At 32.5% G+C, this 72089-nt stretch overlaps 7 protein-coding genes across 7 annotated transcripts; 3 read left to right on the top strand and 4 right to left on the bottom strand.

Annotated features, from left to right (window-relative positions):
- Nucleotides 1-23694: 23694 nt before the first annotated feature.
- Nucleotides 23695-24360, bottom strand: LOC144564170 (pathogenesis-related protein PRB1-3-like). The gene has a single exon (XM_078313709.1). The coding sequence runs from the start codon at nt 24293-24295 to the stop codon at nt 23813-23815; it is 483 nt and encodes a 160-aa protein (XP_078169835.1). The 5' UTR covers nt 24296-24360; the 3' UTR covers nt 23695-23812.
- A 7616-nt stretch (nt 24361-31976) lies between these two features.
- LOC144564610 (pathogenesis-related protein PRB1-3-like) lies at nt 31977-32626 on the bottom strand. Its single transcript, XM_078314218.1, has one exon. The coding sequence runs from the start codon at nt 32575-32577 to the stop codon at nt 32095-32097; it is 483 nt and encodes a 160-aa protein (XP_078170344.1). The 5' UTR covers nt 32578-32626; the 3' UTR covers nt 31977-32094.
- A 14049-nt stretch (nt 32627-46675) lies between these two features.
- LOC144564460 (ras-related protein RABA2a-like) lies at nt 46676-49391 on the top strand. The gene is made up of 2 exons (XM_078314059.1): nt 46676-46914; nt 48501-49391. Exons 1-2 carry the CDS (start codon nt 46729-46731, stop codon nt 48987-48989), a joined length of 675 nt encoding a protein of 224 aa, XP_078170185.1. The 5' UTR covers nt 46676-46728; the 3' UTR covers nt 48990-49391.
- A 6755-nt stretch (nt 49392-56146) lies between these two features.
- Nucleotides 56147-59035, top strand: HSD5 (hydroxysteroid dehydrogenase 5). The gene is made up of 6 exons (XM_078314058.1): nt 56147-56508; nt 57328-57520; nt 57661-57746; nt 57840-57971; nt 58086-58250; nt 58610-59035. Exons 1-6 carry the CDS (start codon nt 56323-56325, stop codon nt 58895-58897), a joined length of 1050 nt encoding a protein of 349 aa, XP_078170184.1. The 5' UTR covers nt 56147-56322; the 3' UTR covers nt 58898-59035.
- Nucleotides 59036-59849: 814 nt separating this feature from the next.
- Nucleotides 59850-62233, top strand: LOC144564609 (uncharacterized). The gene is made up of 4 exons (XM_078314217.1): nt 59850-60009; nt 60092-60145; nt 61835-61898; nt 61992-62233. Exons 1-4 carry the CDS (start codon nt 59948-59950, stop codon nt 62082-62084), a joined length of 273 nt encoding a protein of 90 aa, XP_078170343.1. The 5' UTR covers nt 59850-59947; the 3' UTR covers nt 62085-62233.
- A 567-nt stretch (nt 62234-62800) lies between these two features.
- LOC144564608 (small ribosomal subunit protein eS27y) lies at nt 62801-64591 on the bottom strand. The gene is made up of 4 exons (XM_078314216.1): nt 64451-64591; nt 64150-64251; nt 63714-63742; nt 62801-63177 (listed from the first exon to the last, which is right to left on the bottom strand). The coding sequence occupies exons 1-4, from the start codon at nt 64451-64453 to the stop codon at nt 63051-63053; spliced, it is 261 nt and encodes an 86-aa protein (XP_078170342.1). The 5' UTR covers nt 64454-64591; the 3' UTR covers nt 62801-63050.
- A 1117-nt stretch (nt 64592-65708) lies between these two features.
- On the bottom strand, nt 65709-71230 carry LOC144564607 (PROTEIN TARGETING TO STARCH (PTST)). Its single transcript, XM_078314215.1, has 9 exons — nt 71060-71230; nt 70902-70946; nt 70025-70316; nt 69023-69112; nt 67887-67955; nt 67692-67797; nt 67506-67594; nt 66667-66779; nt 65709-66011 (listed from the first exon to the last, which is right to left on the bottom strand). Exons 2-9 carry the CDS (start codon nt 70928-70930, stop codon nt 65909-65911), a joined length of 891 nt encoding a protein of 296 aa, XP_078170341.1. The 5' UTR covers nt 70931-70946; nt 71060-71230; the 3' UTR covers nt 65709-65908.
- Nucleotides 71231-72089: the final 859 nt, after the last annotated feature.

The raw sequence follows: 72089 nt of genomic DNA, 5'->3' as shown, positions 1-72089 counted from the left end.
TTCCCCCTTTAAAAAGAATTTTGTCTTCAAAATTCAAACAAAAAAAAATTATAAATATTTTCACTACGCTTTTGCTGCGCACTCTATTAAATTACATGATTCTAAATCCTCCCCACCTTAAGAATGTTGTTCATTCCTCGGAACAAAACCGTTCTCCAACATCTTGAATATATTTAGATACTACGTGTGCATGTTGTTTTCCAACACTCACGTAAGTTGCCTGATTGAGTGACGTTTCCATCGCACTAACAAGTGTTGAATAATTTTGCTCTAAAGTATAAGTTGATTTTTGTCTAGGATTTTCATGAGAAACATTTTTTTTTCCTACACTAACATATCATCTGGGGTAACTTGGAATGGTTGACAACACTGACTTGGTCTAACATGCATGTAATGTCGTAGTTGTGAGACGTGGAAGACTGGTTGCACTTATCTTGGTTTGGGGTAGTACTTACTCATAGGAAAGTGGTTTTAGATGCTTTAATATCTCATAAGATTCTACATATATCTAGGGACTTTTTTTTCATGACTTTGAAACACCGTGTACTTCTTTTCAGTGAGACATGTTTAGCCGCATGTGTGTTAAATACAGAGGTCATCTCTGGATATTTGCATACTTTTTCTATCGGTCGCGAGTGGTATCTCATCTTCTTCAAATAATTTGAGCCATGTCGAATAACTCTAATGTCTCTGAGCACGTAAACATGATACTCAAATAATTTTTAGCATACCTGCCATGAATTCTGTTGCCATCTCTTTTTCCCCATGCATTTCTTCGACTTCTTCAATGTTGCACAATCACAGGTGCATTGATGCACATGTACTCCTACTCGGTTGTTGCTCCAATTTCCATTCCTGTTGTTGTAGCCACTTCATCCTCTTATGGAAGGTGTTCGGTAGGTAGCATATCCGGTTGAAGTCTATGGTCTGACGTAACTTCGCTTAAGACCATAGTTCTGAATCGCTTTGCCTAGCACAGCATGTCCCGGACAATCCTTAGCAAAATGTCCTGGTTTTATACACCAATGGCATAGACCATGAAGGACACTACACTGAAAAATGGCATGGTTCTTGTTGCAGTGGTCACATTTTGCCTCATTGTTGGACTGATAGTCGTTTCTTGGTTGTAAGGTCTAGGATTTTTGTCGATCCTCAGTCGGATGTTTCGGGGGCCATTGTTCTGGCTAATGCGGGTCTCATACGACTCTGTGATGGAAGCCTTAGACATCAGGTCAGCAAGTTTGTCTATCCCCGGCAGGTCAATCAGTTGGGCTAGGCGAGGGTTTAGACCACCGAGATACTGTTGCTTTAGGCGGAATTCATTTTGAACAATATCAGAAACGTATCTCATTAGGTTTCCGAATTTGAAATTGTATTCCGTCACTGGACCGTTTCCTTGTTTCAGACTAGTGAACTTCTGGCGGAATAATTCTCGAGACCTTATATCCATATATCTTCCTTCGAATAGTCTTTCGAACTCTTCCCAAATTACCGGTCTCGTGATCTGACGCTTGGCTTCTTGCCACTAGAATCGAGCGTGTCTTTCGAAAAGTTGGGTAGCTAATTCCACTCTATTTTCTTTTGGGGCCCGTAGAATTTGGAATTTGTCTTTGATATTTGCAATTCAATTCTCAGCTGCTGCAAAATCACCGATCCCATCGAACGTCAGGGGATGTAAAGAATTGAATGAGCGGTAGAGCTCGAAGAATGTTTCTACTTCTCGAGGCCTTCTCTATTCTGCCTCCATGGCAACTCGAGTGACTCTCTCAAGACCTTGTAAGAGGGTCTGCAAGTGAATGGCTCTAGCTTGGGCATTGACGGTGGGTGGGACAGGTTCTCTGCCATTATCAGTATTTGCTCTAGTTCTAGATCGTCGTGGGACATTTTCTCAGTTGTTAGTGCTAATTATAGTTCTGGGGCGTCTTCTCACCATTTTTATAGTTTAAGAAGAAAATATTAATTTGAAAATGTTTGATAAAAAAAAAAGTTTGACAAGAGAACTTAACAATTATTTTTATTTTATTTTTAATATCGAAAGATGCCATGCATAAATGTACGTAGAAAAATCGACCATATAGAAAAATACTATATACATATTAATTACAAAAATTTCCATATGTCACGCTATAATTTTTAAAATAGCTATGTTTCATGACCTAATATGAACATAATCTAATATGCTTATAATATCAGCTATATTTTCTTTTTCAGATAGACGAAAATATTAGTAATGTATAGTATTCGGATTTAGAATTCGGTGCATATATTAACCCTTAACTAATCCAATTGCTACTTAACTAAAACTTTACCGAATTTAAATTTCAAAAATTTCAATTTATTACTGAAATTCGGTTTATAAGCGTTGTTATTTTATCGAAAGGTGTTGTTGTCTTTATTTATTCAAGGCAAATTATGTTGTTATTCTACCATTATAATGCTAATTACTACTAAAATTCTACTGCGATATAATAAAGTACCATGACAACATATCAAGAACGAAAACATATTTCGTTTTGTTTTGGTTTAACGAAAATATCTCATTTTTTATCCACTACGAATAAAATTCATATTACATAAAAAAAATTATTGAGAAAATATCTGACGTGCGTACTAACGCATAAAAAAAAAGCAAATATTTTATGAAAATTTAATCTTTCTGGTGTATGAAATTCAAATTCTTTTGTAATAACATTGATGTGTTTTATTTTCTTTCTTGGATCAGGTAATTGAAGAATTCAGAATTTTCAATTTACTTCGGTCACTATCTATATGCAGGATATGGATCGAGAGCATGCTTAATATGGTTGGACGTAAAAAAAAAAAATTCGGATATAAATTATTACGCTTATATTTTTAAAGATAAGACCTTAACATGTATTTCTACGTAAACTACATTACATCTACTTATATTGTATTACTAAGACCTTAAAGCGCACTCACTAGGCGGTTAATTATTGATATTGTATAATCTGACTCTGATACCAACTTAGTTGTCACACCCCGAGTCAACCCGCCACATATTAATACGTAAGGCGTATACACATCATATACATTAATATCAATAACATCCACAAATGCCACATTAAATATAGAAACAATAGTCTTACAATAATAATCAAAGTGGTTCAACAGCGGTCATGACATACATAGTTGGGAATACGGTAACAACCATGCATGTTCAAGTGTACCAATTTAGTGGAAATTAAACAAATAAAACAAAATAAATATAAGTGACATTTAATCATAAACATGGATCCTTCACTAGTGGAAAAACATGAATCAGGATCGGCCTATCTGGATCGGTTATATGAAACAACCGATACTAATACCTATCTGGATCGGTTTTCTGAACAAAACCGATCCTAAAAACTAGTTAGATCGGATTTTTTAGTCAACCGATCCTAATTTGTGAACTATCCGGATCGGTTTTTTATAAAACCGATCCTGATAGTATCAGGATCGGTTGTTCTAAAAAACCGATCCTAATAGTTAAACTATTAGGGTCGGTTGTTCTAAAAAACCGATCCTGATAGTATCAGGATCAGTTGTTCTAAAAAACCGATCCTAATAGTTAAACTATTAGGATCGGTTGTTTAGAACAACTGATCCTGATACAATTTTTTTTTTTCAAAATTGGTTCTGCAAAAAAAAAAAAAAAAAAAAAAAAATCAGGGTCGGTTTTTTATAAAGAACCGATCCTGATACTATTAGGATCGGTTTTTTATAAAAAACCGACCCTGATTTTGTTTTTTTTTTTTTTTTACAGAACCAATTTTGAAAAAAAAAAATTGTATCAGGATCGGTTTTATTGCTAAAAACCGATCCTGATAGTATCTGGATCGGTTTTTAGCAATAAAACCGATCCTGATAGTTTTTTTCTTTTATTTGGAAAATCTTTTCATATGGTTATGTTTAAATAAATATAAAAAATTACATATTAGAAATATAAGTTAATTATTTAATAGAAATTTTATTTAATTTTCAAATACTACTTAAATAATATTAAGATCCAACGTAAACTATTTACGGCCGTGCGATGTTGCTATATTGTTTTGCTTTGATGAACTAGTAAATGAATCCCGAATTGTATCAAATTTTATAATGGTGAAATTAATATGACATTCTTTCATTTTAACGGTTCCGATCGACCAAATGCTAATGTTCGTATTCGTTCCTTCACAACCCCACACAACAAGGGTTCAAGTCCTATGTATATTATTATATGGCACAAGTCATTGATGCATCATGCATGATTGTATAAAAAAATTCAATAGTCAAAATGACTTCAAAATAAAATATCAATGTCAAATAATTAATTATATTATCACATAAATTTTAATAATATAAATTACATTAATTTTCATCAAAATTACATTAATTGAAGAAATAGCCCAATTAGTCAATTGTATGTTTGTTAATTAATTTTTTTTTGGATTTAAATTTCTTGGTTTTTAGCAATAAAACCGATCCTGATACAATTTTTTTTTTCAAAATTGATTCTGTAAAAAAAAAAAAAAAAAAAAAAAAAAAAAAAAATCAATTTTGAAAAAAAAAAATTGTATCATTATCGGTTTTATTGCTAAAAACCGATCCTGATAGTATCTGGATCGGTTTTTAGCAATAAAACCGATCCTGATAGTATCTGGATCGGTTTTTAGCAATAAAACCGATCCAGATAGTTCTTTTCTTTTATTTGGAAACTCTTTTCATATGGTTATGTTTAAATAAATATAAAAAATTGTATATTAGAAATATAAGTTAATTATTTAATAGAAATTTTATTTAATTTTCAAATTCTACTTAAATAATATTAAGATCCAACGTAAACTATTTACGGCCGTGCGATGTTGCTATATTGTTTTGCTTTGATGAACTAGTAAATGAATCCCGAATTGTATCAAATTTTATAATGGTGAAATTAATATGACATTCTTTCATTTTAACGGTTCCGATCGACCAAATGCTAATGTTCGTATTCGTTCCTTCACAACCCCACACAACAAGGGTTCAAGTCCTATGTATATTATTATATGGCACAAGTCATTGATGCATCATGCATGATTGTATAAAAAAATTCAATAGTCAAAATGACTTCAAAATAAAATATCAATGTCAAATAATTAATTATATTATCACATAAATTTTAATAATATAAATTACATTAATTTTCATCAAAATTACATTAATGAAATGTCAATGTCAAATAGTACCTATCTCCTGTTTAATATTATTTAAGTAGAATTTGAAAATTAAATAAAATTTCTATTAAATAATTAACTTATATTTTTAATATGTAATTTTTTATATTTATTTAAACATAACCATATGAAAAGAGTTTCCAAATAAAAGAAAAAAACTATCTGGATCGGTTTTATTGCGAAAAACCGATCCAGATACTATCAGGATCGGTTTTTAGCAATAAAACCGATCCTGATACAATTTTTTTTTTTCAAAATTGATTCTGTAAAAAAAAAAAAAAAAAAAAAATCAATTTTGAAAAAAAAAAATTGTATCAGGATCGGTTTTATTGCTAAAAACCGATCCTGATACTATTAGGATCGGTTTTTTATAAAAAACCGACCCTGATTTTTTTTTTTTTTTTTTTTTTTTTTTTTTTTTTTTTTATTACAGAATCAATTATGAAAAAAAAAATTTGTATCAAGATCAGTTTTTTTATAATAAAAAACCGATCCTGATACTATTTTTATACAAAAAAATTAGTATCAGGATCGGTTTTTTTATTATAAAACCGATCCTGATACTATTAGGATCGGTTCTTTATAAACAACCGATCCTAATGATAATTCCTATATAACCAGCTTAGCTAGGGTTCTTCTTATTTTCATTTCGCGCCTCTCATTTTCAATTTAGCATCTCTGTCTCTGTCTCCGTATCTTCCTCTCAAATCCTCAGTACTCTGTCTCTCTCTCTCTGTCTCCGTCTCTCCCTCTCCTCCGTGTCTCTCTCTCTCTTTCTCTCCGTCTCTTCCTCTCAAATCCGAGCCTCTCGCACCTCCGACTCAATTGTGCCAGTTTTTAATTTGTTTTATTGTTTCAAAAATTAATTAATGGTGTTTGTATATTGTTTTACAGTTTTGAGGACATCTCTCTCAAGTTACTTAATCATCCGGCCGATCAACTATCATGGTATTAGCTTTATCTAATTTTCTCATTATTATACTTTTAAAACACATTTTTTTGTATTTTTTATTGGAAAATGTTTTTCCATCTAATTGTTACCTTTGTTTTTGTTTTTAGGGTCTTTTTTAATCTCAAGTGATGTGATTGCAAAAGAGGTAATTATTGATTTTTTTATTGTTGTGCTTTACATTAATTGCATAAATGTGTATATTGTATAAATGTGTGTTAATTGAAGAAATAGCCCAATTAGTCAATTGTATGTTTGTTAATTAATTTTTTTTTGGATTTAAATTTCTTGTTATAACATGTAATGCTTCACAAAACTTTTTATGAAGTACATGAATTTTTTGTAATAGTTTAAGATGTGTATGATAATTAATTTAGAATGTGTATATGATATTTAATTGATTATTGCTTCTTACTGTGCAACAAAAAAAAATTTAGGATGCTGGCCAGCAAAATATATATGGAAGCTGGTCAAATAAATAAAAATATTTTTTTTAGCTTCAATAAAACATCAGGATCGGTTATTTTAAACAACCGATCCAGATTACTACTATTAGGATCGGTTGTTTAAAATAACCGATCCTAATTCTAAAAAAAAAAAAAAAAAACTTTTAGGATCGGTTTTTAAATAAAAACCGATCCTAAAAGTTTTTTTTGTTTTTTTTTGGAATTATGATCTGAAATACAATCAAGATCGGTTTTAATATAAAACCGATCTTGATAGTACGTATCAGGATCGGTTGTTATGTAATTTAAAAAAAAAATTTGAAAATACTATCAAGATCGGTTCTTATATAAAAACCGATATTGATAGTACGTATCGGGATCGGTTCTTAGTCAAAAACCGATCTAGATAACAACTATTAAGATCGGTTTTATTAAAAAACCGATCCTAATAGTTTCTATTTGGATCGGTTCTTGAAAAATATAAAACCGATCCTGATAGTATCAGTATCGCCTTCATCAGGATCGGTTGGATTCCGATACTGATATGTGTATATAACCGATCCTGATTCCTGTTTTTCCACTAGTGCTTCCACTTGCTTTTACTCACGACCTTGTTTTGGCGCCTCTTCTTCATTACCCGGAACCCACATAACAGTGGAACGGTGGAGAGATTCGAACATTCTCTCAGTGCGGGATTCAGTTCCAGTCCCGGATTTTATAAAATTAACTTAATTCTCAAAAGCATGAAAATGAAAAAAATAATAAATACTCATGCATTTCTAATGCCATGCAATCCTACGATCATAAACACTTTCATTTTCTTACAAGTTTTCCGTTAGTCCATTTATCTTGTCATTCTAATGGGAAGTACTCCAACCAACATTAGAATGTCGCCAATCCATTGGGAAGTCCAATCAATGAGAGGGTGCCAACTCACTGGGAAGTCCAACTAACAATGAGAGGCTGTCTCACTAGACGGGGAGTCCACCCTACGCTAGGTCTTGACCCGTGACGGGAAGTCCAACCAACGCCACATTAACGAGGGGTCCAGTCGAACACCGAACCCAATGTATACATCCCGATATGAGAACACATCGGCTCATGTTCACTTTTCTTATCCGTTTACATCACATATATTAACTCAACACAACACATCCTATAAGTCCGTTGAGCAAACGAATAATAATATCCTAATATTATCTAAACAAAGCCAAAGGGATTGTTCGAATTCAACATGGATAATTCAACTATATAAAAATAAATGCACACAAAACAATAAGTAATAATTTTACAAAGTCCAGAAAACCCGCACCTGTGTAGGTTGATTAACAATAGTGTCCACGTACTCCACTTTCTCACCACGAACCTAAACCATGTACACACGGGTTTCAAATCAATATCCTTTAATAATATTTGTTTCTAAAATTAAAAAATACTAAACACTTTCTTCCAATATCATTATGTCTAAAGTGGTTATTTCTTAGATAGATCATTGATTAACGTGTTGTCCATAGATTATTATTATTAACACTTATAATATTTTCCATAATTATATATATCAGTAAATAAAATCAACAAGATAAATATTAATCATCCCAAAGTATTTTATAGATTATATATATACTTGAACAAAATTCCAGAGATTAATATGATTATTTATAAATAATATATCCAATTATATGATCTCAAATAAATATCAAACTCAATAAAGTAAAGTTTTCAGATTTAAATTTAATTACATAACTTCTTAATAATAAACAAATTTTAGATTTTAGTATAATTAAAGAAATTCTTACCAATAATCTAAGTTTTCATATTTTAATTAAAATAAATACTTATTCATGAATCTATACAATTTAAGAAGGAAATTGATTCTAACTAAAAAGATCTAGTATAACAAAATAATAGAAATTTTAAAGTACCTTGATGAAGAATTTTCAAAACAAAAGTGGAGAATTGGGGAACTTTGTTGGTGACTGTGAAGAAATGAGAAGAGAGAGTATCGTGTGGCATGAATTGAAAAGTTCTCTTTGATTTTTATCATGCTGTCATTGTTTAATATATTTTCAATTAAATCATAGATAAGTGGAAAGGTTTAAGACAAAACAAAATAGGAGAAAATGATTTACAGTATATATTTAATAAGAGTGATGATTGTGTGCATACAAGGACCTATTTGTAAAATGAACATATTTTTATTTTCAAAGTTCAAACAGTCGATCCGAACCGTTCATCTTGTTCTCCATATTAATATGTGCTTGGAGACCAAATTTTATATTTTTCTGAAATTGTTTACTATTTATTAAGATGAGTACAAAAAATATCAAATTCAGACCATTGAATTTTGTACCCATCTTAATAAATAGTAAAAAAATTCAGAAAAATGTAAAATTTGGTCTCCAAGCACATATTAATATGGAGAACAAGTTGAACGGTTCGGATCGACTGTTTGAACTTTGAAAATAAAAATATGTTCATTTTACAAATAGGTCCTTGTATGCACAGAAGCATTTGCCATTTAATAAACATAGAGGATCGTGGGTTCAATTAATGGGGCGGCATTTAAAATGTTTGGAGCTTGGTTTTAGAAAAGGAGGGAGACGCCTAGTGGACAGGACTCAATTGAAAGGGTGCGGTTTCAAAGCAGAGAGTTACGGTTTTCCACAAGAGATAAAAAAATAATTATGGACTCCTATATTTCAATTGGGTTGAGACCTTTTTTGATATGGAAATCAATTCCATTTATATCATGACTTACTAATCAAATTAATTAACACTGAAATTTAAATTGGATCGTTTCTTAAGTTCATTCTCTCAATCTACGTGGCGTTACAGACCTAATCAAAGCAAGGCAAGGCAAGCGAAGCGTCTTCTCTCTCTATTCTGTACGTATGTTTAAATTCATAGTTTATGTAGTGTAGATGATGCTTCTATGGCCGTATACAAGTCATGTTACATAGATGATGCAACAATTGATTGTGATTTTAATTTTTTAATTGTGAGTTTCTTCCATTACTTGCTTTAGAGGGTCTGTTATCAATTGATGATATCTGAAGGGTCTAAAGTATAGATCTTGACTTTTTGTTTATTTGAGTCGAAATTTTTGTTTGAATGCTAAAGTAATAGAATTTGTTGTTCTTTTAAATTGAATGAACTAAGGTCTAGTTAGGATTTGAGTCCATTCTCCTAAGTAATCAAGAATGTCATCTATTAATTATTGCATTTAGGTCATATTTATACAATGTCTTAAACATTTTACTGAGTTCTTTCAGGAAGATGGTCCGCCAACCGAATTTGTAGTGCGTGCTGCATATGAACTGAATAACCCAAGTCTCTTCGTTGATGGGGTTGTTCCTGAGATTGTAACAAAACAAGAATTACAAGGAAATAATCAAGAAAATAATAGCAAAGAAAGGAAAAAGAAAAAACAACGTAAATTGGAACATTTGGTTAATATCTTTCGTATTACTTGTTTTTTATCATCTTTCAATAGGCGTATTAGGTTACAGCAATCTTTATATTTACTTGATTTTTTTCAATTCGCTTGAGTGAAACTAATTGATTTTAATCATCTCAACTCTAGATATGGCACCGAGTAGAAAGGAAAAGAGAAAGGCATTTGCGGAGGACGAAGGAGAGTCTAGTCAGAGAAATGTTCGCGGTGCAAATGCATATATTCCACCGCTTGTAGATCTGAGTTTGCGACCAGTGCTTCGGTTGGGGGGTTACAGGTAATATTCATTTTTTTGTATGTTCTAATTATGCTTTAATTGTAGTGATTGTAATAATTATTTCTATTTGCAAGACTTTTGATGTACGGCACCCAGAGAAGACAAAGCAGGTCGCCAAAATTATTTTGTATGAAGTATGTCAAAATTATTTTGGCCCATACTCCAGATACACGGATTTCCATGATCGTAATAAGGAAGTTATCCAGGCAGAGTTTTTGGTAAGTAAAATTTTCTGAAACAAAACCTCTAATAATTACTTGTTATCTTTTTTTTAAGCTAACCAACGATATTAATTTTTAACCAGGTGTTGTAGAAGCACTACCAGTTTCACTCAGATGTAGCTTTGACTGAGGCATGGAATACATTTAGAAGGATATAAAACAAGGCAAATATTTTTCTTTACCCGTACCCTTATTCGTTTAGCTAATGAAAAAAAAATCCTTACCCATACTCATACCAAATAAGTTAACGAAAAAAAAATCCTTACCCATATCAGCCTTATCGAATATGGTATGGGTTGGGCAAACGGCTAAAAGGGTATCATTGACACCCCTAGCATTCAATACAAGGAACAGTATCCGAATTCGGATATGAATTGTATATTCGTTTGCCGGAACTGATATCTGAGATATCCGGAAGCGGGTTTTGAAAACTTCTCAAACCCGGATGAATCTGCATGCCTTATCAAAAGGCACATTTTCCTATTCTGAAAAGGCAAGCCAGCTCATCGAGTTTGGCTAGTATAACATTAGTGTCATTTCAATCTATATAACACAAACTCTAAAACCTATCAAATCGACTTCAGATGGTGAATCCAAACCGTTCAAACCGATATACTTCATTAGTTATGCGTTTACATGCAAAATTTATAACTTTTCGAATTTATTTAGTATTAAGTCAAGCAGTCAAATGTGTGAGTTTTTAAGTTAATTTTAATACATTCATTTTTCAATATTTTTACCACTTGATTTGATACTAAAATAACTCAAAAATATAAAAAAAAATTGTATGTAAACGCATCACTCATAATGTAAATCGGTTTGAACGGTTTGGATTAGTCGTTCGAAGTCGATTTGATAGGTTTTAGAGTCGGTGTTATATAGGCTAAAATGACACTGATGTTATATTAGCCAAACTCCAGCTCATCACCATAAAAATTTGCCTTCTCCCGCTCACGTCACTACTACAAAAAATATTTTTTCCATCGCCCCTTTACCATCGGATGTGCTTCAGCACAGATGGTATACGTCGCGAGTGATAGTGCTGTAATTCTCCTTCTCCTGCTCCTCAAGATGACGAGGATGATGACGACAATGATGACGAGGGGCAGTTCTCAAATGTCAGTGGCGATGGTACTGCTTAGATGGTTAGGTATTTACATCTTGTTCGGATGTTTGTATTGACATTCCTGATTTAGATGGTACGTACTTTACATTTAGATTATTTGTTATTTGATGTTATTCGACATTTATGTTTATATTACATGACATTTCGTTTTTTATGTTTGATGATATGGTATACAGTTTTTCGATATTTATGTTTATATCTGTTTTGTATGTATTGATGTCTTGTATTATGTGTATGTATTGATGTTATATTGTATTATGTGTATACATTTATCGATGTCTTGTATGTGTATTATGTTGTAGGTTGGTACGTGTCGTACCAATTAATAAATGGTACAAATTTAAACAACAAAAAATACCCTAAAAACCTGACATAAGACTTCCTTCGACCTGTTTTAACTATCAGCGACCATTCTTCCCGGTCGCAGATACTTTTTCCTGATGTCAGCAAAAAACGACAGTGACAAAAAAAAATTGGTCGCAAAAAAAAGTATCAGCGACCGGCTAACGTCATTTAGCGACTGGTGACATCATTAGAAGAGTATCCGCAACAATGCTTACAGCGACCGGAGTATCAGCGACCGAAATCGACTTTCTGCGACCGGCGCCTTTACTTTCTGCTACTGGAAAACCGGTCGCAGAAAGTGGGATCTGCTGTAGTGATTGTATCAGTTACGTTCATATAAAAAAATGTAGAATTTTGATTTATAATTCGGGTAATAGCAAGAGAAATTAAACAAAGTTTCAGAAAATTTTGATCCTTTTAAAATTTGCTTGCTTTTGAAAATATATCAAAATAGGTCAGAATAAATTAGTTTTTGTAAGTTTTTAATTTTTTTTTTCTTTCTCATTTTTCTCTCTACTTTATAGTCCTTAATTGATAAACTGATAAATCGATGGCTAAATTGGATTAATTGAGGAACAACTGAGGTATAATTGGACATATAACGAAGTAAAGTTTGTTTTTGGTTTGTCAATTATTCGATGTGTCTCAATTAAGTTCCTGAAGTTTTTTTAATTGAATAAAATCATGAAATTTATACAGGTTAATTAGACATGAAGAAATGAAGAAAATAGTACAATACCCTGCATGTTGCATTGAAAGCTATAGAACACCATGATTTAATTACTTTCGTTTCACCAAGGTTGCTCGCGCGGTCACAAGCTTTTAATGACACTATTTATCACAATACCTAGCTATCACACATTACTATGTTACATTTTAACAAGGAATCCCAAAGTTAACTTTTTAAAATTATTTAATTGTAAAATCATTCTTTTGAAGTGTAAAGTCATTCATTTGAAGATTTATTTCTAATGAATAGTTATTTTATTGTGACATAAGTAAACTCCTATCCTATACGAGATTTATGATAGTTGAGTGTGAAATATAGTTATCGGTATAGATTGGAGATAAAAATATCAATTATATGTACATTAAAGATTTTTTATAATTTTGCTACAGTCAGGGGTGGATTTACTGTAGCACCAGGGGCGGGGGGGAGGGGCAGCCACCCCCTTGGATTTCAAGTTTTAGTGGTGATTTATTGGTACCGGTTGACTTTGCCCCTCCTTGAAAAAATTTTTGCCCCTCCTCTGAATGTTTGATTTGTAATTCGGGTTAAATTTAGTGTTAAAATCAAAATAAATTTATTGAATTATAATTAGTAATATTAATTATAAGTTATAGGATCATAAATTATAAATCACGGTATTGGAAAATATAAGTCAAAACATTGTTTTTTTTTATCAAATACCTAATTAGTTAATGGATTTAAATCCTATAAGCTATTTAAACCCAATTTGATTCCCCCCCCCCCCCCTGGCTACAGCATCAATTAAGATTAACGTAACCCTGCTACAACTTTTTTTCTGTAATCGTTATATTGCTTTATACTCTATAGTTTTTGTTAAAGAACATAACTGACTACTTTTAGCTTGTAAATAATTAACTAAATTCAATGAAAATAACATATATAAATAAAATCTAAACTGGAACTTCATATATATATATATATATATATATTTTTTTTTTTTTTGAAATAAAAAATATTAAAATATCTTAACTATATATAATTAGATCTGAACTGTTCATCCTCCCTCAAGATTCTGACATGATCCGAAACGGATGAAAAGATATCCGTTTTTCTTTCTTTTTTTCTCAAAAAAATTTGTAGTAAGATTCGTACAGAACATGTGTGGTGAGTTATTAATTTAGTCCAACATGCCTTCTTTGCAGTATACATCGCCTATACTCTCACGAAACCAAATTTATTACACAAATTTAACATCAAAATTCACATTAATTCATATCCATACGGACAATAAAATAAACAGATTTATTAAATAGATAAAAATAATTGTTTTTACAGAATCTTCATGTCAGGTCTTGTCCGACAGTAAGTCAATTATGAAAGAGTTCATAACATTTCTGATCCGGTTGTTCTCAAAGATTATATAGGTGACCGAGCCACTAATTGATTGATTAGTGTTATTTCTTTTGTTTTAATAATAATTGATAAAATGTTATTTGGTCTTCTCCAATGTTTTAATTAACTCAGCACAAAAACGAGATGATACTTTATCTAGTAGCAACAACATTAGAAATTAAACGAAGAAATGATATGGAGTTCCTCTCTTAAATAGAAGGATGCATGAGGTTTGCATGGTTTAGATGATCAGAACCAATTTTTTTGAAATGGAGCAGACAATGCACAAGGATTTCATTTAACCATACCATTGTTGTTTCTAAACTAAAACAGAATTATGACTTTCCAACGTCTCAACTGAACTGTAATTAACAAAAAAAAAGATATAAATAATTAATTGCCAACTGTTACCAAAAAAAATATATATATTAACCTAATCAAGTTACTGAATTTCATATAAATAAATTGGGCCGAACGACTTTCTGGTTGAAAAGGCATCTTAAATAATGCATGTGCGTGCATTTCACACTACTACAAAAAGATTGATTACTAACAGGTTATTAGCCACGGTTCCAAAATTTATTTAATGAGCCGTGGGTAAAAAAAGGAAGTGAGATGGTCGGAGGACATGTATACACGGTTGAACTGTGGTTGTTGTGCTTCAAACAATTTAAACGTGGGTAAAGAAATGACCGAAATTTTTATTAATAGGAAATATAATAAAAAAATATTCAGATTGGAGAACACTTTTGAATTTTTTCGAGATATAGGGAAAACGTTTTGATTTATCACGGCCTCTGGCTGTTATGACTTATCACGGCCAAGATTAGCACTAATTACCGCACTTATTTTAAAAAAAAAAAATAAAAAAAAAAAAAATAATTTCATGTCCGTGATTGATAATCACGGCCAGCATATATGCCATATTAAAATGGACAAACTCAGATCTCATTCTACACGTGTCCAGACAAACTCAGATCTCATTCTACACGGTCAGATATTGCACTGGATTTGAATTCTGGCCGTGATTATCAATCACGGCCAGGAACTCTTTTTTTTTTTTTTTTTAATAAGTGCGGTAATTAGTGTTAATCCTGGCCGTAATAAGCCATAACGGCCAGAGGCCGTAATAAATCAAAACGTTTTCCCTATATCTCGAAAAAAATCAAAAGTGTTCTCTAATCTGGATATTTTTTTAATATATTTCCTATTAATAAAAATTTCGGAAAGAAATGATAACTGAGTGACGGTGCTATTTACCCACGGCTGGGATTGGAGGAGCCGTGGTTAATGTGGTGTGAATAGAAAAAAGTTTAGCATTTAACCACGGCTCAAAGCCGTGAATAAAAGAGTGTGAGTAAGAAGATGTGAAACAAAAGTTTGAGCCGTGGGTAAAAGGGTGCCAAAATTCTCTTACTACAGTTTTCATTTGCCTCTATCTATCACATGACAGTATTTTCATTTGCCTCCCTCTCTCCCTCTCAAAACTCAATACGAGGGTTTGCAATTTCAAAACTTCACCCTCTCTCTTCGCCGCTCAGTACAAATTCGCCCCTCACTCTCCGCCGCTCAACAACATCGCCGCCCTCCCCCTCTCCTTCCGCCGCTCAGCGCAACGCTGGACCCCGTCTCTCTCTTGGCATGGTGAGTACAGATTTTTCTCTGTGTTTTCGTTCAATAACTGTCCAAAGGTTTTAATTAGATGAAATTCTTGTCTTGTCCATTGATTATGTGGAAGTCGATGCCTATCTATTTGGTGTTTGGTAATTCATATTTACTGTGTCCGTAAGGTGTTCGACAAAATTCCACAAAGATTAGTTTCGTTATTTTCACGGGGACTTGACACGAATTTCATCCAGTATGTTAGAAATTGAATTTACAACACAATTTTTACATGTGGTAGAAATTTTTAAGATTCGATTTTTTTTCTTATATTATACTGCAAGTGAGTCAGTGCATGTAAAACTTATCTCCACCACTGCACTTGTACATTTGTTGCATGTACTTCGTGATCTCCATTATGTATGATTAAAGAATCAAAACGTTGCAAATTAAATGGAGTAACAACAGGTTCAAGAGAAATTCAACCTTGAACAAGCCTCCTCTTATACAGAACCAATTTTACTTATTAACTTAAGCTTGCTTGCTTTCGTTCAGTAATCATGTGAGTCATGACATAATACTCACATTATTGGTTGAAAATATATTTTATATTATTTTTGGATCATGAGTAATGTTTGTTTATTTTTTATATTACTTGTGCAATCACCAATACATAAATTAAAAATAATACAAGGATGCATTACAGCATTAGTTGCTAACAACATAATTATTGGCTTAGTTATTCACACTTCAGTAATTTATTTTGATAAAAAGCACCTAGAAGGTTAAGGTTAATTTATTGACCCACTTAGATCAGTGTTGGGGTCAAGTTTTGGCTGTAAATATTGATATTGTTAATCAATTAAAAACACTATTATAAATATACTGAAATGGACAAATTAAATACTATTATAAATACTACATGTCAAAAGGTGAAATGAAACGCTAATTAGGTTGGAGAAAAGGTGTGGCTAAAAGGTGAAATGAGTTAACCGTGGATAAAGGGTGTGGCTAAAAAGGTGAAATGAAATGCTAATCCGTGGGTAATTAGATTGGAGCGCTAATCTTGTCACGGTTCGGCAACCGTGGTTATAAACCTTCACTTTTACAAACGTCCACATTACTCACGGTAGAGAATCCGTGAGTAATTTTAATTTTTGACCGTGGTTAATTTGTTATTCTGTACTAGTGTCAGTTTGAAATTTTGTTCATTGATTATAATTAAAAACAAAGAAGGGCATATATTAACTACTTTAAAATCAACATTACAGGAAAACATAGCGGCAGAATGATTGGAAGTACAGATATAATTGTTTTTCCAAATAAATATTTACTTTGAACATGATAATTAAGGATCTTCAATCCAGATTGAAAGTATGTAATTGTTTTTTCTCAATCAATTCTTGTATTATACAACTTCTAGCAGACGGAAAAGTACATAATTTTAATTTTCTTGTATTATACAAAGTCATGGATGCATGGTGACGCTAGAGCTACGCTCAATGTGGATACCATCCGTGTTTGGGCTATCTTCTGAAGCTTCAATGTACATCTCGCTAGAGTGAAAGTTATTGCACTGCAACACCCCGACATGGAAAAACTTCGGGTTTACCGAGTTCATACCGTAGATGATTGTGTCGTTTAAATTAACAAATATTACTGGCTGAAATATAAAAGATATGAAGTTTCTAATTGGCATGAAAAGCAATCATCTGTTCCTCTATTTTTTCTCAAACAAAATAGTAGTATTGTAACTTAATGCATCCATGAGCCTGATAGTTACAGTAGGTAGAACATTGCAAAACTGTTTTGGACATTCATCGTACCTCCAAGATAAGTTGCCCTGACTATCGAAGGTCCCTCCTCTAGTAATTCTTAGACCATTCATATTCCCAGTTGCACCCAATTATTTCCTCACACGTACTTGCTCAGGTCAGTCGATGCCTTTACATATCCTGCATTGCATCAATCATAAATTTTCTTAAGTAATCACTAATATCCTTCCCATTAGAAATTATGTCTCATCGTATAAGGCTCTATTACCTCTTGATAGACAGCGAGTGTGTTAACATTTAGAGAAGGACCACTGAACTTGACTGGGTCGAGAAAATAGGTTCCAAGCGGTATGAGCAACTTGACGTCACCACTCGACAAGCAGACAGCACCCCATGCTTCGAAGAAGGCCTAACATCAGTACAATATTATTATATATGCATTCTATGAAATTAACCAAGTGCAAAAAATAAATTCAACATATTAAAGTCAAACAAAATACACAAATAAGATGAAAAGAGTACCATGCTATCATTAGTAACGCCATCTGCATGTAGGCCGTAGATACATACATTGATAGTAGCAGAGGTCACTGCCAGCCTCCTCATAATCACATCAGTTGTGTATAACAAAATACACACTAGCTATGCCAATATCTTCACATATCCTTGCCTCATTTTCTGTTGCCTCATTTATTTCTTTAAATTTAATAAGAATTGAGAGATAAGATGTTATTTAGTCTTCTCCAATATCTTAAATAGAAGGATGAAGTTGTATCACAAGGAAAAACAAACATTACAAGGATGAACTTTGTATCACAAAGAAATGTTATGGGGTTCATTTCTTAAATAGAAGGATGAACTTTAATTGTATCACAAGGGTTCCATTTAACCACACTATTGCAGTTTCTAACCTAAACCTTAATCATGAGTTTCCAGCTTCTCACTCAAATTGTAAACAAAACATATTATTAATTATCTTCATCAGTTAGAAAGTTTATTCTTCATTTTAATAACAAATAAGCGCATATTAAATAAAAACTTTAATATCACAACATTTTTAAGGATCATATTACCCTTGAAATAGTAGAAAATATTGCACTCCTTTTGGTACTGCCAAGCGGCATTGCCCAAGCTGTAGGGTGCCACCGGCCTTCATTCAGTCGCAAACCTCCTTTCTATTTTTGAAATATCGTTTTTGATATTTAGAGCATCTCCAATCCAGCAATTGGAATTAATTGCTAAATAGCGGTTATAGAAATTTTAGCAATTCATCTGTTGCAATATTGATGCAATTAAATTAAATTACTTCCTATGTCCACATCAGTGCACCTTTCTTTTTTATTGGAGAGAGCACAAAGAAAGATTTTGGGCCAATTAGTTAGACAGTGTGTCATTAAACAACAATTACTTTAAAACAAATTTGCTAATTTATTAAAAACTGTTGTACATCCCAACAACTATATTAGCAATTGACACATCAAATTAATTAGCAATCATAAAACAATTACCATTATAGATGCTCTTAGCTTGCCAAACCCCATTTTCCTCTTTGGTAGCCAAGGTGCAAGCTTATACATAACCTAATCTAATCCGTGCTATTTGTTTATTTACTAAGCCGTGTGATAATTAAGAGAAACATATCCCTCACAATGTAGATAGTCGGCCATATAGAAGTCTTCCTGTTCCATAAAACAAAACAAAAAAGTGTATCCTCTCAAATAAACGTCCATAAAAAGTTCAGATATTTTCACCAACAATGATTGTTTCAATCAAGCCAAGCATTTGGTGTACATGCTTCAACAGATTGTAATCTTTATCTTATTTTGTCCAGAATAAGAAACGCATAAGCATTTAGTTAATTTTTATTCAAAGGCACTGGTTTATTGGGCCCACCACATTACCAGAGTACTCATATGCAGGGCCCGTGTGACATAATTAGAGGAAAACATATCCTTTGATACAATAGGCCCAGCCTTTTTATTATTTTTAATTATGTATATCTCATAGAATATATATCATGAACTAGGCCCAATAAGGAGAGTCAATGCAAGAATCTGTTCAAGGATCAGAGCGTATAAAAATCGCCTAATATGATCTACAAATATATGGTAATTAATTAACATAATGGGTGGTAGAATTATGAAAATATTTGATCGTTTATTTTGAGCGCGTCCATATTTTAAGTAGCAAAATACCCTGCCTGTTGCACTGAAATCTAGTGCACCATGATATGATTACCTTTGTTTACTATATTAATTAAGGTGACGATTCCATGCTCACAAATTTTAAATGACATATCACAATACCTGCCGTCCATTACAAAAAAATATTATAAAAGAAATAAAAATATTAAAATGAGAAACAAATATTCAGAGATAGATATATAGAACCAACCTTAAGTCTTTATAATCTGACCCTTCATTCAGCTCTTCATCTCTGAAATATTATAAAAGAAATAAATATTATACGTTAGTTTTTTTTTACAAAAAAAGAAATATTAAAATTTTTAAGTCTAAAAGGAATAAAAATTATACATTGGATTTTTTTTTTCTCTTTTTTTCCACTGTTTGAACATCTTCTCATAGTCCTTCATTGTGGTCAGATCTCATGTAATTTGCTTTGTCTTGTTCTTCAATTGTTGCTATCTCAGCTTGCACATCGACACAAAATGGAGGTATCTCTTCGAACTGGTCGTACTCTTCTTCGTCGGTGACGTCTTCTACCCCAACAATCCTTATTTTTCCGCATAGGACGACGATCCACCTAGCATCACTCGTGTCAGTGACATAAAAGACTTGGGTGGCTTGGGTGGCTTGCTTGGCGAGTATGAACGGATCATCAACATACCCGGCTTTGTTAAAATCAACGAGTGTGAACCTGTCGTTATCAACTTTAACACCACGGTCTTCGACCCATTGACACCGAAACAAGGGAATGCTGAGGTGAGGATTGTAAATGAGCTCCCAAATTTCTTCAATAACACCGTATTATAATTTTGATGCTATTACAGGCCGGGCATCCCCCGATCTACTGAATTCTTGAGACGTCGCCACCAACGTCACCCCACTATTTTGCATGGTGCTCTTATCACTTTGTAATTTAGTGTAAAATGTATATCCATTAATCTCGTATCCTTGGAATGTTCTAACAACCATTTGGGGTCCTTCGCCCAGCAATCTAACAGTTTCACTTACGGGCGACATTTCGGGGTGTGACTTCACTCTTTCTTTCAGCCATCCTATAAAAGAACAATTATGCTCGTCAGTAAGCCACTTCTGACTTCTCGTGTAATTATATTGTCGAAGGATTGTCATGTACTCATTTATATAGGGAGTAACATCTGTCATGTGTTGTAGTACAATAAAATGTGTTTTTAGCAGTTCATCTTTATCAGCAACTATGGCTTTCAACCCAATAGTCCCTACTCCTTGGAGCCTTCCCTCGTATCGAGATTTTGGAATGCCAATATGACCCACACCGGTCATGTAGTTGGTGCAAAACTCAACCATCTCTTCCGTGGAATATCCTTCTACGATGCTACCTTTGGGTTGATGTCGATTCCTTACGTAACTTTTCAAAATACTCATGAATCTCTCGAATGGATACATATACCGCAGGAACACAGGACCACATATCTTAATTTTCCTCACAAGATGAATCATAATATTGAAAAAAGATGGCGGAAGATACATCTCAAGATGGCAAAGAGTAACGACGACCTCCTTTTGCAAAGCGTCCAACTTTAGCGGGTCTATCACTTTGGAATTAATTACATTGAAGAAAAAACAAAGCTTCGTGATAGTTTGCCGAATGGGCTTTTGTAAAATTTCCCGAATTGCAATAGGAATCATATGTGTCATTAAAACATGACAGTCGTGGGATTTCGGACCAATCAATTTCATGTCCTTCATCGACACCAGCTTCTTAATATTCGAAGAATACCCTAATGGGACTTTAATACTATGAAGGCATTTTACAAAAGCTTATTTTCTCGATCTTCGACATTGTGCACATTGCAGGGGGTAGGTATGCCTTTTGCTTCCCTTTATCCTGCGGTGCAAGCTTGGGTCGTATTTTCATTTCTACCATGTCTTTTCAAACTTTAATACCGTCTTTAGTCTTTCTCGGAATGTTTAATAATATGCCAATCAAATTGTCGCAGATATTTGTTTTCAACGTGCATGACATCTAGGCAATGTCTCACTTCTAAATATTCCCACTATGGTAGCTCTCAAAATATGGACTTTTTTTTCCAAATATTTTTCAGTGGTGCTTTGGCACATTTTCCAAAAATAACTTTTTGGTTTTTAACCCACATGAAGACACTTCCTCAGTGTAGAAATTTTCCAACACAAAAGCGGGGATTCAATTTGATTTTGACAAGATTATGATTTATTTACTTTTGGAGTTCTCTTGATTGGTTGTGAAGGAAGAGAGAGAGAGAGGGGGAGATACGGCAGAGGGAGGTTAATATCCAATTAATGATGGAGGACGGACTTGAGAAGAGGTTTAAACTCAAATTTGATAAGGGAGGCGGTCATCAGAGGTTACATACGGGGACAGCGGGATTCAAAAAAAAAAATGGGGGCAGGTTTTTAATTTAGAAGGAGACGGTTTCACAGGGGTGCAGTTAGCAGGGAGTAATTAGGAAGCTGATATGAGTACCCGCGCTACAATACCCGCACAGTACCCGCACCTAAACTGCCATAACTGTTTGTGGGGACCAAACTGCCATAACTGCACTTCAGATCTGTAACTTCTTTTTTAATATTAATAGTCAAATCTTGAAGTATGTAGTTCAAAGAACACAAGTATTTATATCTATATAGTAAACAATGTAAATGATAAATTAATTATTTTTAAATAATCGTACCCGCGCTTTTTTTTTGAAATTTCTGATGTCGTACCCGCACCTAAACTGCCATAATTGCTTGTGGGGACCGCAACTGTTCCAGATCTGTAATTTTATTTTAAAATATTAATAGTCGAATCTTGAAGTATATAGTTCAAAGAACACAAGTATTTATATCTATATAGTAAACAATATAAATGATAAATTAATTATTTTTAAATAATCGTACCCGCACCCTTTTTTGAAATTTCTGACGTCGTACCCGCACCTAAACTGCCGTAATTGTTTGTGGGGATCGCAACCGTTCCATATCTATAACTTTTTTTTTAATATTAATAGTCAAATCTTGAAGTATATAGTTCAAAGAACACAAGTATTTATATCTATATAGTAAATAGTGTTGTAATTTTTACATAACTGCTTGTGAGGATCTAAACTGCCATAATGTTGTAATTGAATCCCTCCTCTTTTTACATATGACACTGAAAGTATTAATATCTAAATATTGAAAGTATTTATATCTATGCACTCAAGTATTTATTTTTACGAGGTCAACTATTTTTATTAGAGAAATGTTGACGCGAAATTAGTACCGAGGCTTTGAAAGGGTGCTGCTGGAATTTTTTTATAATAATTAGTTGAGACTATATAATATCTTTTTATAATAATAATTAGTGGACACAATATAATTAGTGGGGACCATAATACATTATTCCTCTAAATAGAGTTACTGTAGCGCGGGTACTGTGCGGGTACTGTAGCGCGGTTACAGAAATAATTATTCGAGTAATTAATGTAATTTAATTTAGCAAAACTTTATAATTAAGGTATACACTTTATTCTATCAATTATGTAAAGAATTTAATTAATTTTATTAATCTTGGCAAAAGATAATTTCCTCTTCGATCACAAAATTTTATTATGGGAAATAAATAATTCCCAATAATACCGATTAATTTGAATTTCAAATTAATTAACTGTGTCATGGCTGCTAATCAATTTAACTATTGAATTGAAATTTAAAATAAGTCATATATACTCATATAAATTTTAGATAGCGTTACATTATCTTCTTATATTTCTTAGATTACTTCATGTTAATAATGTTATATAAATAAATAAATAAAAAGTTGACGTGACACAATATTACAATAGAAGCAAAAAAAATCCGGAATCATATATAGATGTTGTTTCGGTGAGATCTGCATGATATCTTAGTGCTATAATTAATGTTCATTTGAACTTGATTTTTCTTTCTTTTCTTTTTTTTTGAAAGATCCACAGTATTGAACGCATGTATGAAAAAGAAATTAACTGTAACACGTACGATTATGACATGAAATAGTGCAAAAGAGGAAAGAAGATCTCCACATAAACTATTTCTTTATTTTCTTATTATATATTCAAACAAAAGCCCTGGACTTCTTTACTGGATTAACTAGCCTCCTTATTTCAGGATACAATATATAGTTATGTTTACCCTTTTAATAAGGGCTCTCTCCAACGTAATTTCCCGGAGGATAATAATTGCATATTATAAATACGCCAGCATTATTATCACACACAACCCTTGCGCACCCAATTTGGTTCGAGTTGCGCCATACCACTTGTGTGTAGTGACCGCATACATGTCCAGATGCACATGAATTTGTACTATGATCATAGTATTGCTTTTCATCTACCCAAGCATTCACTGCATCTACCCCTGTGAAACTCGTAGCAGGGCCCCAAAAAATGTTCTCACCATATGGACCACCAGAGTGCACCAATTTGCAATCGCCCTTCCTTGAATTGGCATAAGTTTGTGCATACTGTTGCACTGTGTTGTTCCAAGAGACATTGCCTACACCAACAGCAGCTCGTGCTGTGTTGTGGCTGTTGACGTAATCTTGTTGGGTATTTTGGGCTAGTGTTGTGTGCGCTAATATGGCAAGGACCATGGCACAAACCAAAGAGAGAGCATTCATGTTTGTTGCTAACTTGTGGGAATACTATAAAGAGAATATGATTGTTTGATTGGTGAGGATGAACAAATGGCTCATTGAGGGTACGTATTTATAGAGGATGGATAAAGAAAAGTCGTAGGTATATTGCTTGAAAAACAAAAAAAAATATATTTCTTTAAAAGACGAGGATGATCATTGTTGACTTGATTGGATGACCGTTAGTTTACAGGAACCGCACTCTTACTATCTTATCGAGACTAGAAGGTTACCAACAATTTACAACTAACAAAATGCAAGTGTTTAATCTATGTTCACATGTATTGATAATTAACATATCAAATATTTATATCTAACATAACATATTAAGTTTATCTAAAAAAATTAGAAATAACAACTACTTTATTTTCTCTCTCATTGCCCACACATCTTTTATACATTTTTTGAGGTAGGTTTTTTTTATCAGTTCAATCTTGCCCATATTTCTGACGATGTGTAAGAAATTTTGCAAATCTAAAACCACGAATGTCTTCTACGTGATTTTCTATTTCAAATGATATTCATGATGAAGAATTTTTGAATTATTCATCGCGCAAGTATTTATATCTCTTCGTACAAGTATACTTGCACTTCGTCATGCAAATATTTGTACATCATTATGCAAGCATAAATATTTAACATGTCTAGTGATTTTACCTACATATTCTATCAGATTTTAATTTTTTTAACACATGAACTAATTAATGTTGCATAATGAGATATAAATACTTGTAAGACGATGTATAAAACTCGCACAGCAACATATAAATACTTGCCCAACGAAGAACTCGGAAATACTTTACAATGAATCTCATTTGAAAGAGAAAATAGCATAGAAGATGTTTTTAGTTTTAAATTCGCAAAAATCTTCACATGTCATCAAAAATATGAGCAAGATTGATCTGATGAAAAAAAAAAACTCACCTATAAAAATGTGTAAAAGATGAGTGGGTGATGGAAGAGAGAAAAGAGAAAAGAGAAGAGTTGATATGTTCAGTGTTTTTAGATATATTTGATATGTTAGATATAAAAACATGATATGTTATATATCAATAGTTGCATTTTGTCAGTTGTAAATTTATTGGTGACCTTCTATAAAGTGGTTCCGGTAAAATAGTCAGAGTTTGAGAGATTTCATGTTAGGGAAATGGTGACTATAAAATAGTATAATTATTCTAATAAAAATTTCAAACACTTAACACACTAAGAAGACTATCCGACTTATGCACGTTGTTTAATTTACTCTTCCAACGTACAGTCAGTACAAACTACATAGGGTTCACAAATTTCAAGACTGTTCTCATATCAGCATCTTAATTTGCATACAGAACTATATATTTAATCCTTCAAATAGATGCCTTTAGAAACCTGCATCAGCAGTTCAGCAAAGATATCATGTCTTATAACTTGGGGGTAGGGGTGGCAACGAGATCAAGCTGTTAAGGAGTGAGCTAGGTCTCACTTGTACTCGGCTTGTTGGTGTATCAAGCTGAGCGAGCGAGTTTGAATTTTAGGTTCCAAGCTAAAATTATTGCTCAAGACTGATTCGTGGCTTGTCCGAACGAGCCGAGCTAGCTCGTTACTAGCTAGCTTGGCAGATTTATAAATTTGTATATTTTCTTTCCTGCTATATCTTAAATTTTCATAACACATTTTATTAATTATGACTAAAACAAAATAATATTTATATAACTAATTACTGAGAAATACTCTTAATTCAATTATAATTAAGCAAATCAACTACTATAAATTAACTTTACAGCTAAATTCATACATACAAATATATCAAAATCCTAAATTCATACAAACATATTCACATAATAAATTCATGCATACCAAATCAAACAAATTTATACAAATTAACTTAATTGCTTATAATTAATTCACACATATTTTATACAAAATTACCAATCAACTTAAACACAATTCAAAGTGCAATTGCCATAACATTGGCTATAGCATCCATAGACCATAATATCTTCAATCTGAAGTGAACGGATCCGATTAAACTATGTATATTAAATAACTCGTTAACGACCGAGCTAGCTCGTGCCGAGCCAGGCCAAACTCAAACTCATTAATTCTTGCTCGAGTATGTAGCGAGCGAGCTAATTTTAACTCGATCCACTAACGAACGAGCTGTTACCGATCGAGTCACGGACAAATACCAAGCGAGCCACGAGCTTTTTTGCTAGTCCTACTTGGGGGGTTTTGTTGCTTATTTATCTTGTCAACATATCTATCGACTTCAAAATAAAACAAAAATATAAGTTTTGTGGAAAATACTGTAAAGATATCATTTCTTATTACTTTTCAAAGTCTCGTAGTTATCATTTTTATCTTTTCTTAAGCTAGACCAATTAAGGGAGAGACGTACTGAAATACACAAGTTAGAATTTTCTGTTGCCTATGCCAATATCTTCACATATCCTAGCTATGCCAATATCTTCACATATCCTAGCTATGCCAATATCTTCACATATCCTAGCTATGCCAATATCTTCACATATCCTTGCCTATAACAAAATACACACTAGCTATGCCAATATCTTCACATATCCTTGCCTCATTTTCTGTTGCCTCATTTATTTCTTTAAATTTAATAAGAATTGAGAGATAAGAGGTTATTTAGTCTTCTCCGATATCTTAAATAGAAGGATGAACTTTGTATCACAAGGAAAAACAAGCATTGCAAGGATGAACTTTGTATCACAAAGAAATGTTCTGGGGTTCATTTCTTAAATAGAAGGATGAACTTTAATTGTATCACAAGGATTCCATTTAACCACACTATTGCAGTTTCTAACCTAAACCTTAATCATGAGTTTCCAGCTTCTCAATCAAATTGTAAACAAAAGATATTATTAATTATCTTCATCAGTTAGAAAGTTTATTCTTCATTTTAATAACAAATAAGCGCATATTAAATAAAAACTTTAATATCACAACATTTTTTAAGGGTCATATTACCCTTGAAATAGTAGAAAATATTGCACTCCTTTTGGTACTGCCAAGCGGCATTGCCCAGGCTGTAGGGTGCCGCCGGCCTTCATTCAGTCGCAAACCTCCTTTCTATTTTTGAAATATCGTTTTTGATATTTAGAGCATCTCCAATCCAGCAATTGGAATTAATTGCTAAATAGCGGTTATAGAAATTTTATCAATTCATCTGTTGCATTGATGCAATTAAATTAAATTACTTCCTCATGTCCACATCGATCAGTGCGCCTTTTTTTTTTATTGGAGAGAGAGCACAAAGAAAGATTTTGAGCCAATCAATTAGACAGTGTGTCATTAAACAACAATTGCTTTAAAACAAATTTGCTAATTTATTAGAAACTGTGGTACATCCCAACAACTATATTAGCAATTGACACATCAAATTAATTAGCAATCCTAAAACAATTACCATTGTAGATGCTCTTAGCTTGCCAAACCCCATTTTCCTCTTTGGTAGCCAAGGTGCAAGCTTATACATAAGCTAATCTAATCCGTGCTATTTGTTTATTTACTAAGCCGTGTGGTAATTAAGAGAAACATATCCCTCACAATGTAGATAGTCGGCCATATAGAAGTCTTCCTGTTCCATAAAACAAAACAAAAAAGTGTATCCTCTCAAATAAACGTCCATAAAAAGTTCAAATATTTTCACCAACAATGCTTGCAAACAAGCCATGCATTTGGTGTACATGCTTCAACAGATTGTAATCTTTATCTTATTTTGTCCAGAATAAGAAACGCATAAGCATTTAGTTAATTTTTATTCAAAGGCACTGGTTTATTGGGCCCACCACATTACCAGAGTACTCATGCAGGGCCCGTGTGACATAATTAAAGGAAAACATATCCTTTGATACAATAGGCCCAGCCTTTTTATTATTTTTAATTATGTATATCTCATAAAATATATATCATGAACTAGGCCCAATAAGGAGAGTCAATGCAAGTATAGATAATCGTCAAAGATAAGAAATACAACCAAATAACTAAAAGAGTCTGAAACTTTTAATGTTACAGTGATAACATTATTTCAAATATTAATGCAAACAAATCTGAAATTTTCAGTTAGAGATGATCTTAATTTGTAAAGTACATATATCCTTTTCAGTTAGAGATGATCTTAATATAGATCCGTAGACCAAGTGACCAACCCCACAAGCAACTATATCCTTTTAAATTCCATATCAGAATACGTAGATAAAGTACATATAGTCTAATTTCATTAATCATTACAAATTAAGCATAAAAAATATAAATTATATAGAATAATTATTTCAATCCCCACACTCCAGTACCCGCATTATACCCCCATCTCTTAAACAGATTTTAACTTCCCATAAACTAACTTAACTAACTAATTTAATTAAATTTATTCAAAACACTAGTATAAATACTTGGAAGATAATAAATTAATGCTTGCAAATTAAGATATTAATACTTACATGTATAACTATATGGAGAGACCACTCAAACTACATGGGGAGAAGAATCATACACGTTTTTAGAGGTGATTTTTTTTTTTCAATATCTTCCATATTTCTCACGTTCTATGAGAAATTTTGCGAATCTAAAACCACGAATATATTCTACACAATTTTATCTTTCAAATGAGATCTATGATGACGTACTTTATGATTCATCGTCACACAAGTATTTATACCTCATTGTGCAAGTATTTATACCGCATCGTAAAAGTATTTATACCTATACTTGTAAGTATTTATCCCCAATCGTGGACCCCGCATCTCCGCATCACATTTCCCTAATCGTCACTGCGTCAACCTTTCTCTAACAAAAATAGTTGACCACATAGGTATAAATACTTCAGTGCATATATATAAATACTTGTAATACTTGATATTAATACTTTTAAATATCAGCAGTGTCATATGTGAAAAATACTATGTATAAATACTTAAATGACGAGAAATACAAAAACATCACCAGGTAATACAAAATTTTCCCCTAAATTAAAGAGTAGTAGTGTAAAATGTCTGTAGCAAAAATGCTTGCATTGTTTGCATGTGTTGTGGTTCTTACCATGCAAAGCACAACGCTAGACCAAAAGGCCAAAACACCCCACAAGACTATCTTGATGCCCATAACACGGCACGGTCAGCTGTCGGTGTGGCCGATATCTCTTGGGATGACACAGTGCAAGCGTACGCAGAGGACTATGCCAACCAGAGAAGAAGCGATTGTTGCCTTGTCCACTCAGGCAGCCCGTACGGCAAGAACATTTTCTGGGGCTCTAGCACATCCTATTCTGGCATCAATGCTGTTAACTCTTGGGTGGATGAGCACCAATACTACGACTACAACACGAATACTTGCGCGTCAGGTCAGACTTGCGGTCATTACACACAAGTGGTCTGGCGTGACTCGACTCAGATTGGATGAGCCAGGGTGGAATGTGACAACAACGCCGGTGTGTTTATCATATGCAGTTATAACCCTGCTGGTAATGTGAACGGACAGTGGCCTTATTGAAAGGGTTTAATTACGTATGTTATCCTATTTAAGGATGATATATATCAACTAGATATATTTGAATAAAGAAATAAATGAAGAAAAGGGACCATTCGGTTTGAATTTTACTGGTTTGTATTTTAGACAATGATCCTACACTTTCTACTCACACGATGCCCCTCCCCCCGTGGCCCCCTCTCCCTCCTTGCCCTCCCCCTAGCCTCTCTGTCCCCTTCTCTCTACTTTTACTTCTCCCAGCCATTCTCATCATCCTTCCCTTCTGTCTAGTTGGAGTTATTTGCTTCATCTCCCTTTTACTGTTTCTACTGGCCCTACTAGTTCTTTTACTTCTGGTCCTGCTTCTGCTGTATATCACCAAACAAATACAAGTCCTGTTGTTTTACCCCTACAATGAAAAGGATGGGATACCGTTCCGACCACCATGGGATACAGGAGAAATTCGGCTCACAACTTGTCAGGTGCACCGGTCTTAGGGAAATGGTTCACTATCCATTTTGGGCGATTATTTTTCTCTTTCCATAGCTGCACCCAAACGCCTGAAAAAGAGTGCCAATGCAGCTTGATTGGAGGGGATCCTGGTAACAATATGCTGCATGGCCAAAAATCTACGTGCTTTAAAAGGCATGAGGTCCAAGAATATAGCAAGCCCACCAATAACTTCCATAATGATTGCAAAGAATATAACAATATGCCATGACCAAAGCTCTTGCTACTCCTCACTTTCTTTTTCTTCGTGACAAGCTGACGGATGTTAAGGAAATATTGGACAGCTCACCAAATCATCTCTAAACAGGAAATATTCTATCTGTCAGAGAGAATCACGCAATTGATATTGCTTTCTAAAGAATGTAAATACTAGGGCTTAGTTTCTATTTAAACAGGTTGTAACCATGTATCAAAAATATAACAGAATGAATGAAAAGAAATAATTTTCTTCTCTAGCGTTTTTAGAAACAATAATTAATTAAGCACCTGATTAAATTTATATTTCTACAAGTTACATCATAAAGTATTGCAAGAAAGGTCAAGCGCTTAATCCCTGCAGAAAATACGTGATTATGATTTATATCATTTTGACAAGATTATGATTTATTTACTTTTGGAGTTCTCTTGATTGGTTGTGAAGGAAGAGAGAGAGAGGGAGATACGGCAGAGGGAGGTTAAGAACATCTACATCCCTGAAACTTTTGGAGTTTCTAATCTGATGTGGCAGTTTCTAAACCAGTTTCAGATATGCAGATGAGTTTCTTATTTAGAAACTTTGCTCCAAAGTTTCTTAATAAGAAATCATTTATAAACTCTGACGTGGCCAAATAATTCGCTGAAATTCTTTTCTCTAGTAATTTATTTATTAATGTGGCAATTAAGAAACTCTAATTTTAGTTTCAGGAATGTGGGGGTTTAAAAACTTTCAGAGACAATTTCTAAAAATTAGTTAACGGTTATTTAAAAACTTCAATTAATGATGGAGGACGGACTTAAGAAGAGGCTTAAACTCAAATTTGATAAGGGAGGCGGTCATCAGAGGTTACATACGGGGACAGCGGGATTCAAAAAAAAAAAAATGGGGGCAGGTTTTTAATTTAGAAGGAGACGATTTCACTGGGGTGCAGTTAGCAGGGAGTAGTGTAATTTAATTTAGCAAAACTTTATAATTAAGGTATACACTTTATTCTATCAATCATGTAAAGAATTTAATTAATTTTATTAATCCTGGCAAAAGATATTTTCCTCTTTGATCACAAAATTTTATTATGGGAAATAAATAATTAACAATAATACCGATTAATTTGAATTTCAAATTCTAATCAATTTAACTATTGAATTGAAATTTAAAATAAGTCATATATACTCATATAAATTTTTAGATAGCGTTACATTATCTTCTTATATTTCTTAGATTACTTCATGCTAATAATGTTATATAAATAAATAAATAAATAAAAAATTTACGTGACACAATATTACAATAGAAGCAAAAAACAATCCGGAATCATAGATGTTGTTTCGGTGAGATCTGCATGATATCTTAGTGCTATAATGTTCATTTGAACTTGATTTTTCTTTCTTTTCTTTTTTTTTGAAAGATCCACAGTATTGAACGCATGTATGAAAAAAAATTAACTGTAACACGTACGATTATGACATGAAATAGTGCAAAAGAGGAAAGAAGATCTCCACATAAACTATTTCTTTATTTTCTTATTATATATTCAAACAAAAGCCCTGGACTTCTTTACTGGATTAACTAGCATCCTTATTTCATGATACAATATATAGTTATTTTTACCCTTTTAATAAGGGCTCTCTCCAACGTAATTTCCCGGAGGATAATAATTGCATATTATAAATACGCCAGCATTATTATCACACACAACCCTTGCGCACCCAATTTGGTTCGAGTTGCGCCATACCACTTGTGTGTAGTGACCGCATACATGTCCAGATGCACATGAATTTGTATTATGATCATAGTATTGCTTTTCATCTACCCAAGCATTCACTGCATCTACCCCTGTGAAACTCGTAGCAGAGCCCCAAAAAATGTTCTCACCATATGGACCACCAGAGTGCACCAATTTGCAATCGCCCTTCCTTGAATTGGCATAAGTTTGTGCATACTGTTGCACTGTGTTGTTCCAAGAGACATTGCCTACACCAACAGCAGCTCGTGCTGTGTTGTGGCTGTTGACGTAATCTTGTTGGGTATTTTGGGCTAGTGTTGTGTGCGCTAATATGGCAAGGACCATGGCACAAACCAAAGAGAGAGCATTCATGTTTGTTGCTAACTTGTGGGAATACTATAAAGAGATAATATGATTGTTTGATTGGTGAGGATGAACAAATGGCTCATTGAGGGTACGTATTTATAGAGGATGGATAAAGAAAAGTCGTAGGTATTGCTTGAAAAACAAAAAAACAAAAATTCTTTAAAAGACGAGGATGATCATTGTTGACTTGATTGGATGACCGTTAGTTTAGAGGAACCGCACTCTTACTATCTTATCGAGACTAGAAGGTTACCAACGAATTTACAACTAACAAAATGCAAGTGTTTAATCTATGTTCACATGTATTGATAATTAACATATCAAATATTTATATCTAACATATCAAGTTTATCTTAAAAATTAGAAATAACAACTCTTTTATTTTCTCTCTCATCGCCCACACATGTTTTATACGTATTTAGAGGTAGGGTTTTTCATCAGTTCAATCTCGCTCATATTTCTGACAATCTGTGAGAAATTTTGCGAATCTAAAACTGCAAACATCTTCTACGCAATTTTATATTACAAATGATATTCATGATGAAGTATTTTTGGATTATTCATCGCGCAAGTATTTATACATTTTCATGCAAGTATAATTTATATCTCGTCATGCAAATATTTATATATCATCATGCAAGCATAAATAGTTCATGTGTCTAGTGATTTTATCTAACATATTCTATCAAATTTTAATTTTTTTACACATGAACTAATTAATATTGCATAATGAGATATAAATACTTATAAGACGAGATACAAAACTTGCATGACAACATATAAATACTTGCTCAACGAAGAATCCCGAAAGTACTTTATAATGGATCTCATTTGAAAGAGAAAATTACATAGAAGATGTTTGTGATTTTAAATTCGCAAAAATCTTCACAAGTCATCAAAATTAAATATGAGCGAGATTGATTCGATGAAAAAAAAAGCTCACCTGTAAAAATGTGTAAAAGATGGGTGGGTGATGAAAGAGAGAAAAGAGAAGAGTTAATGTGTCCAGTTTTTTTTTTTTTTTAAATATTTGATATTGTACGTTAGGTATAAAAACATGATGTGTTATATATCAATATTTGTATTTTGTCAGTTGTAAATTCACTATTGACCTTCTATAAAGTGGTTCCGGTAAAATAGTTAAGAGTTTGGGGTATTTCATATTTGAATTTAATAAGTTTGGATGATTTTTAGGGAAATGGTGACTATAAAATAGTTAATTATTCTAATAAAAATTTCAAAAACTTAATTAACACACTAAGAAGACTATCCGACTTATGCACGTTGTTTTATATATCATCATGCTACTCTTATTGCGAGGCTATTTGAGGACTCTCGCGAATTCATTATTATTATCCTCGCAAAAACCCGACTGTTCTTGTGGTGACTCTTCCAACAGTCAGTACAAACTACAGAGGGTTCACAAATTTCAAGACTGTTCTCATGTCAGCATCTTAATTTGCATACAGTACTATATATTTAATCCTTCAAATTAATAGATGCCTTTAGAAACCTGCATCAGCAGTTCAGCAAAGATATCATGTCTTATGACTTGGGGGGTTTTGTTGCTTATTTATCTTGCCAACATATCTATCGACTTCAAAACAAAATAGAAGTTTTGTGGAAAATACTGTAAAGATATCATTTCTTATTACTTTTCAAAGTCTCGTACTTGTCATTTTTATCTTTTCTTAAGCTACAAATTAAATATGTACAATTACATTTTTGACCAATTAAGGGAGAGACGTACTGAAATACACAAGTTAGAAACTAACGCACGAGTAGCCTCCTCAAAAAAAAAAAAAAAAAAGGCAACGATTAGCGAGAATAATCGCTTTTACAATCACACTCAAAAGAGAAATAAATTTCTTAATTTCTAGATATTATGGAAAAGATATATCCAGTCATTAATTCCTTATAATGGTTTCTCAAAAAAAAAAAAAAAAGAGTCATTCCTTATAAAGGCTATTAGTTCAGAATAACAGAAAATATAAATAATTGTCTAAAGAGAGAAAAACAAGAAATCTGCGTAGGCGTGTCAATGGGTACGGGTTGGGTGTAGGCATTTTCATATACTCATATCCATTAAAATTGACTGTATTCATACTCTACTCATACTCATTAAAAATTGACTTTATCCTACTCTACCCTACCCTACCCTTACCCGTTAATATAATCAGGTAAAGAAACAGTAGGGAGTGAATAATAGATAATACTAATATAATAATTAGTTTTATTATATTTTACAAATTAAACATAAAAGATCCGTTCATTTTACACATATGTAATTGTTTTTTAATAAAAAAGGTAAAAATAAATGTGCAATCAATTCCAACTAAATTGTTTTTTTATAAAGAAAGAAAATTCAAAAACACAAATATATATTTATGTGGGTTGGAAATTGAATTCAATATATATTTAGATTTTCTAATTACCATATAGGACAACATGTACAAAATAGTCATTATTCATACTCTTACCCATTTTGTTAGCGAAAAAAATTCTTATCCATACTCATACCCAATAAGCTAATGGAAAAAAAAAAAATTACCCATACCCACCTTATTGAATACGATACGAGTCGGGTAATCAGCTAAAAAGATACCATTGACACCCCTAAGACTGTGCTCCAATTGAAGGGAGCGAAGGGGAGGGGAGGGGAAGGGGAGGAACAAATTGAAATTCACCCACTCCAGAAAATGAAATCGGAAGGGAGGGAATGACACAGAGAGTTAACGCCTCACCCCATAGCAACGAAATCTTTCACCCCCGATTCGGGGTGTAGCCAAAGGAAAAAGGGGCCCACCATAAACAATTACGGAATCTACCCTTCTCCTTTTCGATTTCCTCCTAGGAGAAATACGCAAGTTCTCAACACCGTCTCTCTCGGCGGGATTGCCTTCCTCTTGGTTTCTTCATCTGGGTTACGCTCTTTCTCAGCCGTGTAAGTTCTCTATAAGTATCCTTTTTAGCTTTTTGCTATTTCTGCTCAATTCGCTGCCACAGCCTCTTGCTTGTACAACTTCTACTCCATTTATGGTTCTATTTGTTTACAACTACTATGATTTGTACGATTGATTGTGCAATTTGATAGTTTTTAGCCGATTCTTATGCAAATTTGTAAGATAAATTCGGAAATTCAAATAAAATCTGGGCTAAAATTGAAGAAGTGCGTTTTGAGTTGGACTGCTGGTACATAATGTTTGAGCATATATTTTGAATGCTAAAATAACAAAAATGTCTGGGACTGACATGTAACTTTTGTATACATATCTTGTCAGTGGGTGTAGTGGTACCCATTTATAACTTTTGTGTGTTATCAAATACTAAAAATAAATATGAATGCCTAGTATTTCTTTTGAAGAATCCATTTAGAAACTCTAAATGAGGGTACCAGTGGTTGTAGTGGTACTGGTACCACTGGTACTAGTGGGACTATGGACATGTTTCTATCTTTTTTTGTATTTTTTGTGAATTGCATAGTTGTAATAAATAATACTGCATGCTATGAGTTGTGAATTTAATCCTTGCAATGATATACTTGGTTGTGAATTTTTTTTTAGGATTTTGTGTTTCGTATGAGGTGTTGTCAATGATAGACAAATAGGATAAGTAGCTAGTATATGATTTATAAAAGGAGGCAAATTGATATATGTTTGAGGCAAGTATGCAAATACAAGCATCCCACTTTTTTTTTTTAGATTGGTACAGTTAGGTACATCGGATTGTACCAGTTAAAAGTAATTTTTGTCTGTAATAACTCTTACATTTAGTTCAATACAAAATATGAGCTATTAGTCAGCATTTCTCTTTTCTTTCCTTTTTTTTTAAATGAGCTTCAAATGAGACGCATAGAGTGAATTTGACTTTGTTTTTTACTCAAAAAAATATACTGCACACTAGTCAAGATGCATACGGTACATCAATGAACTTGGTATGTATAATTAGTGCTTGGGGCCAGATCATAATAGAGACACAAACTTTTCTATATAAGGGTAAACTAGTCATTTTAGATAGTATTCAAGTGAAATTAAAATATTGTACTTGGACTCTTCTCTTCCTCCGTTGAGATTACTGGAGCAAGTAACTCCTTACAAATGTCCCCTCCCTTTCCAACCCCTCCCCTCCCGTCCCCTCCCGTCCCTCTCTAATACAATTACTGGAGCACAGCCTAAATCTTTGCCTTCCATAGGCCGCCCTCAGTTATGCTTGCAAAATATTTTGTTAGCAAAACAGAGAAATTATTTCACTTTTTGGTCCCCTTTCTCAATCCATGTAGTTGTCCCAGCGTCAACTTTCATATTTATAAATAGTTAGAAATAAGATATTAATACTGGTAAGGTAAGATATTAATATTTGCATGCGTAACTTGATATGATGATCCTCTTTTTCCAGTCCTCCAATGGTCTCCACATTAACCTTCCTCTAATGAAGTAGTGAGGGCCTCGTATCACCGCATCAACAATCCTATAATAAAAATAGTTGACCTCATAGGATAAATAATTAACTGCATAGGTATCAATACTTGCAAAATAAGATATTAATACTTTAATGTGTAACTTGATACGATCAAATGCCTAAAGATTAAACTTTGTACAATGTATATATAAATAATTCAGTGCATAGGTATAAATACTTTCAATAGTTGATATTACTATTTTCAAACAACATCCAACGCCATATGTAAAAGAGTCCCCCATATAGTTTGAGTGGTCCCCCACAGGTATTTATGGTGCGGGGACAGTTTGAGAGATTTGGTAGACAAACAATTATTTATGTTAAAATACTTTCATGCATAGGTATAAATGCTTTGGTTCATTTGTATTAAGACTTTAACCGGTGTAGAATGCAGGGTTCATAGTCTAGGTGGCGTTGTCGCTGAAACCCTAGGTGGCACTGTCGCCGAAACCCTAGGTCGCCGCTAACTATCACAAAAGGAGGGGAGAGCCGATCGGGGAAGGTGGTCGCCGCCGCTGCTTGGTTGGAGTGAATCACGCGAGAGAGAGAGAAAGGGAGAGAGGAGACGGGAGGAAGAAAAGAGCGTTTCAAATTTTAAATGGACCCTCCATTTGTTTTTTCAGCACAAATTCATAATCAAATCAGATGGGATTTGCACGAATCTAGAAGGCAAATCTAAGGGATGACAATGCAAAGCAGATATGGCTGTTTGCTTTGCAAAGTAGAGCAGCCTTATTCATATATATATTACTCTCTTGGTTAATTATACTAACTTTTATGTTAAAAAAATATAACACAAAAATTTCAATTTATATGGTTAATGATCCTTAATTAGATATTATTGAGTTGGGATTATGTATGTTATTAAATAATTATTTCCTTATAATTATTAAATTGGATATATATGATCATTAAATGTGTTTTTTGTAGTAGTAACACCATCAGTTAAATTGATGTACCTGCATGACCAATATTCTAATTATTTAATTATCATAGGTGCCAATCAAAAATACAACATCGGTTCAGTAAGGATATCAGACAGTGTTGATCAACCCAAAAACCAACGGATCATGAAACAGCCAGATGGTAAAGTAATCCCCTCAGTGCCATTGTCCGTTTAGCCAAAGCAATGTAGATGAGTCACCCAGCACTAACGGTTCGTGAAATTCAACTGATGGCCAAGGAGGGGGGGCAAGAGGGGGTCCATCAACGTCATCGGTTTGTTATCCAAAACAGACGGTAAAATGTTCAACATAATTATAACACTGCCACTTGTGACGAGGGCCATCTGTGCAGAAGCACATCGGATGGTAAAGGGGCGATGGGAAAAATGTTTTTTGTAGTAGTGCTGACATATAATTTCTGATGCTGTAACTTGTAATTCTAATTACTAATCATAATTCAATATATTTATTTAGGATTTTTATGCTAAATTTAACCCGAATTACAAATTAAACATAGAGGTGGGCAAAAAAAATTCAGAGTGGGGCAAAATCGATTAGTACCGATAGATCACCACTAAAACTCAAAATTCAAAGAAAACAGCTGCCCTCCTGATGTACATTGGATCCGCTCCTCAGAGAGATGCACGTCATCTAGAAAATATTTAGTGGATGAAATTTCCTAACGAGAGATGCACGTCATCAAGAGAACTTTGTATACGAAGACAAAACGAAATACTAAATAAGAATATATCTGAAATGATTAAAAAAATACTTTCTCTGATCTAAATGATGCAATTTGAGTGCTAAAAAATAGCACTCCAGTTTAGAATTAATTTAGTATATGAACTCTAGTATATGAAATTTCCTGGAAAAAAAATTGTTGTCAATTGTCTACTTTTGTTTTTTTTTGAAGTAGGACAAAATGTTGTTGCCAATTGTCAAAGTTCTCTTGAGAAATTTCCTAACGAGAGACGCACGTAATCTAGAAAATAGGAAAAACCAGTAATACTGGTTATGATTTAGACTATTACTGCCGAAATTTATGCTGAGATGGTACGACTCGCGACTTTGTTCCCGATTTTTTTTTTTTATTATTCTTCGATGTAAATGTAATGCATGGTTGACTGGTTGTTCTGAGTTCTGACAATGACATCGCTTACTAAACCCTTAAAAAAAAAATTGTGAATCTATAATATTTTTTTTGTAAAATGTGGGAACTAATAATTAACAATATAGCAATTCTGATCTGGAACTACTAATATGTCTACGGAGACTGGAGGCGTACCGAGAGTCTGAGACAAATTTTCGGTTCATCAGAGGGTGACCGAAAATTATTAATTTCAGGTCTTGTTATTTTTGAAAGAAAAAAAAAATCAACCTCTTCTATTAATATATAACTTATATTTGTTAAAAAAAAAATTCCTCTTATAACTCCCCCAGTATATATATTGTGAGAAACTGCAACGGCCCAGAAGGCCCACAATTTGAGCCCAATCACTAGTCCAGCCACACAAGACCAAGATGAAAATGTTTTGATAGTAGATCACTCCACCCAGAGTAAGATGAAGCCCAAGAATCCTCACCAAAAATGACGAGCCTTGTGTCTTGGTGGTATAAAGGCCAAGGCCATCAGAGGCAACACTAGAGATATTTGCCACAAATTTCATTTATGGATAATGATCAGAAAAATATGAGGACGGTTCCAATGTCTCATTTTTTTTTTTTATACCTCATCATATCTCATATTTTATATCTTTATTTTTTTCATATTCAAAGTCTAAATTGTCGATCCGAACCGTTCAACATAATATCCATACTAAAATATTGTTAGGGATAAAATTTTATAATTTTTAAAATTTGTTTACTATTTTTTAAGACTGGTAGAAAATCACTGTTTTTTGAACGGTTCAAAAACGGTAATTTTGTACCTATCTTAAAAAATAGTAAAAAAAATTCCAAAAAATATAAAATTTCATCTCCATGCATATTTTAGTATAAATATTTTGTTGAACGGTTCGGATCGACAATTTGGATTTCGAAAACGAAAATATAAAATATGAGGTATGATGAGATATGAAAAAAATGAGGCATTGAAACCGTCCTCGAAAAATATATATTATGAAGAAGAGCCTCGGTAGGGAAAGAATTTGAAAAATAAAAATTTATGGTGTCCATCTGTCTATTGGAGTCTGCACTAGTTTAAAAAAAAAAAATCCTGACCACCATAGAAAATGGAGTCCAGAAAAATTCGGAAAAACAATATACCGGAAAACAAGAGCCATCTTGTTGTCTTAGATTGATGATAATATTTATTATGTAGGTTTTGAACTAAATTCTCAAATTTATGTGGTCTATAGAACAAACAACAGAGAACAAACTAAAATAAGTTTCAACTTAATCCAATAACCAGTAAAAAGATATTAAAATTCACAAAATGCCACCATGAGAATTCGTGCTGAAAACTGAAAACAGTGGAAAATTTTAATAAAATTTATTTCTGATCAAATAAAAAAACAAGGAAGCTGATAATTGTACCTCAAACAAAGTACCTGTGTGCGTCCTCCAACCTTTTAGAATATCGGCGACAAAAAGATCAAGATTTACTTCATATAGCGCAATAACAATATCAATCTTTCTTTATTGTATAGAATTTCGCTGTATGAAGAGAAAAATGCTCTGTTAAACAAATTTAACAAAAGCATTGCCAAATGCAGCGAAACAATCGTATAATTTAAACATATAAAGGAAAGCGTTTAATCTACTGCGCTCAAGTGTTTAACTTTCATTGTAAATGAGTTAAATTTTCATTTTTAAAAACAAAAACGAATCTCCGAATTCGTCCCCGAGCAAAAATTTACAGATCTAAATTGGAACCAATCCCCAAGCGCGTCCCCGAGCACGAAATTTACACCTCTAAATTTGTATTAATCCCCGAGGACGTCCCCCAGCACAAATTTTCTTCATTTGTGCAGAATGTACCAGGAACAGTACATGTGAACAAGTAAAGCATGTAAACCAATATGTACTGACAAGCAAACAACATAAACAAAGCATTGAAAATTTGTGCATATAAACCTGTGTTTACAAACACATTTTAAAGCATATAAACCTGTGTTTACAAACATTGAAAAATCTGTGTTTACAAACATATAAACCTGTATTTACAAACACATTTTAAAGTTTATTCTTCAAACACATTTTAAAGCATATAAACATGTGTTTACAAACATTGAAAAATTTGTTACAAACATATAAAACTGTGTTTACAAATACATTTTAAAGCATATAAACATGTGTTTACAAAAATTAAAAAATCTGTGTTACAAACATATAAACTTGTGTTTACAAACACATTTTAAAGCTTATTTTTCAAACACATTTTAAAGCATATAAACATGTGTGTAAAGCAAGTAAACCAATATATACTGTCAAGAAAACAACATAAACAAAGCAATGAAAATTTGTGCATATAAACCTGTGTTTACAAACACATTTTAAAGCATATAAACATGTGTTTACAAACATTGAAAAATTTGTTACAAACATATAAACCTGTGTTTACAACCACATTTTAAAGCATATAAACATGTGTTTACAAAAATTAAAAAATATGTGTTACAAACATATAAACATGTATTTACAAACACATTTTAAAGCTTATTTCTTCAAACACATTTTAAAGCATATAAACCTGTGTTTACAAACATTGAAAAATCTTCATTTAATGGATTACTTGTTCAAAATGGAGACTGTATTTTTAGTTATTAAATATCAAAAGCTGTTAATTTGTATAATTAAAATTAAAACCAATCCCTCATCGCGTCCTCGAGCTAACTGGGTTTAAATTGTACTTTAAAGTACTTTAAAGTACGTTCAAGTAAGTAGTTAATTAATGATTACATGACTGTTAATAAGCTGGGGGACTAGCTCGGGGATTAGTGATTATAACTCCTCCTAACAGACTGTCCAAGAAATTAAAGCGCAAGACAAAATCGTGCAAAGCTAACATTTAAAGCAATCAATGTAAAATAGCAATGCGTTAAAACATCGATGCGTTAATTAATGACAAATTAACAAATTTTCGTTATTAGCGGACAGTTAAACCCAGTTAAACCAGTTCGGGGACGAGCTCGAGTTTGATGGCTCGGGGTACCAGAACATTTCTCAAAAATCAACTTCCACCATAAACTATATATCACACATGACTTTAGATATATTTTAGATGATTTTTTTCTACATACTTCCGAACTATAAAATACTTAAATAAAAAAATATTCATATTATCAAAAAAACCCATCCCTATTATTGTTGAGCTTAAAATTTTCTTGAATAAGTACAAAATATTGGCAAAATCATTTTGCATGTGAGTCCTAATTATAAGAGATTTATTTTTCATCAAACTTTTAATTTGAAAAATATTATATATTATTGTCAATTGAACGCACACTCCCATGAGTGACAAGACAAACATTTCACTCTATTTGTCCATGTCATGCCTTTTGTATTGTAAAATCATGCATTTAAAGTTTCATATTTAATAAATAGTTATTTTATTGTAAAATAAGTAAAACTCATGTCGAAAGGGTATGTTACAAGCAAAATATGAGCTGATAATCACTTACATTTTGGGTTGCAATAAGATCTAATTAAAGTTTCAAATTTATATTCTTTTGCATTAGTAGATTTGATATTTTAACATGTGATGATGGAGAAAACTGAAAAGTTATTTCAAGAATAAAATTTTGGTAAAAACTGAAATTTCGAGATAATTTTAATATCAATTTCATATGGTTGAGTGCAATTTATATATAATTTCTTAATAAATAGGGTTCATGACTCATTTTTTATGTTATTCCTTTTTAGTGCTTAATTGTACCAAGCTCAAGTTCAATTAATGAATTAAATTTTTAATATAATCAATGAAAATAATAGAAAATATATTGAAATTTATGTTTTGTGCAGCGAATTAATTTATTTTGTAAAAGTTTTTTTCTATTATGTATAACATTTAAGGTTTGAATTTTTTTTTTTTTTGGAAATGAGAACAAAATATAAACAAATTAATTATGCAACTTAAAAAAATCGCTTAGAGATTTTATGGATTAAAGAAAGAAGAAATATATTTGCTACAGGAATTTTTTTTTTTCCTAAATTGTGTAGTTTTACTTAATTTTGATCCAACTAGTATCATTATTCCATAACTATTATACTTTGCATTAGCTAGTTCTTTTATTTAATTTGATATTCAATTACCGTGCAAGTTTTTTCTCATTAATAGTTATTTTTTGCGCTTATTAACTTGGAGAATTAAAATGTTTAATAAACAAATCAAAATGGTGTAATCACAATGAAAACAGTATAAGAGTTTGTTTTTTTTTTGAATGAAATAAAAGGAAATGTAAGCAAAAATAAAATATAAAATAAAACTGAAGTTGCAATGCATAGGCATTCTTGTGCATTGGACCATAAATCACCTATTTAAAGTTCAAATGATAGACCCAAACCGTTCTTGTTCTCCATATTAATATGTACTTGGAGACCAAATTTTACATTTTTTGAAATTCTTTTTACTATTTATTAAACCACTTTGAAAATCTGAAAATCTGGGTGTCAATAAATTTGTACTGTTTTACTGTTCATCCCGATTTTCAGATTTTCAAAGTGGCTTAATAAATAGTAAAAAAATTTCAAAAAATGTAAAATTTGATCTCTAAGTACATATTAATATGGAGAACAAGATGAACGGTTAGGATCGGTCATTTGGACTTTGAATCGGTAATTTATGGTCCAATGCACAATGATACATATGCATTGTAATGCACCATAGCCCATCTCTCTCTCTCTCTCTATATATATATATATAGAGAGAGAGAGAGAGATTGACTAATATGCTTTCGGTAGCACTTCGGCCGAAGTGTTACCGGTCCAAATTTCAAATTTCAAAATTCAAAAAGTCGATCTGAACCGTTCATCTTATTCTCCATATTAATATGTGCTTGGAGACCAAATTTTATATTTTTTTCTGAATTCTTTTACTATATATTAAGTCACTTTGAAAATCGCTGATCCAACGGTGGCTTAACAAAACAGTGCTACCGTTGGATCAGCGATTTTCAAAGTGGCTTAATAAATAGTAAAAAATTTAGAAATATGTAAAATTTGGTCTCCAAACACATATTAGAGGAGGGATCAAGTTATAACACTTGAAAGTTACAACAAAGTTACAACATCATTTTTTTTCATTTTCAAAGTCTAAATCGTCGATCCAAACCGTTAGATATTCAATCTATATTAAAATGTGCTTACAGACCAAATTTTACATTTTTTGAAATTTTTTTGCTATTTATTAAGATGGGTACAAAATTGCTGTTTTTAATGGTGCAGAATTTTAATAAAAACAGCGATTTTGTACCCATCTTAATAAATAGCAAAAAAATTTCAAAAAATGTAAAATTTGGTCTGCAAGCACATTTTAATATAGATTGAATATCTAACGGTTTGGATCGACGATTTGGACTTTGAAAATGAAAAAAAATGATGTTGTAACTTTGTTGTAACTTTCAAGTGTTGTAACTTGATCCCTCCTCCACATATTAATATGGAGAACTAGATGAACAGTTCAGATCGACATTTTGGATTTTGAAATTTCAAATTTGGACCGGTAGCACTTCGGCTCATATGCTACCAAAAGCATATTAGTCAATCTCTCTATATATATATTATAATTCTATATTTTCTAATGAAAAAATTATTTGTAAATTTTGCAAATAATTCAGAAAGTTATGACAAAAATAAATATACGGTTGATTTGTCTATTCATTTAAGAAGTTGAAAATAAATAATTTGTGAAACTTATTACTATTACTATGCTAATAATAACAAAAATAATCTTATTAATCATTTTGTGCCTTAAACAACAGTTGTAGATATGTACTAATGTTTGTGAAATATTTTAATAGAATTTGGTATCGGTCAATGTATTATTCTAGAAACTGACTAGTTATTATTTATTTTTCGGATTTTTTTCTCTTGACGAATGTTCTAAATATCCGCAAACGTAGGCATTTATTCAATATAATTATTTATATAACCATCAAAATTTCTAAACTTTCCATCTTTTTTGTGAATGCTTTCTTTTTTTCTCTTCAAGTTGGAGGAGGGGATTAATTATGAAGGGGCCTATATAACTAAAATCATAAAAGAGAAAATGTGACATGCTGTGCGGTTCAATGAATAAAGATAAGTTTGGGGGTCAAATACGAAAAAAAAAATTTAGAAGACTACGTGAGCCACTAACTATTCGTTAGAGTTCATAAGTGAGTTTTAGAGTCTTAAATATTATTATTTTAATATTTTTGGATATATTTTATATATTATAGAGTTATATAGAACAAATACGTGAGTTATTACAATTCTGAAGAATAAATATATAAAGAGTGATGCTTCTGTGCATACAAGGACCTATTTGTAAAATGAACATATTTTTATTTTCAAAGTTCAAACAGTCGATCCGAACCGTTCATCTTGTTCTCCATATTAATATGTGCTTGGAGACCAAATTTTACATTTTTCTGAAATTTTTTACTATTTATTAAGATGAGTACAAAAAATATCAAATTCAGACCATTGAATTTTGTACCCATCTTAATAAATAGTAAAAAAATTCAGAAAAATGTAAAATTTGGTCTCCAAGCACATATTAATATGGAGAACAAGTTGAACGGTTCAGATCGACTGTTTGAACTTTGAAAATAAAAATATGTTCATTTTACAAATAGGTCCTTGTATGCACAGAAGCATTTGCCATATATAAATATTGATTTTGGAGGATATAATACGTAATATTGAAAGTTTTGAGGAGATACATGAAATTCCCCCTAAATTTTCCTCCTTTTGACAGTGTTTTATTTTTTGTATCTTCAATTTGGAGAGGGGATTCGGTATGAAGGAACCTATAACTTCAATCATAAAATAATATGTGAAATATTATGCGGTCCAAAGGAAAATATATGAAAATATTATTGATTTTTTGTGGTCAATTAGAAAAAAAAAAACAGAATATTACTTCAGCAACTAACCTTAGTTGCATCATTATTTTTTATTAATTACCCCATTTGCAAAACAGCCAACCACCACTGATTTAGCAATAAAAAGTATACTAAGTATCTCTAATTATTTAAATTTCGGACAATAAATTAAGAATAGTTCAGAAATTAATGTTGAAAGTGTCTCTCCGTATCATCGTATTTAATATTAAATTATTCTGTAAAATGTAACCATACCTGACATCAGGGGGAATAAATAATTTTGAAGGGTTCATCTATAAAACCCCTAAGATGATAACTGATTGGTCCCCTCCAATTTGTAGAGCACCATGCCACTATCTTCAAAGTGCGTTCTAAAACAGGATACCTCCTGTTCCACCAAACTGGAGAGTATGTAAGCCAATCGTTTCCCTCGTCAAAATCAACTGAAACCAGAGAATTCGTTCAATATTTAAATCCTCTGAGGTAACACGTTATTTCTGTTTAGATATAGGCCGTCCGATCAGAAAGTGGAATGCACTAGCTCCTTTAATATTCGTGACAAAGCAGATCGGACGGTCAAGATCTAAACATAAATATTCTGTTACCTTGGGAGATGAAAATTCGTTCAGCTTTGACCTCTAGAATTCGTATCCAGAAACAAGCTTGTTAGTGCTTTAGACCGAGAGAGAGATTGAGAGGCGAAATAAACCAGTTTGAGAGAGAGAAAGATGGCGAGAGCAAATCGATCGTCGTCGTGGGGAGACGATGAAGATTACGAGTATCTGTTCAAGGTGGTTTTGATTGGGGATTCAGGCGTGGGCAAATCCAACCTTCTCTCTCGATTCACTCGCAATATCTTCACTCTCGATTCCAAATCCACAATCGGTGTTGAGTTCGCTTCCAAATCCGTCCAGGTAATTCCAATTCAAATATTTAAGTACCTTTTTCCAGTATTTCTTCTTCTTTTTATCTCTTTTATAATGATTTTGTTAGGCCTAAGGGTCATGAAAGATACCAAAAAAATAAAATAAAAAATAAAATAAAATAAAATGATTTTGTTTCTACAAGTAGTTTCTAGTGAAAATATAATCATTTGATCTGTCAGAATCCAAATTTGACTTTCTGATATTCAGGAGCCACAGAAATACATTTTTTTTTTGTATATTTTACATTTATTTATTTTATATATATATATAGAGAGAGAGAGAGAGAGAGTGGCTAAGCTCAAATCGATTGTTCCTCTCAGGAACAAATGATTCGGTTATCTGATTTCCGAAGTTCAAACGGTCAATCCAAACCGTTAGATGTTTAATCTATATTAAAATGTGCTTGGAGACAAAATTTTATATTTTTTGGAATTTTTTTACTATTTATTAAAATGGTTTGAAAGTTGCTGTTTTTTTATGGTGCAAAATTTTAATAAAAACAGCGATTTTCAAACCATCTTAATAAATAGTAAAAAAATTCCAAAAAATATAAAATTTTGTCTCCAAGCACATTTTAATATAGAATAAACATCTAACGGTTTGAATCGGCCATTTGAACTTCAAAAATAGGAGAACCGAATCGTTTGTTCCTGAGCCCAGGAACAAACGATTTGAGCTTAGCCATTCTATATATATATATATATATATATAATATGGAGTATACTTGCTGTTAATTTTTTAGTTGTAATTTTTAGTATACCTTAAGATATGATGTACTCCAGCACTAGTATATTTTTTAGAGTATTATATATGTAGCAAGGAATAAGATTCCTAATTCAATTGTGTGGTTGGCATAGTGAAAATATAGTTTGTCTATTCTTGTGTGGTTGCAACTAACAACTCTATGTAGTAAGGAATAAGTAATGATCAAAATAAGCAGCACATATTCCCTTTTCATATCCATCAACTAACTAAAGTTTTTTTCTGGTAAAAAATTAGAATAATACTCACCTATGGAAGGAAATTAATAGTTTTCATAAACATTTTGTAGTTATAACCTTTTAGAATGAGTTAGATTCTTAAATATGACTATAAAACAATTTTTTGAGAGTTAAATTTATCCCCGATTAAGAGTCAGTTGAGGCTTGGTCTAGTTTCACTCATTTAGCATTCAAACTAAACCCAAATCAAATATGAAAACAGAGTTGATAAATTAGTCACATAGTTCTTATGCCCCAAAATTTGTGTATCGTATTGCCACGTTAATAGTTGCAGTCCTGTTAATTGATATTATATCTTTGAAATTCCTTGCTGCAAGTAATTATCTAATGGAATATTTGCATGTATAGAAAGGAAAAATACCATACCAATACCCATTAAATGTTATATCTTTCAAAAACTTTTATCTTGCACCATTCAATCATGATTTAGGTCATGGGAAAACAGTAAAAGGGAAGCATGTTTTCTTCAAAACAGCAAAATTATGAGTAAATGAAAGTTCCATGTGAAACAGCAAAATTTATATTTAAACAATAACAAAATAACTCAACATTCCAAACCTTTGTCAATTTCAGATTGAGGGGAAAAACATAAAGGCACAAATATGGGATACAGCAGGCCAAGAGAGATATCGCGCAATAACAAGTGCGTATTACCGTGGGGCCCTCGGTGCAGTGTTAGTATACGACGTGACCAAATCAAGCACATTTGAAAATGCCAAGAGGTGGTTAACAGAACTACGCAATCATGCTGATTCCAACATAGTAGTCATGTTGATTGGAAACAAGACTGACTTGAAGCACTTACGTGTGGTCTCCACAGAGGATGGGGCCGCCATGGCAGAGTCAGAAGGGTTGTCGTTTTTAGAGACTTCTGCTCTTGACTCAACAAATGTAGAGAAGGCATTTGAGGTAAATTTAACTGAGATTTATCGTGTTGTTAGTAAGAAACCAATTGTTACGGAGAGTGAATTGAAGGAGATTGGTGGGGTCAAGGAGGGGAAAACTATTTTGGTTTCAAGCAGTAACAATGGTGGGTACATGTCAAAGTGTTGCTCTCGTTAGTAACATGTCAGTAGAATTTGCAAAAGAACCCCTAAAAACTCTTAAGAAGTTGCAAAGAGGTCCTCCCCTTTTTCAACATTTGCAAAAGTCTACTTGCTTTGTTCGACAAACATAGCATTGTACAGTTCCTTGATAACTTAGGGGCTGTTTTGCAAATTTCAAGGGTCAATAAATCTCTTATAGGTTCAGACTTCAGAGTGAAGTAATTTGTACTCAGAAAGTGTGTTAATCTCTGAATACAGAATTATTTGTATATGAGTTAAAAAGTGAAAAATCACTCAGTTTTGGAGTTTGTGTAGTGTTTTTTTTTTTTTTTTTTGGCTTGTATAAAGGGAATAAAAAGGCAAATTGTACATTATACTTCAAAATTCGGGAAAGAAATTCATGAAATTTGTTTAGTAATGCTAATAGTTATTTCTGTAAATGAACAGATCTGTATGTGTGTTATCAGTTTTCAATCCTTCATAACTATATTTCATCATATTCGCTCAGCATAAACAGAAAGGCACTTATTGAAAAAAATGATGAAATAGAAAATTTAATGAAAGAGATTTTTGTATTGCTTTTCTGATTCCATACACACTCCTTGTACATCTTTTTTTAAAAGAGAGAGAGAAACCCCTTGTGCATATAATTATACATATTGGTTATTTAATTAGACATTGGTAACCGTGTACCAATTTTCCGATTGTTCTCTTTCTAATTCTAGTAATAAGAAACGGTACAAATATTTGAGCACTTGATTTAATCATAGCCGCTTGATCTATGATGAACACTCAGATCAATCTCTTGAATTTTTTTTTTATTTTGAAATTCATCATGTAATGGCCAGTAATTTGAGGAGCCAGTTACTAATGAGTTGGCTTAAACTAAATCAAGCTGATATAAACTTATAATCAGTGCAAAATTCACATCCACCTAATTGAATTATTTAGTGTCTATCAGTAGCATAAACAGAAATTGAAGTTGCTGTAACAAAAGCAATTTATTTTTCTTTTTTGGGTCTTCATGGTTTCAAAGCGTTGCATGATTAGATTAGGTCTCTAGAGGGGAAAAAAATGAAAGTTGCAATTGGGTCAGAGATATATTAGGGATTCAGTTTTATTAAAATGCTTTGTTCTTAACCAATTATAGGTACAGGCTGGATCTATATGGCCTCATATAACTTCTCTTAGTTAGTTTTAAAAAATACATCCTCATATTTCTTATATATGACTGTTTTGATTCGAAATAAAACAATATTAAAAACAGACTACATAGATAAAATAAGTATTTTGCCCCTTATATGACTTTTGGTTTAAAATAGAAGAAAATATTAAAAACAATCTAAAGGAGCAGAGCTAGAATTTTAATTTTTAAGCTACTAAAATCAAACAAAGAGTGAGAATTCAACATATAATTTTTTTTTACTGACCATGAGAGTTATAATATTTTACTCTAAATTATTTAAAAAATTATGTATACCGAATTTTTTATAAATATCCAAAAATTATATGAAATTTTAAAAAATATCCGAATGGTCACTGTTTTTCGAAAAATACTCATTCCGGAAAAAAATTTTCCGGAATTAGCCTCTAAAACCGGAAAAACAATTTCCGAAATTAGCCTCTATTTCCGGAAAAAAAATTTCCGGTTTCAGAGTCCGAAAAAAAAATTTCCGGAAATACCATACCCTACATAAGCCCCCGTCCCCATCCTGTCCCCATCCCCTCCTCTTCAAATTTAAGGTAATTTTTAATTTATTTTATTTATTTTATTTATTTTATTTATTTTATTTATTTTATTTATTTTATTTATTTTATTTATTTTATTTATTTTATTTATTTTATTTATTTTATTTATTTTATTTATTTTATTTATTTTATTTATTTTATTTATTTTATTTATTTTATTTATTTTATTTAAATAGTGTAGAATAATTTAGAAAATATCGTAATGGCCCCGAATAATTTAGAGAAATATCAAAAATAGTCCCGAATAATTTAGAAAAATACCAAAAATAGTCCCGAATAATTTAGAAAATATCAAAATAGTGTAGAATAATTTAGAAAATACCAAAATAGTGTAGAATAATTTAGAAAATACCGAAATAGTGTAGAATAATTTAGAAAATACCAAATGGTGTAGAATAATTTAGAAAATACCAAAATAGTGTAGAATAATTTAGAAAATACCAAATGGTGTAGAATAATTTAGAAAATACCGAAATGGTCTAGAATTGTTTAGAAATTACCGAAATGGTGTAGAATAATTTAAAAAATACCAAAATAGTCTAGAATAATTTAGAAAATACCCATATAGTCTAGAATAATTTAGAAAATACCAAATGGTGTAGAAAATTACCTTAGTAATATAGAAAATTGTTCGATTAATTTAGAATTTTTTTAGGAATCTCTTTTCTTTTCGGGTCCCTTTCGGAGCTCTGATTGTCTGATCGATCAGCTCTGCGATTCAGGTTTTTATATTTGTATTTTTTTAATTTTAATTTAAAATATAATTAATTAGTTCATTTTAATGGTTTAGAATATTGTCTGATTAATTTAGAAAATACCAAAATGATGTACAATAATTTAGAAAATACCAAAATGGTGTAGAATAATTTAGAAAATTCCTAAATGGTGTAGAATAATTTAGAAAATACCGAAATGATCTAGAATTGTTTAGAAATTACCGAAATGGTGTAGAATAATTTAAAAAATACCAAAATAGTCTAGAATAATTTAGAAAATATCCAAATAGTCTAGAATAATTTAGAAAATATCAAATGGTGTAGAAAATTACCTTAGTAGTGTAGAAAATTGTTCGATTAATTTAGAATTTTTTTAGGAATCTCTTTTCTTTTCGGATCCCTTTCGGAGCTCTGATTGTTTGATTGATCGGATCTGCGATTCAGGTTTTTATATTTGTATTTTTTTTATTTTAATTTAAAATATAATTAATTAGTTCATTTTAATGGTTTAGAATATTGTCTGATTAATTTAGAAAATACCAAAATGATATACAATAATTTAGAAAGTACCAAAATGGTGTAGAATAATTTAGAAAATTCCTAAATGGTGTAGAATAATTTAGAAAATACCGAAATGGTCTAGAATAATTTGGAAAATTTTAAGGTGATTTACAATATTGTTCGAATTTTCTAGTATGACAGACCAAGTACTTAAGCATAGATTTAGCCCCTTATTGTGGATAGTTCACGGTAATCACAGGATATCTGAGGCGTCTAAGGAGGTAAACATTTACTTATTTCATTTTTCATAACTCTGTAAGTAATCAAATAATATTGTAATTAATTTTTTTCTTATTTTAGTGTAAAGAGATTTTAACCGTGAGACATTATCGGCACAAATGCGAGTATAATGAGAGGTACGCACCGTTTTTAATTCGAATGGGCTTATATCAGCTCGCGACATTGCCTGATATCGCCCTTGATGCGGCCCTCATTCATGGACTTGTCGAGCGGTGGCGTCTGGAGACGCACACTTTTCATCTTCCATTCGGAGAGATGACAAGTATTAACTAATTTAAATATATATATTTTTTATTCCTTACTGACAAGTCAAATATATTACAGTTACTCTGGAGGATGTGAGTTGTCAATGGGGTTTGCTTATTACGGGGGAGCCGGTAACGGGAATTACAAACTCGGCGAGTTTTCAAGGCCAACTGTATGAGTTGCAGGCCGAAAACCGGATATGTCATTGAAACTGTCAACTGGATGTGTCATATTTTCCTGACCAGTTATCGGGTACTGTGATTGACGGGATTGCATTTGACGGGACTGTGGTTGTGACTGGTTGGGCTGTCCGATACCATCATCAGAACCCGATGACTCACCGGAGAGCATCTCATCTCCACTCTCCAAACTATCAGAATCAATTGCATCCACAGGTACATGCGAATAATCACGTACATGTCTGCGGACCATACTGGAACTAGGTCGAGATCTCGTTGGTATATCCACAGAGTGCCGACTGGTACTGGGTAGGGATCTAACTGGTATTGGGTCTTGATCCACAGGATTCTGACTGGTACTGGGTCGGGCTATAACTGGTTGATCCATAGAGTTGCTACCGATACTGGGCCGGGGTCTCATTGTTCCATCCACATAGTACCGACCAGTGCTAGGTCGGGATCTAACTGGTATTGGGTCGGGATCCACAGCATTCAGACTGGTACTGGGTCAGGATCCAGGTTCAGATATATGACTGGTATAGTTCGGTTCCAATTCTACATATAACTCCAGAACCGGTAACCTTTGTGGAAAAGACGACACAATTCCTAAAATCATTTCGAATGATTGTTGGTTCATTACCGGTACTAATTGGTAGTCATGTTGGCCATCGGTGGACATGTTAAACCTGGCCTGGATTTCTAGATTTGCATGGCTAGAATTGTACCCAATTAATTTATAAATCTCATTCACAAGATAATCAAAACTGTGGTTCACAGTTAGTGGTAATGAGTATTTAGCTCGGGTACTGTAATAGACCCCATCATCATTGTATTGGATTTCCCCTCCAATATAAATTTTCACACAAATAGTTGTCATTTTTAATTTCGATTGGTCTGCCAATTTCACAAATAATAGCATATAAGTAATTACAAATTGTGTTGCCATTAATAAAAATATTCTAGACAATTTTCAATAATTATTCTACACTATTTTGGAATTTCATAAATTAATAGGGCAACATTCTAAACTATATTGGAATTTTTTAAATTATTATAAACTATTGTGGAAGGTTGTAAACAATTCTAAATTTTCTAGACAATATTATAAAAAATAAAAAAATATTTTGGAATGAAGTAATTAATTATAAATTAAATTAAATTAAAAATAACATAAAGAAAATAAAATTACCTCAATCGAAAACTGATCGATCTGACAGTCAGAGCTCCGTAAGGAATCCGAAAAGCAAAAAAGTTCATAAAATAATTCTAAATCATTTCAGAATTAATCAAAATTATTTCATAATTAATAAAATTATTTTATAATTAATAAAACTTTTAAAATTATTCTGCACCATTTTTTATTTTTTTCAATTAATATGACAATATTCATAATTTAAATAATTTAAAATTAAATAGTTACATATTTAAATAATTACAAATTAAATACTTCTAAATTTAAATTATAAACAAATTAAATTTAAATTATAAATAAATGAAACTAAAATTATAAATAAATGAAATTAAAATTATAAATTAATTAAATTTAAAATATAAATAAATTAAATTATAAGTAAATTAAATTTAAATTGTAAATTATAAATTATAAGTAAATTAAATTTAAATTATAAATAAATTAAATTTAAATTATAAATTATAAATAAATTTAATTTAAATTATAAATTAATTAAATTATAAATTATAAATAAATTAAATTTAAATAACTTACTGTGAGAGAGAAGACGCGCTCTGTGAAAGCGACAACACTCCGCGGATTTTATAAACGAAATCAATGCAATTTCGGAAAAAAAATTTCCTGAAATTCCCTCTTTTTCCGAAAAAAAAATTTCCAGTTTCTGAAACCGGAAATTTTTTTTCCGGAAATAGAAGGCTGAGTCTGGAAAAAAAATTTCCGGAAAGGGTATTTTTTGAAAAACACTGCTGAGTTGGGTATTTTTTAAAATTTAATATTAAATTTGGATATGAATAAAAAATTCGGTTATGTATGAGTATCAGAAAATTTGAAAATGAATACAGACTGAATTCGCCCTGTTTGCGGGCATTTATGTTTTTCTTCTTGTTTTCAGCGACCCGGCCCGCATCAATTCCGGTCTGGTTCGTTCTTTTTATTTGATTCATTCATTCAGTTTGACCTCGCGCAGTAGTGCGCCGAGTTCTTATGAATTGCTTAACAGTCCTTATCAATTTTTGCAAAGAAGGCCATACTTTGTTATTAATTATAATTTGTTTTTCTCATGCCTCAAAATTTGTGATGTGAAAGTTGTGTATAATTGAATCATAATTTGGATATCTATAATTTTTTTTTTTTGCATGATATATCAAATTAATGATTTATAAATTCAGACGTTGAATCGAAACTATTAATTATATATTTTTAGTAAATTAATGTGTGGATTAAATTAATAAAATAAATTAATTAATTTTAGTAAATTTATCTATAAATAAACGAATCAATTTAATCGTAATAACTAAATAAATTAGTATTTATTTTTATTGTTCTGATCTTGTATTAAAGAAGAAATCAATGGATAAAATTCGTCATTTAAATTTTTATTACAAAATATTAATTTAAAAAATTGTGAATCGTACAGTACCAACAAACAGAGGTGCATAGATAGTGTGGGAAAAATGGCACGGCAGAGCCGGCTCCGTCACAGAACGGCACGGCACGTGTTACTGTTCCGTGCTGTGACCATCATTTGATATTTTGGTCACGACACACGAAAAATCCGATCACGGTACGGCAAGTAATCACGCGAGTCACATGTAATTAGAACCGTTAGGTCTTAATCAAATGGTGAATCTTAAATAAACTAACTTAAATTATGAAAAAATAGTTAAACGTGACCAGTTATGTTTGGACACGGCACGCAAATGGTCACAGCAGGCAAGTCACGCCGTGACCACTCCTTGACATTTTAGTCACAACAAGGCACGGCATAGATCACTGTTCACTTAATCACGACACAGCACGAGTAGTCACAGTACAGCACGTTTTTTCCACTCTATGCATAAGATATTATAACAAAAGAAGGGAAGTGGAAAATTAAATTTCTACCTGAAAGATTATAATGCTCATTTATGTCACACACTCACAGTTGATAATTTAAGTGACGCTCTATTATAAAAAATATATATTTAAGAGATGCTCTCGGTAAACTAAACGGTTGAGTATATTGACAGAGTATATTTTTCTTCATACAGAGCACGAGTCATATACAACGACCTTTTTGATATATTACTATGTGCTGCATGAAGCAAAAATTACCCTGTCAATATATTTACCCAACCTAACCACAAAAGGAAAAAAGCAAAGATCTTGATCTCAGCTTAGCAAGAAGCCAAAGAGGCATGCTTCACACGTGTCAGCCCCTCAAGCCCCTAACACTGTCACGTGTGCATGCTTTACATGCCATCTCTCTTTCTCTCGGTACGTGTTCTTATCTCCTTTCTACTTAATCACACTCCCAAGCTAATCTTGTCTTTCCCTCTCTCTCTCTCTCTCAAGGGGGCGAAAGATATGCATGCCTTTGATCAAATCTTATACAAAATCTATTCCATCTTAGTATCATATCAACATTTATATAGTGTATACCCCCTCTTGAATTGATTTCTCTTTCCAAAAAAAAATCAAAAAAACATGGAGTATATCCTGAACAGCATGATGAATGTGGTGGTGCCGCCGGCAAGCATGGTGATGATGGCGTTCGCATGGCCGACGTTGTCCTTTCTGCGTGCTGCCGGGTGGGCTGTGAAGACCTTCTTTCGGGAGGACATGGAGAACAAGGTTGTGCTCATCACCGGCGCTTCCTCTGCCATCGGTGAGGTAACTGATTATTAAACCCCCCATTAATTAATTAAGTAGTTAACTGTGATCTAATTAATTTCAGTTTTTTGAAAGGGAAATTCTATTGTTTAATATTAACTTGTCAATTTTGAAGGATTCATTGAGTCCATTATATATATATGTTGTTTGATCCTCACAATTTAATTAATTATCGCCTTAAAAAAATTAATTAATTATCATAGGTGGTGGCTCTGTGATTTTTTTTTTTTTTTGGTTTAGTGGTAGATACCTAGCTAGGTTAGTTAGTGCATGCATGCATAAATTCTAAAGGTTCCTTTAATTTGAAAATTTTTATCACATCTTCCTTAAATTTATAGCCTATATTTACTTCAGTTGTCTACTCCTGTCCTTTCTTTGAGAAGTTTACATATGTAATTTTTTTTATTTTTTTATTTTTTTTTAAATCATGGATTGAAAATCAAGCCACGGCATACATTTTTAAACCCAATACACTTTCAAGCCCATGTAATATGTATATTATAGAGGATATCACCATTTTGTTAGTTTCAAACTCATGATTTTCCACATGGGAGTCATGTGCATATGTCATTTTTGTTTTCATTGTATCTAAATAAAAAAAAATTATCCATTCAGAGTCTATGATAAACCCCTTCGTTGTACCTATCGATCTATGTAAAAATGATGCATCCAGAATACAATTGTGGGATGTAATTGGTTGATTGATAAGCTCAGAGTTCAATATTTTGCTCGGAATTTGGATTATTTATCAAATATAAATACTTACTGATGCATGCATGCATTTTGCTATGCATGAACCACATCTTCTCTCAAATGCAGCAAATAGCATATGAGTATGCTAAGAGAAAGGCCAATTTAGTCTTGGTGGCGAGAAGGGAGCACCGGCTGTTCGGCATCAGAGAAAATGCACGCATTCTCGGGGCAAGACAAGTGTTGGTTATTGCGGCAGATGTGGTTAAAGAAGACGATTGTAGGCGCTTTGTCAGCGACACCATTAGCTACTTTGGACAGTGTAATTAAGTTCTTTATTTCTTACACTTGGGGCAAATTCATGCATAATTTGTACCCCCATAAATCATGAAAAGTAATTTTAAGATATATATAGTTCTTTGTTATGAATGGTATTTCTTATTTCTAGTTATATTTTGGCAGTGAACCATCTTGTCAATACTGCAAGCTTAGGCCACAGCTTTTATTTTGAAGATGCGATCGACACCTCGATTTTTCCTCATTTGATGGTAGATAAAATGGACAAAAATACCATCTATTTATTTTGTCATTGGATTGACGTTTGAAAAGGTACACTTAATTATCTAATATGCTTGTGATAGGATATAAACTTTTGGGGAACCGTATACCCGACCTATGCCGCTCTTCCTTATCTCCGACAAAGCCATGGTCGTGTGGTTGTCAATGCATCTATTGAAAGCTGGTTGCCGATGCCTAGAATGGGCCTATATGCGGTTAGTCCACAAGATAATTTTATTTTGATTAGTAAACCGATACACGTTGCAAAATTTTCAAAGCAAAAGATGTAATTCTCTTTTTTTTTTTAAATTTTGAATGGAATTTGGTAGGCGGCCAAGGCGGCGGTGATAAATTTCTATGATTCACTGAGGTATGAGTTGAACGATAGTGTCGGAATCACTCTTGCAACTCATGGATGGATAGGAGGTGATATGAGTAGAGGCAAATTCATGCTTGAAGAGGGATCCGAGATGCAATGGAGAGAGGAAAAAGAGGTAACATATATATGGTTATGCTTTTTAATTAGTGACAACATTATTTCATGCCAATAAATTCAAGATTTTTTTAAAAGAAATGTCGAGATCAAGCCTCCAGATTCCATTGATATAGAAGATAAAAAAAAAAATCAAAAAAAAAATCAAGATTTAATCTTATAAAAAGATACCAAAATCAAACAAAATTTTCTCAAATTAATTAATATAGTTAAAAAATACACCTTTAACTTTGTTTCATCTTTCTCTGAGGTTGAGGTTGATATATTGTGCATGCATGGTAATAGAACCCTCCTAAGCTAAATAAACCTTGATAAATTATACATAATTATGTTATGTGCACTTCTAACATTGTTATGCAGGTATCTCTGAGTAGTGGACATGTTGAGGAATTTGCGCGAATGATGGTTGCCGGCGCATGTCGCGGTGATACTTATGTGAGATACCCTACTTGGTATGACACATTTCTCTTGTACCGCGTCTTTGTACCGGATGTGCTTGGATGGACCTTTCGGCTTCTACTCTCCTCGTCGGGGCCCAGACGTCATTCTCTCCTCCCAGATGCCAGCATTGCTGCTGGTCGACCGCTTCTTCTAGAGGGCCCACCTATCAGAAAACCGGCCACAACATCGCCTCGTAGGGCTGAATGAGAAATTTGTGCTTTGTGAGAGAAGCTACATATGTATACTGTGCAGTTATAGAGTATTTGGTTGTTGGATGTTTTGTGTGTGGTGGTGTTTAAATAAAATAAATTATGACAGGAAAATGGACCTAACTGCACTTTCGTATATAAGTTTGTCAATGCTGGGATATTGGAACCAAATTTTAGAATTTATATTTTTTTTCCTCATAATTCCTTCGTTTTTTCCAACTTTTTAATAATAAAATTTTGGAAGTAATATGTTCAAATAAAATTGTTAGCTGTCAAAATAATTTTTCACTCATCATATTTTATATTTATTTCTGAACATTTATTCTATAAATTTGAGGTTTAATTATTTTACTTTATTCTATAAATTTGAGGGATTGTAATTCTTGTGATATATTTTTGGCTGTTTATCAGTATTATACGTTTTTTTTTCTTTTTTTTTATTTATCTATGACTCTTCAGCTTCCAAATAGAAACGCCCAGAAAAAGGGAAAAAAAAAATACTCCTTTCGCTACAAACTACAAAGTCGGATCGGGTCAAAAATTGATAAAATTTTCGAATATTGGGCCGGGCTAGAAACCCACAGCCCATTTTATTACCATAAATCTCTCTTCAAATATTAAAATCCAATTAACCCTAATTACCGAGCTCAATGCTATTATGCTACGATCCAATTATTCCTTCGGGCAAACCGGGCAGTAAGAACGGGCAAGTAGAATTAACCTCTGTGTAATGGGACCCACTCAAGCGGGTAAATATTTTAGCAGAGTAGTTTTGGCTTCCCGCAGAGCACCAACCATATGCATCGCTGTTTTTATTATATATTTAATGCGCTGCATGAAGCTAAAACTAATCTGTTTCAAGCAATAGCAAGGAAAGGATCGATGATATAGCTGCTGATGTGTCCTCAGCAGATTCGATAGCAACATTCGATTAGCGAAATTAACTAGAAATTACTGTGAACCAGTCGCCTATAAAAGGCCCAGTGCTGTATGGATTCGGATTATAAAGATTAGATCCAGTTGTTCGATTGATTTTGCAATTTCCTTGATGAAAGGCGACTCATCTCGGCCGTCTAAGCGCCTCCTCTTCGACCGCCGCTATGGCTGGATGTAAGCCTCTCTCTCTCTCTCTCTCTCTCTCTCTCTCCTTGTTTCCTTGTTGTTAATGTCTCGTTTTTTTTTTTTAATTCAGAGTTGATGAGTGGAAGGATCCAGCTGAAGAAGCCTTAGCTGGTGGAAGAGGAATGTATGTACCTTATTTCATCTCCTTTTTTGTATATAATTTTTCAGTATTTATTACTGTTATGCGAATTTGTGTTTTCTTTCACATTTTTGTCAGTAAGAGCAATGTCTCAAATTTTGCATTTCTGGCCAAGTAGAATGTTACAAATAGTGAAGCACCTCCTCTTGAGATTTAGAAGGGTAAATCATGAAGTACCTCCTGTTTGGGTAAATTTGTGAATTGTTTAATTTAGAAGGGTGAATATTATATTATGCATTTTAGAGAGGAAAATACATAATTTTGAGGTTTTTGAGGGGTATACATGAAATTCCCCCAAACAGTAATAGTTAAACATCAAACCATCATGAAAGTATTCTTACAAAACTAGAAATAAGTTTGTGCCCTTTTGGATTGAACAGGAAAAATTATCACTTTTACACCCTTGTTAGTTGTTAGTCCTTTGAAGTACCGATTTTTCTTTTTTTCTTTTTGGATAAAGAATGGTACAAACAACACTAAACAACACCGAAATTTTTATTAATATGAAATATATTAATTAAATATCGAGATTAGAGAACGCTTTTGCGTTTTTTCGAGATATAGGGAAAACGTGATGGTTAATCACGTCCTCTGGCCGTTACAGACTATCACGGCCAGGTTTAGCACTAATCACCGCACTTCTTAAAAAAAAAAATAAATAAATAAATAAAATAAAATAAAATAAAATTCCTGGCCGTGATTATCAATCACGGCCAGACTCATGCCATATTAAAATGGACAAACTCATATCTCATTCTACACGGTCAGATATTGCACTGGATTTGAATTCTGGTCGTGATTGATAATCATGGCCAGGAATTTTTTTTTTTTTTTTTTTTTTTTTAAGAAGTGCGGTGATTAGTGCTAAACCTGGCCGTGATAGTCTATAACGGCCAAAGGACGTGATTAACCATCACGTTTTCCCTGTATCTCGAAAAAACGCAAAAGCATTCTTCATTTTGGATATTTATTTAATTAATTTCCTATTAATAAAAATTTCGTCTAAACAACACTGCCTGTTTCTTTATTGAAAGAACACCATCCATGTTACACACTGAAAATTACTCAAATAGCTGCCCCAAAAAATAATATTGACAATTATTGACAAAACTGAAATGTGAAATCTATCCAACTCATTTTGCATTTCTAGGGTGCAAAGATTAGCTTTCTTTTTTTTTTTCTTGTTTTGTTCAGAGTATTGCAACAGAGAACAGCCATTTGGGGGTTGCAGGGTGTTTATGATATTTATTAGTTTATAATGAATCGATTTGATATTGTCTGTGCTTTGGAAGGGTGCATATGATATTTCTAGTTTTGTAAAGATATACATGATATTTAATGTTTTGGAGGACTTCACATGAAAATGCCTCTTGCAAATATGCCAAGAAATTATCCTATCGATTGCTTTCTTGGGTTTTAAGTAACTCTTTTGTGTATATTGCTCAGTTTGGTACATACTAGTTTCTATCCCAAAAAATAACCAAATGTATGATTCATCGTTTTTATGTTCCTATTTATTTCCCCTGGCAAATTTTGTGGTGCAAAGCATGCCATTTCTAAAGCTTTCCATGGATATACCTTTTTTAGAGCTATACTATTTCAAAAAATCGATGCAACTTTTATTTGAGATTGGTCATGTTTGCAACAAAGTTAAAAGGTTTATCTTTATTTCAGGTTTTGTGTGTTGCCAATGGCAAAATCACTCGTCAAGTTTTCCTCTTCAATGGTAGAATCCATGGTATGTTTATTTTTTATTTTTTAATTGTTTGTGGACTGCAATGTGTTAGAATTTCCAAATTTCTCTCTGATGCATTTCTTTCAACTGCTGCAGGTTAATTATGGATTAGACTCGGCTAATCGGTTTCTTAAGAACTCGAATCAAACCAATTGTATTGTGTCAAATGCAGATAAGTGGGTGAAATAAAAAAATACTGCACGCACAGCCGATCTGAAGCCGCCAACTTCTGAAACTGGTATTTCCACATATCAGTGCTGGAGCATTAAATAATATTTTGAGGTGTAAATTTGAATTTCTGTAATTGTTGATCATAATTGGGTCCATATAAATTTAGAGTTGACTTAATTTCATCTAGCATTTTTAAGTTGCGAGATATCAGATTACATGCTCTTTTTTGTCATGGTTCAATATGTAGACGCACTAAAAAAACTAGAAAGGCATGTATATAAGATTTCATTACTAAATTTTGGAGTTCGAGCTTGTTCTGTCTTCCCAGAAAATTGCACTGATACGGGAAGAGATGGGGAAAAATATGAGAAAGTTTGAGAGAGAAACGGACCATCCGAGAATATGGATGACTTGAAATGACAAAAAGAAATTAAATCTGAAAAAAGTGCATTTTAAGTTTTTAACTATACAGAAATTCACATTAATATGATGAAATCACAATTCCGATGCAATTGCAGGAACAAGTGGTTCAATGAATTTGATAAAAGCATCTAAATTGTGCTAATTTAATAACCAAACTATTTTCCACAAGTTTAATTCAGGTCCAATCAAATTTAAAATTCTCCCTTTTCTCACTTGATAACGTGATTTACATTAGTTTAAAGGAATATGGCAAATTATCTCCACAAATATGCAAAAGAGTTGTGAAATTGACAAAATACAAACAAATCAATAAAATTCTGCAAAATTTTAATGTTCTACTTGCTAAGCAAAATGTCAAGACAATCACACATACAAATAAGATAATAATTCAGATTAAACAAGAACATTCAATTTTTCTCCATAAAAGCAACAAAATATCTCATCATTCTCACATATTAACCAGCCCCAAAATTTCAAAACCCTACACCAATAATTCAACACTCTAAGAGTTCTTAGACAGACTAAAACTGGGATAAAAAAGGGGGGGCATTAGAAAAAGACTCAATCGCCCTTGCGGCGGAAGGAGCAGCCCTCGGTAAGACGAGCCTTGCCACCTGTCGGCTGGCACAGCACCTGTTGACAGTTGCCGCACACAACCACTGTCTGTGAGTGGCTGAACACAGTCGTACTACAAAATTTCACAAATTTGTATTAAGAAAATGAATGCTGATTGCAAAATACAAAATATACATACAAATTAACATAAAATACAAGTGCCTCAGACAGAAAGTGAAAACAATTATCATATATAATATGGTACCGAATTCAATCCCCTAAGATATCTCAAATTTTGTGAGAGGATCCTTACAAATTCTGAACTGCTCAGCACAAAACTTGAAGCAGCCAATTTTATATTAATACTGCACCATGCATCTAAATAGGTACCGAAAATACTTTTTGGTCCATTTTAACATCAAACAAAAATACCTTTTGGTCCATCCATCATTTTCTGACAACAATTGTAGAGTTAATTTTCCCTCTGTTGTGTTTTGATTTGATAGACAAGATATAACAGAAGCAGTTCAAAAGTTTCAATGTAGGAAATAAGGTCAAGGATAAATACAAATACAAACTACTGCATGAAGAGCATTTCCAATGAATGTTATCTGAACATATATGAAATTTAAGGACAATGATTTGAAAATATATATGAAAGCAACTTACATGTTGAAGCAGCCTTGGCACTTAACATCCTACACAATTGAAACACAAAAAAATTACATTACAAATACAAGAACAAAGAGAACTGAGGTAAAGTCTGAAATCACACAGGCATGACTCAACAATATCAATGCAACTTGCAAATAATTGTAAAAGCAAATCACAAATAAGTTTTAACTTCACTGTAAACTCTAAATTATATATGGGATGGTATCTCCTAATAACAAGATTACAATTAGAAGTACCTTTTACAATACATAACAGTACACACAGCTATGCTTATATATAGCATCTATACAATTTCAAATACCAGACATGAAACCAGTACAATTTTCTAACTCTGATATGCAAAAAAAATTGCCAGGACAATTACAATTATATATGATCAAAATACAACTATATATAATTTCTTACAAAGGAAACATTAGGGGAATCATACCATGAAAAAGGAATTGGGAGATTGCACAAGTCTCTTCTTCTTGTGCTTCTTCTTCTCCAACTCAGCTGGTGGGTTTAGCAGATCAATATCGTTTTGGAGAACCTTTTCACAAATTAAAACGAAACATTAACATCATAACTCAAATTGTCCAAATACAAATTCTCACCACAAAATCAAACCATTCGCTCCATACAAAAATTGAATCCAGGTTTAACATGGGAGCGCAATTGAAGAGGTCCAGGAATAATCAAACAAAACAAGATAGGAGTTCAGATTCAAAATCCTCTAATCTAAAACTCACCATGTTGATTTCTCGACGAGCGTTAAGCGCAGCCTCGGATTTCTCTGTTTACAAGAGAGAATTGCGCGGCGGCGACCAGAGAAATCGAACAAGAGAGAAAAACCCTAGAGATGAGGAGTTTCTCTTATAGGATGCAAGAACAAATTATGACCGTAGATCAAGTCAAGACATGATGAGGTACGTTGGATCGCATCCCAGATTCCGGATTTTTATTTATTGGGCCTGGGCCTAACCGCCTTATTTATAAAGGTGGATCCCTTTGGGTTTTAACAGAGGGCTTTTGACATCATGCAGCGCATGATCTATTGAATTAATATATTCTGCATATGATTTGTGCACTGTATGAAATTAAAACTGCTCTGTTAAAATCTTTACCCGTCTAGCTCAGATGAGTGTTTATTTTTTTTCGTGCTGTGTTATGTTTGGATGTACGGAAAATAGCAGAAACTATACAGTAATACGGCCATTTTTTATGTAAAATAATATTTAATTATATTTTTCAATCTAAAAAAGATGTTGAATTGGTATTATTTTGTACCTTCGAATAAAATAATTGAAATAAACATTTGTACAATTTGAAATAACACTCCTTTGATACTATTCGAATTATCACTCGTCAGAATAACTTAATTACAATAATCTCACATTATTTTGGTAATGCAAACAAATTCGTAGATAAGTAACGAAATATATGACTATAGGAGTATGAAACCGCATTACTTACGGAAATGTCGCATAATTTATTACTAGGTGTAAATTTGGGTTTTGTCTAATAATAATCGGCTATAATATTTTCAATTCATTATTAATCAATCAGAAATTGAAATACATCCAACTTGTGCGATCAGTTTATGCAAATTTCTTTGAAAAAATCCATATAATTTGAAGTAACAATACGTTATAACATAAAAAAATACAGATGAAATAAATAACATATTTTGACTAAAAAAAACTTAGAGCAAGTCTTTTTAACTGATTTTAAAAATAATAATATATCACGTTTATTTGTATGATAATATCATTACAATAATTATATATAATATTAAAATCAAATCGTTCTAAGAACATTAGAGCCTGAATAGCCTTCGATTATAATTCGCTGAGACAGAGCACAGAGTTAAAAGAGTTTGATGCTATCAAGTTTGATCCGAACCATTTAATTTGAATTAGCACGATCAGATCACAGAATTCTAGATCGAACAAGGAGTAATAAGTTCTTACACTATACTGGTAACAAAAGTTAACTTGGTAAAACCTCTTTCTCGGTCAAAAAAATTTACTAGAATAAAGCGAAATTAGTTGTTTATCACTGCTACATTGCTAGTCCAATTCAATCTTTTTACATTCCAAACTCTGAAACCCAACTATTCACAAAAACAGTTCTCAAAATACGGGGTTATTCGAATAGTTTTTCCCTAAAACTTTATTCACTGGAAAATACGAAAGAAAATACACTAACTATTCTACGACCAGGACATTATTCTGCGTTAAACCTTCTCCGGTAGTTGGAAATTCGGGGGAGAGTTGCCACTCACCATCCACCAAGAACTTTATCTCATACCTTCAATTCAACAGAAAAGTGGGGTTAAAAAGAAAAGTAGGGTTCAAATGCCCCAATGTTTCGTGCCCTAATCATGCCTCATATCCTCTCCCTTTTTAAAGGCCAAACATTTGATCCAAACCGCTCAACATAATTTCTGTATTAAAATGGAGTTAGGCTAATATGACACTAGTGTTATATCAAACTAAATAACACCACATCTTAAACCCTTAGATCTGCTTTAAGATTCGTACTATCCGCTTTTACTGTTCAAGCACTTCATTTTGTACGAATCTTAAAGCAGATCTAAGGGTTTAAGATGTGGTGTTATTTAGTTTGATATAACACTAGTGTCATATTAGCCTAACTCATTAAAATGTGTTTTGAGACCAAATTTTATATTTTTTGGAATTTTTTTTTACTATTATTTTAGATAGGTACAAAATCACTGTTTTTGGATGGTCCAAAATATTTTGAAAAACAGTTTTATTTTTACCTATCTAAAAATATATAAATTTTGGTCTCCAAGCACATTTTAATATGAAGATCATGTTGGGCGGTTCGGATCGAATGTTTGGATTTTGAAAATGAAGATAAGGGGATCGACTCATGTATTACAATCAAAGTTGAAATTTGATTCCATTCAAGAATAAAAAATGTTGAGGATCTGAGATACCTTCCGGGTCTAAGTTTTAGTGTAGTAGAGAACTTGGCATAGGCTCCGGAATATTCCGGAGACAACTCTTCACCGAGACTCCAACCATCGAAAGAGCCCATTACTTGGACACTCTGTAAAATAATAAATTTTAAGTTAAATTTGGGAAAAGAAATATATATCCTTGAAAAATGGCAACTAACATGCACCAGCAAAGCATTAAAAATTATTAATCTGTACACCTTCGTTGTTTAATTTGGAAGAGTGGAGATTATCCGTTAGCTGCTGTCTTAAGAACCATAGAGAGGGTATATTTGGTAACTTTTGAAAAGATTATGCGAGGACAGGAGTGCCATAGGTGGTATTTATTATGGAGCGAGACTTCGGTACTATGCATAGCGCAAATTGGTCCGTACTATGGACATATATATATATATGTAAATGTACTTGCAGACTAAATTTTATAATTTTTTAGATAGGTAAAAAGTCACTACTTTTGAATGGTCTAGATTCATTCGATTAAGTGATTTTCAACCTATCTCAAAAATAGTAAAAAAATTCTAAGAAAATGTAAAATTTGACCTACAAGTACATTTTCATTTGGAGATGAAGTTAAACTGTTCAGATCGATTGTTTGAACATTGAAAATTAAGATATTGACCATAGTACCGACCAATATACGCTATGCATAGTACCATAGCCTCACTTTTTATTATGATATTTATTGCATCAAAACGGGATACAAGATGTTTCTCGTTTTGAGAAGAATATTTATACTTGTTACTAAACAAACCTGAAATTGATCCTTAAAAATGTGCCCTAATTCTTTTTTTTTATTTTAAGTTGTTGGGATGATTTACCTCAGCCATGCCGACCCATGTCACAGTGACATCTTGGAACTTGAATGAATCAACATCCTCAATCTGTTCCTTTATTTTCTCGTGCACAGCTATACAGAGAAAAGCAGTTTTTTTACAGCTATCATTCACCAGAAATATATGCAATGCAACATATTTACCCAGTTAATTCAAAAGAAAAAAACGAACCTTGTAATCTAGAGAGGAGAAGTGAATGGATATATTTTCCATTAATCTTTCTAGAATTTGGAGGAATGCCTGAATTAGCCACCTCTCCTGCTAAGCCAACCAATGTCTATCAAAAGAAACAAACCAATTTTTTTCTAGGTTAACTAGCGAACAACCAAAAAGCAAAAGGTCAAACAAAAAAAAAAATGAGTTAACCTGGAGTTCAAGTTCCAAGACAGCTAATTCGCTTTTGAAATCCACTAAGGCGTCATCTTTTGTTTGTAACTACAATTTACAACAAACAATTAAGTTGTGAACACCTTATTAAAGAACAACTTATTGAACAAAAAGGGGCTCATTTTTTGGAGTCCCTAACTTTGCTCGATATCACAAATCACTAAATCAGTGACTGTGCTTTGATTTGTGCCCCCTCAACACGCTGAACATCAATTTGAACCAATTAGGTCACACCATTCAAAAGTATTGACAATGTGCACATCTTTTGATGACATGAACAATTTTCTTCTGAGTAAACAATCCATTTTGCAGCATACGGACATATTTTATGTTGACATGGATGTTTTTATGCTAATGTGAAATGAACTTATTGCTAACATAGACAGCGATGAGCACTCCGTCAATTATAGACAGAAAATATGACTAGTGACTTTATTCAAACAAATTAAATGTTTACAGAACAGGAAATGTATAAACCATCTTTACAGAATTTGAATTCGGATTACAACAAAATCTAACTGAACTTAAATTTTATTTTTCAAATATGAACAAAGGCAATCCGCACCCCTGGCCCTGCCAACATTGGTGTCAGGTTTTTTTATTGAAAACCGCACCAAGCCCCCCCCCCCCCCCACAACACACACAAACAAACCAGCACATTCTTTTAGGAATGGGGCTTCTTTTAATTACCAATTGATACTCTTAAACATGTTCAGTGGAGAAGAGAGGAAAGTACCTCCACAGTGTTTTTTTTTTTTTAATTATCCAGTTACACTAATTTGGTATTCTTTTTTGTTTTGTTACATAATTCCAAACTGATATGTAATTAATTGCAAACTAAATTTTTCATTTCTTCCGAATTATAAAAGCATAAAAAGAATTCTTATTAGCAAATATGAAATGATTTCCATTCAAATTTATGAAGAAACTTTTGTCGTTTCTCAAAGTTCTGAATTAAGGAAGTTAAACTGATTGTGAGGGGGTGAGCTGAATATCAGAAGCAAAAATATTTGGTAGGCAGTGATGGCATTGCCCCTTCTACACAATTATGATCGTCTCTAACTATGCCAAGAATGTAATGGAGTAAAAGGAAAAATAAAATAAAGGAAAGGAACCTGTCTTTTGAGGAATCGGTTATACTGATTAGCTTCACTAAGTTTCTTTGTAAGCTTGATTCTTGCTGAGTCAGCCAAAAGAGTCTTCATCTGCATATAATTATTTGGGAAAAAAAAAAATTCAAACAAGAAAAAATTTGACTTAATAATTTATGTGTTACAGCTCGCAGTAAAATGCAAAAGAGGACCTTTCCAATTAAATTACAGTTCAATTTACCGTCAATTCCATACGAGATATGAGCAGATGATATAAAATACTAAAATAGCACTAGTCATACAACAAGCTGCTTTTTGTCTCTTATAGTATTATTTGATTGCACAGTTAAGTGTGAATTGTGTGAAATCAAGGTGTAAATGCATAACCAATTGACTACTTGAGGCACAAATGATCAAATTGAGGTTTAACTGCACAGTTAAGGTGCACGGTCGAGTGTTGAGTTGTGTGAATTTAGGCACAATTGCATAATAATTTACTGCTTGATGCACAAATAAATCAAATTGAGGCTAAAGGGGACAATATGCTAATTGAGTCTTCATTGGAAATTGGGGTACCAGGTTTCTTATTATACAATTACTAACAAATGCAAGGCAGAAATAACTATTCAAATAGAGCAGGATTCAAATGTCTCATCCTTTTTCAAAGTCAAACAGTCAATCCGAACCACTCAGCATTATCTTCATACTAAAATATGCTTGGAGACCAAATTTTATATTTTTTTTTGGAATTTTTTTACGATTTTTTAGATAGGTACAAAATCACTGTTTTTCAGAATATTCTGGACCATCCAAAATCAGTGTTTTTGTACCTACCTAAAAAAATTTGGTCTCCAAGCACATTCCAATATCGATGTCATGTTGAGTGGTTCGGATCAATTATTTGGACTTTGAAAATGGAGATAAGGATGTGAGGCACGATTGAGACATGAAAGACATTAGGCATTTGAACCCTGCTCATTCAAATATGCTCACTTCATTTTTTTTTTTCCGAAAAAGCACACATACCTCATCTGAAGTGAGCCTTCGTGAGATGACACTTCCAGAAGCATCCATGGAAACAACTTCTGAAACAGTACCGGGTGCATCAGTTAGATTTGGTTCTTCTTCCTCCAAATCAACACTAGCTGCAAATACTTTCCATTTCTTATTTTTTACATAGACCGGGTGCATTGGATACACAACACTAGCAAGTTTGAAACGGGAACTTGTATCCTTAGAAGTGTAGCAAGGGATGCTGGAAATTCTTCTTTTTAAATGGTTGGGTTCCATAATGTAGCAGCATTGTAGCCCAAGTTGTCTGTAAGCACCATAAGGAAAAGGTTATATCAAAATTAGTGCATTTCGTAAAGCAGCCAACATCAAAATATTAAAATTAGGAGCAAAAAAAAAAATTAGGAACAGTTTTGGCTAAATTAAATAAAAAGGGGAAAACAATACACAATGATTACCTCGGCATTGCTTTCAAATTACTATCAAGATAAATCGTAATGTTTTAATTTTAGAAATTTAATAAAAAAAATTATTGAGTATTTTTGTGTTTTCGATTCATTTGAAGGATTTCTAAAGGATTTTCTGTGACCATTGGCCAAGGTACACCAGTGCATACAGTTTCTAAGAAACGGAATAATTGATTCGGTTCCTTTATATATGCCTAAAGGAACCGAATCATTGATTCAGTTCCTTCTATGAAATTGAAAAATCAAAACCCTCCATCCATTTTCCAAAACCAGCGTATTTTGCTAAAACCAGCACAAAGCCTACAGCACTGGGACTCACAAGGCAGCGATTCCCTTTCTACTAGGGTTCTACTTCTATCAATTTGTCAAAGTTAAACCCACACTTAAGAGATATTGCAAAGCTATCAAAAGAGATTGATTGTTACCTCGTAAATTCGGTGCGTAGGCACTCCATGGGAGATTCAAATCGCCTAAACAACAGAGGCAAACGAAAGGTTGTAAGGTCGAATTTAGTATCGTTTTAACTTTTAACTCCAAATCAAAGATCTCGATTATAGGTATATATATAGAAAAGAGAACGCACCGTTCTTTGCTGGAACTACTGTTTCTTCAATGGCAATCTTTTCTCCGGCGGCTTCTCTGACAAGGAAAGAAAGCGATTGTGTGTGGGAGAGTGTACTTTCGCGGTTCGCGCCCGAGCGAGAGAGGGTGAGTTGTGTGGATAGTGGAGGAGACTGGAAGGAGAAATCCTTCTTTCTAGGAATTTGGATCTGAGGTAAGGCAAATTTTGGATTTGGATTCAGACCGTGAGATCTGATCTGACACGAATATTAAAGGCAACCGTGCATTTCATCTCGGGCGAGATTTTGATCTGACAGTTGAGATCTAAGCTTAATATTTGAGTTACTTTATGGGAAACTTCTATTTTTTTTTTTCAAGTTTATTTCATTGCGGGTCCACGTGGAGACAGGCTGATGTAACGGAGTGTCGGAGTTTCTCTGTGTGCCTTCCTGGAATAGATTTAGATTTTGTTTGGAAATAAATATGTTGTTATTCTAAAAATATGTTATTTTCATCTCAATCGTTCAAATTATTTCATGTGTGAATCATAACGAAAATTAACGGTTGGATAGAATAACAGATTTTGTTATTGCAAACGTTCAATTTTTTTCATGCGCAAATCTCAACAAAGATTAACGGTTGGATGGAATAACAACATATATACTTCCGATTTGGTTTATTTCAAGTCTTTTCGTGTACGATTTCAGATGGTGTTTGATTAAGGGCTAAAGCTAATATAGTTATTCATGTTTGGGTGATGTTTAAAGTTATACTTTGACTCAAGCTTTTTTATTTGATAGGAGTTTGATGATTTAACACCGGGTTCAATAATATTTACAAACCAGTCCCTGATCCGTAACAAAACTTACCAGAATTTGAAAAACTTGGTATCGACTATTGCACAGCTACACAATTAACTACAACAGGCACGTATACAAGAGATGAGATCACTGGTATAGATCAATACCAGTGCATAGAGAGGAAAGGAGGCAACAATTTAAAATAACACCATTAAGTTAATTTGTACCAGTTTAGAGCACAAGGTTTAGAGC

This window comes from Carex rostrata, chromosome 13 (genome assembly GCF_964058835.1).
Source record: "Carex rostrata chromosome 13, lpCarRost1.2, whole genome shotgun sequence".
Lineage (NCBI taxonomy): Eukaryota > Viridiplantae > Streptophyta > Magnoliopsida > Poales > Cyperaceae > Carex > Carex rostrata.
This window is presented reverse-complemented; position numbering and strand designations above follow the sequence as displayed.

What these genes read in the sequence shown, in the direction of transcription:
- LOC144564460 (XM_078314059.1), top strand. Translation starts at nt 46,729, where the DNA reads ATGGCGAGAGCAAATCGATCGTCGTCGTGGGGAGACGATGAAGATTAC. An exon ending in TCGCTTCCAAATCCGTCCAG is followed by an intron (nt 46,915 to 48,500) that starts GTAATTCCAATT and finishes TGTCAATTTCAG; the next exon opens with ATTGAGGGGAAAAACATAAA.
- LOC144564610 (XM_078314218.1), bottom strand. Translation starts at nt 32,577, where the DNA reads ATGAATGCTCTCTCTTTGGTTTGTGCCATGGTCCTTGCCATATTAGCG.
- LOC144564609 (XM_078314217.1), top strand. Translation starts at nt 59,948, where the DNA reads ATGAAAGGCGACTCATCTCGGCCGTCTAAGCGCCTCCTCTTCGACCGC. An exon ending in GACCGCCGCTATGGCTGGAT is followed by an intron (nt 60,010 to 60,091) that starts GTAAGCCTCTCT and finishes TTTTTAATTCAG; the next exon opens with AGTTGATGAGTGGAAGGATC. An exon ending in CTTCAATGGTAGAATCCATG is followed by an intron (nt 61,899 to 61,991) that starts GTATGTTTATTT and finishes CAACTGCTGCAG; the next exon opens with GTTAATTATGGATTAGACTC.
- LOC144564170 (XM_078313709.1), bottom strand. Translation starts at nt 24,295, where the DNA reads ATGAATGCTCTCTCTTTGGTTTGTGCCATGGTCCTTGCCATATTAGCG.
- HSD5 (XM_078314058.1), top strand. Translation starts at nt 56,323, where the DNA reads ATGGAGTATATCCTGAACAGCATGATGAATGTGGTGGTGCCGCCGGCA. An exon ending in CATTAGCTACTTTGGACAGT is followed by an intron (nt 57,521 to 57,660) that starts GTAATTAAGTTC and finishes ATATTTTGGCAG; the next exon opens with TGAACCATCTTGTCAATACT. An exon ending in CTAGAATGGGCCTATATGCG is followed by an intron (nt 57,972 to 58,085) that starts GTTAGTCCACAA and finishes GGAATTTGGTAG; the next exon opens with GCGGCCAAGGCGGCGGTGAT.
- LOC144564607 (XM_078314215.1), bottom strand. Translation starts at nt 70,930, where the DNA reads ATGGAGTGCCTACGCACCGAATTTACGAG. An exon ending in CTACGCACCGAATTTACGAG is followed by an intron (nt 70,317 to 70,901) that starts GTAACAATCAAT and finishes TGGTGCTTACAG; the next exon opens with ACAACTTGGGCTACAATGCT. An exon ending in CTAAAACTTAGACCCGGAAG is followed by an intron (nt 66,012 to 66,666) that starts GTATCTCAGATC and finishes GTTGAATTGAAG; the next exon opens with GTATGAGATAAAGTTCTTGG.
- LOC144564608 (XM_078314216.1), bottom strand. An exon ending in CTCCCAATTCCTTTTTCATG is followed by an intron (nt 63,743 to 64,149) that starts GTATGATTCCCC and finishes TCAATTGTGTAG; the next exon opens with GATGTTAAGTGCCAAGGCTG. An exon ending in TGCCAAGGCTGCTTCAACAT is followed by an intron (nt 63,178 to 63,713) that starts GTAAGTTGCTTT and finishes GAAATTTTGTAG; the next exon opens with TACGACTGTGTTCAGCCACT.